The sequence below is a fragment of the Solanum lycopersicum genome, chromosome 2, assembly GCF_036512215.1.
Source record: "Solanum lycopersicum chromosome 2, SLM_r2.1".
Lineage (NCBI taxonomy): Eukaryota > Viridiplantae > Streptophyta > Magnoliopsida > Solanales > Solanaceae > Solanum > Solanum lycopersicum.
The window spans coordinates 71,387,782-71,459,709 of NC_090801.1; the positions used below are offsets into that span (position 1 = coordinate 71,387,782).

The 71,928-nt window shown below is 35.3% G+C and overlaps 4 protein-coding genes and 2 long non-coding RNA genes across 11 annotated transcripts in view; 4 read left to right on the plus strand and 2 right to left on the minus strand.

The window, feature by feature from the left end:
* Positions 1–468: 468 nt before the first annotated feature.
* Positions 469–19,207, minus strand: LOC101260505 (histone-lysine N-methyltransferase, H3 lysine-9 specific SUVH4). Of its 3 annotated transcripts, none has more exons than XR_011215014.1 (15): positions 18,471–19,170; positions 18,260–18,325; positions 17,988–18,047; positions 16,551–16,602; positions 14,747–14,859; positions 13,738–13,914; positions 10,771–10,869; positions 10,053–10,151; positions 7,242–7,291; positions 7,079–7,167; positions 3,381–3,540; positions 2,219–2,324; positions 1,881–2,121; positions 1,447–1,677; positions 469–748 (listed from the first exon to the last, which is right to left on the minus strand). XR_011215014.1 is itself a non-coding variant. In XM_010317597.4 (15 exons), the coding sequence occupies exons 1-15, from the start codon at positions 18,903–18,905 to the stop codon at positions 635–637; spliced, it is 2,034 nt and encodes a 677-aa protein (XP_010315899.1). In that variant the 5' UTR covers positions 18,906–19,207; the 3' UTR covers positions 469–634. The 3 variants fall into 3 exon arrangements, 2 of the variants coding, with proteins under 2 accessions (XP_010315899.1, XP_025885517.1); XM_010317597.4 differs by having other exon boundaries at positions 1,939–2,121; positions 18,471–19,207; XM_026029732.2 differs by lacking the exon at positions 469–748 and adding an exon at positions 1,086–1,377 and having other exon boundaries at positions 1,939–2,121.
* Positions 19,208–26,077: 6,870 nt separating this feature from the next.
* LOC101257819 (uncharacterized) lies at positions 26,078–45,790 on the plus strand. Of its 2 annotated transcripts, none has more exons than XM_004231695.5 (15): positions 26,078–26,413; positions 27,081–27,498; positions 27,587–27,723; positions 31,212–31,325; positions 31,406–31,489; positions 41,670–41,805; positions 42,148–42,311; positions 42,382–42,508; positions 42,599–42,742; positions 42,935–43,030; positions 43,172–43,267; positions 43,377–43,472; positions 43,594–43,686; positions 43,803–43,898; positions 44,140–45,790. In XM_004231695.5, exons 2-15 carry the CDS (start codon positions 27,178–27,180, stop codon positions 45,406–45,408), a joined length of 2,973 nt encoding a protein of 990 aa, XP_004231743.1. In that variant the 5' UTR covers positions 26,078–26,413; positions 27,081–27,177; the 3' UTR covers positions 45,409–45,790. The 2 variants fall into 2 exon arrangements, with proteins under 2 accessions (XP_004231743.1, XP_069150194.1); XM_069294093.1 differs by having other exon boundaries at positions 26,386–26,566.
* Positions 45,791–47,865: 2,075 nt separating this feature from the next.
* LOC101257520 (uncharacterized) lies at positions 47,866–65,827 on the plus strand. 2 transcript variants are annotated; one of them, XM_004231694.5, is made up of 15 exons: positions 47,866–48,121; positions 49,130–49,224; positions 49,340–49,453; positions 54,477–54,581; positions 54,694–54,765; positions 55,776–55,888; positions 55,993–56,118; positions 61,926–61,994; positions 62,161–62,248; positions 62,400–62,471; positions 62,563–62,663; positions 62,907–63,024; positions 63,517–63,576; positions 63,717–63,827; positions 65,502–65,827. In XM_004231694.5, exons 1-15 carry the CDS (start codon positions 48,028–48,030, stop codon positions 65,610–65,612), a joined length of 1,449 nt encoding a protein of 482 aa, XP_004231742.1. In that variant the 5' UTR covers positions 47,866–48,027; the 3' UTR covers positions 65,613–65,827. The 2 variants fall into 2 exon arrangements, with proteins under 2 accessions (XP_004231742.1, XP_010315894.1); XM_010317592.4 differs by lacking the exon at positions 62,400–62,471 and having other exon boundaries at positions 47,939–48,121.
* Positions 51,061–53,445, plus strand: LOC138341909 (uncharacterized). The gene is made up of 2 exons (XR_011215015.1): positions 51,061–51,329; positions 51,424–53,445. It is a non-coding gene; the product is annotated as an uncharacterized lncRNA (long non-coding RNA).
* On the plus strand, positions 63,906–64,835 carry LOC138341910 (uncharacterized). The gene is made up of 2 exons (XR_011215016.1): positions 63,906–64,186; positions 64,294–64,835. It is a non-coding gene; the product is annotated as an uncharacterized lncRNA (long non-coding RNA).
* A 301-nt stretch (positions 65,828–66,128) lies between the features above and the next one.
* LOC101257122 (nodulation receptor kinase) overlaps positions 66,129–71,928 on the minus strand; it is a 19,844-nt gene continuing 14,044 nt past the window's right edge. For both annotated transcript variants that reach the window (XM_004231693.5, XM_069294094.1), the window contains exons 4-8: positions 67,793–67,919; positions 67,387–67,458; positions 66,993–67,179; positions 66,735–66,867; positions 66,129–66,587 (exon numbers count right to left, since the gene is read on the minus strand). In XM_004231693.5, the coding sequence (XP_004231741.1) occupies positions 66,324–66,587; positions 66,735–66,867; positions 66,993–67,179; positions 67,387–67,458; positions 67,793–67,919 (783 nt within the window). In that variant the 3' untranslated portion in view covers positions 66,129–66,323. The remainder of the gene's footprint in view (positions 66,588–66,734; positions 66,868–66,992; positions 67,180–67,386; positions 67,459–67,792; positions 67,920–71,928) is intronic.

Below are 71,928 nucleotides of genomic sequence, written 5' to 3' on the forward strand. Positions count from 1 at the left end.
AGTTAAAAATCACAGTTGTCAACCACATACATTATTACTAATTTTAGTTTCACCCCCAATTATTTTACTACTTATTAGAATAATAATAATTACTATTAACGTTGACAAGGAGAGAACCACGATGACAGCTTTACAGTAAGCGTGGGAGATTTCTACGTGGACTTTCAGTCTCATGAAGAACCTATCCATCATCACAGACCAATTTTCAGACCTACACCACGCAGGGCGTTAACCAACAACTCCTAAATAGGTTAATTACAACTAATTCAAAACGGAACACTAATAAACAGTTGACTATCGTTGTGACAACTAGTCTTAACACAGTAGCTTAAGGAACATCCAAATTAAACTCATTTTACTAGCCTCACTTTTAATTATGAATAACTATCAACGCAATGGTCATGTGCAACAAAGCACAAGATTAGGAATAACTATTTCATCGCTTCTCTTCAGATTAGGTGATGAATGTGAAATCAAATTAACAAGTTCGTTTCTCATTGGAAAATACAATATATAACACTTGACCAAATTTCCCAACGTTAGTATCCACTACACACAAGTGCAGAAGATGAGAAATCAGCATATGGAAACCCAAAAAATATGTAATTGTGAGCTAAAGACAACACATATCCCATTAAAACAAGCGTTTACGACAGTCAGCAGCACCACAGTAGCAAGCCATTTGTTTAACTTTCCCCTCACGATCCATAACACTATCCAGAACATAGCCATAATCATATGTGAGTTCCTACAGGTAAACCATAAACAAATCAATGAACAATTTAATAGTATAAAGGCTGCTTCATACTGCTTTTCATTCTATAGTACTGTGCTCAACAAGGAGATAAAAGTCCAGCCTACAGGTATTCAGGGTCAGGCAAAATCTGAATCATACAATCAAACGTGACTACAGCCCAAATACTTAGCAACAAGTACACAACACCTCAAAAGAAAAAAGAAAAAAAAAGAAAAAAACAGTACACCGTAATAAGCAATTTTACTAGCTCGCTGATTGGTCAAAAGTCAAAACAGCTTGCTATAAAGCTACAGCTCTTAGAGAGGAGTTAACTAGTTTTGAAGACAGATTCCAGTCAAAGAGAACAGTGAGACAATTTTATAATCTTGATGCACAAACTGGTTGGAAATTGATTGTTCACATTATTCAACTTCAAGATATAGGGCAAACTGATGACATAAATTTTGAAGGGCTTTTGGCAGCATCAGTATAACCTTTAGAAAAGCTACAGAACATGTTCTCACTGTTCTCTACAAAGAATCTCTCATATAACCCTTTAGTATCTTTTACATTTCCCGTGATTCTTGAACACAATCTTCTTATCGTAGCCCCACTTTCCATAACGGACCCTAAGTTAATCACTGTTATCCAATTAGAAACAAATTTTATCAAGTTCATTGAACACACAAGGAGTAAGATTTAGCAGAAACCTGCAGAGGAGGTATGTTGTCAGCTGCCATTAGCACCACTCTTGCCAAACCAATGTCATGATGGGTGCTTAACACACATTGAACAAATAAATTAGGTTGACAACTATGATTAATAAACCTTGCAACATTGCCAACAGAGACTGCATCAATGCAATATTCTGGCCCTCCGTCTGACATCTTCTCAGAATCATTGTGCCAATATCCCGGCAAAGAAACCTCACGCAACCGTCTCTGCAGAAGAACATAAGAAAATGAAGTGAATAAGAAAACAAACCAAACAAAAGGACGAAAGCCAAATGGGAGACTAGTGCTATTTTCGTGATGCCTGATCTCAGGGAAAACTGCAACAGCCAAAAATATCAGATAGAGTGAAAACTAGATGATTTCTACACGTCTAAACAAGTCCAGGGAATATAGTAGTTTTGGAAACACACCCTTCGGCTAGTCCTAGAAGAAATGTAAATGACATAACAGAAATATCTGAACTCTTGCCTCCCTCCCATCGAGCCCTTTCATTGTTTGCAAGCAATCAATGTCAAAAACATAGTTGTTATCTGCTGCAGGATCAATCTGATCTGTCTTCTTCAAAAGACCAGTGTATTCACAAATGGTTGCACCAGAAGGAATATAATCCCATGATCTCACACCCCATCCCTTGTTTGGAGTACGAAAAACCTGCTCCAATGGATAAAGAAACAGTCATGGAAATGAATACACAGCACTCTTCTGTATAGAAAAATCTGAAATCTGGTTAATAGACAAGTAAAATAACCTCAAGCCGATATCTTAATCCTTTCTGAGAAGTACGGTTGACACAGGCAGGTCCGCATCCACAATTCGGACCACATTCAAAGACTACAGCCTTTGGCTCAATAAGTCTACAAAGAAAAATATACTGAAAATAAAAGGCATGTTGAAAGAATTCCACTGCAAGGCAACTGCAAACGGAATATTGATAAGCTCTCAGCTTTGCTGTAAAGTACCAGACAAAGCTCAAAGCACTTGTCACATGTTGAAAGAATTCCACTGCACTGCATTATGATATCTCAGATAACTACACTGAACTAACGAGCAAGAAAGTGGCTTGTAGTTATAACTTATAAGACAAATCAAACAGGTATCCGATAAGGGAAAGACATATAGAAGGCAACTTGAAATAGTCTTTGTTCTATTAATCAGAAATATTTAGTAGCAGGGAGCCAGGGACAATAAAGTATATTTATAATAAGCCAGGACCTTAGAAAGTTCTTGGTTCTAGAGACCAGAAATAATAGACCAGAAATAATCTATTAACTCAAAAGTAAAAGGAAATACTTGTTGTTTAGTGACACGGCTCTCAAGTATAACACCCATTGGCAATGATACACGTGCCTTAGAATCTTGGTAACTGCACTACCTGCTATGAGAAACTTCCGCAAAGCGGTAAACATGTTTTGCACCTAGCTTCAGGGTTTATAGAAACATAATAATGATCCGTATAACCTAAAACCCACAAAAAAAAGCACCATGAGAGAACAGTGAGGTTATAAAAAAATTCTTGGTACTCTACTGCCTACAATGAATACCCTGATAAAACCACCTTCCTCATTTTTCTCAGTTAGTCAAGTGAGGACTTCCAACACAAATGGGAAATCTAGCTAAATCCCCTAGAAATCCCAAGAGAGCTGAAAATATTTATTCTTATTAAAATTAAGGACAGACAAAAAGCAGAAAAGGAGCACTATATATGTGAAAAGGGTGATCAAAATGCAAATATCATAAAGAATTAAACACGTAGCATCAAGGCCTAGACAATCATGCCTTACAGTAGGTAATTTGTGCAAGTAAACATGTCAGATTAGAAACACAAGTGGATGTTAGACACCGAGGTAAATGAAATTCATCTATAATTTAAGCTAACATACTCTGACAAAGGATTGAAATACTACACTCACCTTCCACCATCTTTATGAACATAGGGAAATTCAGAACCATTGAGTTTAGCGCAAGAACAAACTCTTGGATCTAGACATGAACCATGACAGTTGCATCCTGTGGGAGCTGAAGGGAACTTTATACCTTTGGCACATACGATATCCCTGCTATAAGTAAAACCTGAATGTTGTGCAAAGTTTTAGCATCAAAAAGATAGGCACAAATGAATATGAGCTATACTTCACATTGGCAAGATGTTAACAGGCACAAACTTATTGGTATATCCACTAACCCTCCAACTTCCATTAGAAATCGTGTGTTAAACATTCATATGACACTTAGAATCAGAGAAAGCTAAATATCAGAACACAAAACATGTCAAACGAGTTACTGCAGATATTGTAAAGCTCAAGGATTCCAGCAGTAGGTAAGATGAAGATAGAACAATGCATTATTATACCACACAGTCGTGTATGAAAAAAGTGCAACAGGGATCCTTCATCAAGTATCAAAAACCAATCTGCTATTATCACAATTCAACACTAAAAAATATTTAGAACCTTAATTATAAAATAATAACAATACATCTATCCCAAGCTAATTGCTGTCAGCTATATAAATCCTCAACATATCTATTCCGTGAAATATAATTCATGATACCTAATATCTATGATTACATACAAATCCCTAACTATAATACAGATAAACCTGCCCTATTTATAATTTTTTAAGTTCTTTACATTCCCATTCAAGTGGGAGTGCACAAAATGCATGCTATAATTTGCCACAGATATAGTCAATTTAAAGCCACAATATGATTTGTAACAATGCCCCTATTAATTGTCCGTTTGAGTTCAAGAAACACATCACAAGGCACCCAGATTCAATCTTTTGTCGAATAAAATGACAGTCAACTTCTTATCCTTTTGTTCTTTCTGGCACCACTCGATTTGAAGTAATGTGTATTACCCCTTCATTGTCAAATTTAAATTTCATCACTAATAGAATGAGGAGTTTGATCTTTTGAATCTGGTGAAGGCTGAACTCTAGTTCCATAAATTTGAACCACCATTTTCTTTTAGAAAAAAAGAAATTGTTGTTACTTTTTGAGTGAGGATGAGAAGAAAGATCATGGGAATAGTCTAAAGAGTCCACCCATCTCATTACTCATTATTGAAGGACTTTTGTCATTCTTCAACTCCCCACATCACGTCCAGTGCTTAGCATTTGGTGTGTGAGCAGTTTAATTTAAGGGGCTCAAAGGGAGGACAATTGTCCAAGTCATAAGGAATCTACCTATCTCATTAACCATCAATGACAAACTTTTGTCATTCTTCAACAAGAATCAAACACATTTTCGGAGCACGACGAGAAACTTCTCGGTAGTAATCCAAACACTTGGCTCTAATGAAAATTCAAAAACAAATGTCACATAGAAAGTATCAAAGCTGGTCTCCAAAGAGATAGTGGCATCTTTAAAATACCAGAGAGATGAGCAAACCAACTTCCAGAGAGGAGATGTGTTAGAAACTAAAAAGAAAAATAACTCGTAAAAGTTTTTTCCTGCGTCAGTCACACATAATTATAGGGATTCTGAATCATTTCCTCTATATTACCCTTATAAATGCAGTGTTGGATGCTCTACCCACCTACATGATGTCCATCTTCCCAGTTCCAGATGGTATCATACAGAGGTTGGACAAGGTTAGGAGAGATTTTCTCTGGAAAGGGAATAAAGAAAACTAATTCAACAATCCTTCATCTGGTCAAATGGAACAAAGTGCTTTGGGTTTTGGAGTAAGGCTCTCAAATTGAAATGGTTTTGGAATTTGGAGATATTCACAAGAACCTCAAGCATATTGGAGTAAGGTTATTAAAAATCAAATATGGTGAAGAGGATAGGTGGATGATAAAGGAAGTCAATAACCCATATGGGGTTACTCTGGCCTTTCATGAAGAAGCATGCCAATGTTAAAGTTGGAAATGAGCTCAAGATTTCTTTTTGGAAGGACAATTGGTTGAGATCATATAGCTTAAAGCGTTTGTTCCCTAACTTAGCTCTAATGGCAGTACAACCGGAGGTGAGTGTAACTTACACATGGACACAACAAGGTTGGAACATTCATTTCAGGAGGAACTTCAATGACTGGGAAATTGATTCAGTCATGGAGTTCTTCTGAATGTTGGAGGAATTTAAAGGTACTAGTGAAGAAAAAGACAGACTTTGGTGGAAATCGGATAGCAAAGGTAGTTTCAAGGTGAACTCTGCATACAAGTTTTTGAACCAAGGGAATCTACAAAGACAACATTGGCCATGGAAGCATATATGGAAGATCAAAATCCCCTTCAAAGTTGTCTGTTTTACTTGGTTATTGGCAAGAGAGGCTGTTTTGACACAAGAGAACCTCAAGAAGAGGAAATTCTCCTAGTGTTCCAGATATTACCTTTGTGGTGAACAGGTTGAGACAGTTAGCCATCTGTTTATACAGTGCTTGACATCTACTCAGTTGTGAGAGAATCTTTGTTAGCCTTAGGGTATTAGTTGAGTCATGCCTAACAAAGTAACTCATTTGCTATATAGTTGGGAGGAAGCAAGAGTAGGAGTTGTTGACAAAGACAGATGGAGGATTGTCCTAGCTTGTATCTGGTGGACAATATGGAAGGAAATGATTCAAGATGTTTTGAGAGCAAAAATTGTTATCTACAGATGATCAAACTAAACTGCATTACAGACTTTTTGTTTTTGGTGTAAAAAAATATACTTAAGAGGACATTGACTCAATTATAGACATCCTAGGATCTTGTTAGAATTAGATTCAGTTAGATGTCTTTTTAATTTTGCTGTAAATATGATTTCAGTGCAACCCACGTACTGACTTGTCAATAAACAAAACTCTTACCTTCTCAAAAAAAAATATACAAGGAACGGTTTCTTTCCATATTAATAATTCCTCTCTTAACAATATTTTTAGCAAAATTTGCATGAAAACTGAGGGATATGAAGATCTTTCGAGATAAGTTCCTTCAATGGATTAAGAACTCTAATCATTTGGACATATAACAAAATAATAAGAAGATAGGATGATGGGGATGATGTTTTTATGACAGACCTTTCCAGCCACCTTAAAACAGGCACATAGAATGACAATTCTGACCCCATAAAGGCAGTGAGCTTTAGGAATGAAGATTCTATTGTGTAGGAGAAAGACCACGACAGTTTGTGGGAAGGGGGGATATACAACACAATGATTGCTTACCATCAACTCACAAATTCAAGTATTTAGTACAGTATCACAGTTTTTAATGAGAAAACGTGGCATTTCACAAAGTTCAGCCAGTCATCTATAAAAGTTAGATTATCATGAATGCCCAGAAAATACACAAATAAGTAAATCAACCACCAATATAAAGCTTTAGGAAGATAAATTTGAAGTTGCATTTATTATGAAGATATATATCAAGGAACACATTGTCAAGCTGTTGCATCATTTTCCTCAGTGAAATAAAGTCGCAATAATGGGTTTGAGCCATCTCAACTGCCCTTTATATCTTCTCGGCTATATTATCTCGGATCAAGCTAAAAGTTAATAGTAAAGACTAGTCCAAATTTTCAAGAGTCACAAAATCATTTCACATTAACATGAAAGCCCTAGCAAATGTGGAAGGAAGAATTAAAAAAGCCATCCCAAGAGCATAATATCAAGACATAGCTACTTGCCTGACGGTGCTGCCGGTGGATCATCAACTAAATTAGTTGCGGGAATGGGAATATCCTCCAGTCCACCAGAAATGTCCTCACATACCAACCTATATACAGAAAAAGTAAGAGTTTGCCCTATTTAAATTCAATTCAGATAATTAATCAGCTTTATTCTATTTACCCTCGTATTTCAGAAATGGAGTTGGGAGTACAGCCTCGAGTAAAATGTACCTGCATATGACAGAAGCAAATCAATATAAAAAGTTATAATTTGATCAGTTGAAGGCAAGTAAGTGGCTGAAGGTACAACAAAAACAACATAATTAATGAAATCCCACAAGTGAGTCTACAAAAGGTAGAGTGTACACCTTACCCCTACCTCGTACAGGTAGAGAGGCTAATTATGGAACACCCTCAGATCACCCTCAATGATTATTCAGTCAACCTCTATCTCTCCTTAAGTCAACCACTGTCAGTCTCTCACACCTCTTTGTCCATCGACCTCGCTTGCTACATCAAGTTCACTACATAGGTCACTCCACTTTATCTACAATATCTTTATTCTTAATCTTATCTTTCATAGAATGGCCCACAAATCCTCGTCAACATCCTCATTTCCACTCTCTTCTTTACTTGAAAGTTCTTAATTGGTCAACACTTCGTCCCATACAATGTAGTCAGCTTAGCCACCACAATGTAGAAGTTAACTTTAAGATTGTAGTATATTCTTGTCGCACGGAATTCCAAAAGCAACGAACCTCCATTTCATCCACCACATTCCTCTATGTTATGTGACATCAACATTTTTTCATTTCCTTAAATCTACCAGGATACATGAAACCTCCTCTCTTAGGATGGTTTCTGTATTTCACACCAACCTCATTTATTGCATCATTAAATTTGCACTCCAAGTAGTGAGCTTTGGTCCTACTCAAACTGAGCCTTTAAAGACTCCAAGGTTTGTCTTCAAACATACAGCCCTTTAACTTTGTTGCGAGTCTCATCAATTAATTCTATGTCAAGTGACTATGAGTGCACAGAAAAATAAAATAAAGCATCATTTAGTTGCAAGAATTTAGAGCGCTAAGGCAATTGCACAAAGGGAGAAGTATACTAAAAATGAACTGAGTAGAGCTTAACAAAGTGAGGAGATGAGTACATTACCACAATATGTAGTGCTACATTAGCACTTAGCTCAAATAGAAGGCAAATGCTAGTAAAGTATCATGGAGAAAATTTATATACAGTGGCGAGCGTATTTGTTGATACTAGGATAATAAATGCTATAAGAGATATAGGGTGTTGTTGACATGTGTGTTATGTATTCCTTCATGTGGCGTGACTAATTTGAGTATTTTTCCAAGCTAGTACAATGTTATATGCATCAATTGTTCAGTTGTGTTCATTTGGAACATGTATTAAACTTGGATAGTTAAGATTACTATATTTGTGCATATCTTTATAGGTTGTAATCATTCATACTTATTTGTGTTTTTTCTACACTTCATTATTGTTGCTTTCAAAGATATAATTACACAAGTTAACAATAAGTAATTTTCAATAATGCTTTATCGTTACATCGTGACAAACGATCTAAGTACGCATTGATTTTATACATATGCTACAGTGACTACACCGATGTGTGCAATATGACTTTGAGTTGTTGCATAGTTCATCAAAGAGTTTTAAAGACCAGTATTGTTGTCATTTAGTTCATCTTAGTTCATTTGGTTTGTTTCTCCAAAATTGCCAAAATAAGTGTGCCCAAGACTTTGAAAAAATCAACTAGGACAAAATATATTCTTTTTCCTCCTAATTTTAAAGAAATAATTGGTTTGCTGCCTACAATGAATTCAAAAACTATGTGAAAGCTTCAAATTTGGAAGGCATTGTACCTTTAGAAGTGACAGATAGGTAACGTAAAACAAGTGGACAACCTAGAGAAGAAAGACCGACAAGAACAAAAAGTTTAACTTTCCATATAACAAACTCAAGAAACCATCATCCCAAAAATGACGAGACTGACTAGCTACACCCCTTTTGGGCAATGAAAAAAACCTTACACACTAAACCATGGTTCTTTACAATTAACCTATTTAATCCACCAAAAGTTCTAAATCCCCCGCCATATCCTTTTTACACAAAAAATAGAATAAGCTAAGGCCATTCATCTTGATTTTCAAGATGTTGTCACTATTGTCTTCAAACCATGACAAATTCCTTTCCTTCCATAAAGTCCATCAAATGCATGCAATATTAGTTCCCACCAGTCCTACTCTTTTCCTCATTTCCCAATCTCCTTCCAGCAAAGAAGAAACCCTTAAGTGGTCTTTGGCATAACCCAAAATGCATAAGAACATGTTCCACGGATTCACAGATGTTTTGCACTGTAGAAACATATGTCCATTGACCTCAACCTCTTGATCACATATAAAGCACCTTGAGCAAATTTGTGGAAGAACTTAGATAATACAATCCATCAATTTCTTGTCAACAAATTGATCTTCCATCTTCTGACTACTTTTCTTATTCCTTTTGACGCACGTGGAAGAACTTAGATAATACAATCCATCAATTTCTTCTTAAAAGATGTTCTTCTGATTGCTTTCCTACTCCTTTTTGTCCATTCTTACCAATCCCTTGTCGTTCCTACGATTCTCTAGATGTTGAAGGACTTAAAACCTAACGCGGAGTAAATAAAGTCTTCCGTAATGACGAAAAGAAGGTTTTGAGGGAGAAACAAAGTAGATGTTTCTGGTGATAAAAAAGACCACCGGAGTGAAAAAGAAGTTATTTTGGAAAGGTTTAAGTCATGCCTCGACAATCATGCCTAAGGGCATTTTCACAAGTAGGGTATTTATGTTATTCATTGTTTTGTAGTCTCCCAATCTGAGTGCAAAGAAGACACTTAGTATTCGGGCAAAGGAACAAAAATTTAAATTAAAACATAAAATACCACTGAAAAAGAAGTCAAGTTAAAAAGGAAAGAGACCTGGTTGGTGGTCAACACAGGTTGTCCTTCAATACGCTTTAATCGAAACTTATAGACAGTGAATCCAGAAATACCCTTCTCCGCCCAGTAATTTACAACCTGCAAAAGAAAACAAAACTACTGTAATGCAAGACTGCATCAATGCTTTAACATTTGCACAGCACCCAAAATCAACACCACCACAATTTAAAGAAAGTAAGAAAATTAACTTGCACAAACAACGGAAGGTTGAAAAGTGACATCACTAATAATTCTTTTACATCTTTTCATCACTTCTCCTTTTCAAATTGATGGCCATATAGCCCATTTAGAGAAATATCTGAGATATTGGTCAGGACTACACAATCAAACATGTTATAGTCAGAATCCACAACTGACCTGACTAAGTGACTCAATATCGTGAGATTAAGCGTATTAACCACAGAAATTCCTAAATCAACCTACATAGCCAACACCAACACATCCTTATGTTGACTGAATGTTGCTTCCATTTTCTTTTCTATCTTTGGTTCCTGCTAGCAACAGCAGTTGAAGTACATATTATTATTATCTCTTAAATGACCCATTTAAGCCAGCCGAATAAGATGGGAAGCTGAATGACTAACTGCATATCAACAGATACAAATATGACTCAACTTCAACAAACACAGTTGACATTTACATATTTCATAAGGAATTTATTTTGGGATTGAAAGATGAAGAAAAACATATTGATTACCTTATACAAGCCATCATAAGTATAAACCTTTCCAACGTAACTATTCACACACCGATGTCCACGTGTAACCCTTACAGGTACAGATTGCTCCATACAGTTCTGCAAACAGAGAGCAGGTAATGTAATTCAACTATTAGTTGTGAAGGTTTTTCAGCAGAAAGAAATATAGAGAAGTGCAAAGAAAATACCAATCAAGTCCTAAAAAGTAGGGGGTGGCATAAAAAAAGACAAACGGAGCTAAATAAGTGGGTGTTTGGCCATGAAAACCAAAAAAATCACATTATTTGGAATTTTTGAAGTTGAAGATATGTTTGGCCATACTCTTTGCAAAGAATATTTAGAATTTGAAATTACTTTCTCTAAATATGATTTATACCCCCAATCATATCATATATCATATCACGTATATATAATATAAGAGAACCCTAGGCCCACATATGTGGTGCTACCACAAACCAAGATTCTCATTTAATTTATTTAAGTTTGCAACTTTTATAAAAAGTTATGAATTTTTTGAAAGGTTGTGACTTTTACAAAGGATTGCAACTTTTCCAAATAGTTGTAACATTTCCGATAAGGCACAATAAACATTTGGTCAAACTACCTTTGTTGTCTATGCATATAAGATTTCCTCACATTTTAAAAAACAAAATTCTAAATCTTTTCTTCTTTATCTACACAATTAAATATTTGTGTACTTTCCTCCAGTTGAGGACCACTAACACCATTGCTTATGTTACAGATCTTGCATTTTTAAACACATTAATTTATGCTTATGTAAGCTATAATAATTTTCATTTTCCTTTACATTATTAATGTTCGTTACTACAAATGTAAGATAATATAGTGTTTTAGCTTTAATGACGGATAGATTTTAAGTATTATTTTATAATATTTGTCATATTAAATTCCTGCGCAAAACGCAAGTATTTTTACTAGTTTTATATAAAGTAGAAAAATCACTCAACTTGACTAATTCACCAAAAACATAAAATTAAATTTGCTCTAAGATTAAATTCTCATATACAAGCTATTACATAATATTGTAAATATGTTCACTTTATTTGAAATTTTTGAAGTTGGAGTAGTATTTGGTTATAATTTTTGCAAATAATATTTGTAAGTTTGAGTGTACTTTTCCTATGAAAATATGATATATGATTTAAATATGAATTATAATTTAAATGGGGTTATTATTATAAAAGTAAACAATTTAGGCTACAATTTGACAGAAAAATACAGTAAAATTGAGAAAAGTGTAATCAAGGTTTTGTGTGTTCTCCAAATATTTTTCATGAACATATGCTGTTTTTTTAATAAAGTGAAATAATTTTCCGGAATAAGTGAAAAATTATCATAGCCAACACAATATCAGTTTTGATTTTGAAAAGTTCGGTCTTTGGTACAGTTTTTGGTTATGAAGACTTGATACATTGGAATATCAGTTCAATTGAAATACCGAACTATTATAACTACTGTTGCTGTATATTAAGTTTTATAGTCCAAAAGGGCTTTAGTTGTTGTATATTAGTTAAGATGCTAATTTCTGTAGCTCTCTTATTCAAAAAGTTGTTGCATATTAAAAGTTAAGCCATCTTTTAGATAGAAAATACACCAGTTTTTTAAGCAGAAAAATAGTCCAATATACCAAGATCGTACTGAAGAACTGATTCCATACCGAACAATATAAACCAAACCTAACTAACTTTGGATTCGTATTTGATATATACCATTGAAAAAACGAAAACTGAAGTACTGAATGCCCAACCCTACTAAAGATCTGTAACTTTATCCGCAAAACACCACAGCAGGAACACTATGGACAGATAGAAAAATAAGTGATACTATATAAATCACTTCAACAAAGCGCCAATTTGACCAATTGATCATTATCATATTTTAATCACACCTGGAAGTCAATATTTTTGACAACTCAAGGTGGAAAGGAAAAACCAACTTGAGTTGCTTATCAAAAAATATCAGAGCAAGATCACCAAAATATAGGTGGAAAGTTGCTGCTGAGAAAACATGTCCAAGCTTTGTATTTTATCTTTGGCTTATTTGTTATCCTTGACATTAATTCAAAAACAATATAATTCCCTAATTCAAATTTATGTTTTCTTTCACAGTGAATAACCCAACGAAAAATCTCATCAAATACATAATTTAGAATTGATCATCTTTCTCATGGCTAATTTAGGTAAATATCACTTTTCCACTCATCCCCACTATTCTTCGTTGTTAGACAAACAAATTGAAAGCAAAGGAAATGCATTAATCTTGTTCGACAAACAAAAAGGTAGAAGCACATCAAGCGGCTGAAAATTGACCTATTAAAAGAAAGTTAGACTAATAGATTTTATAACAAAACTGTATGTCTATCCTATTTCCCCAACTAAACACATGCAAGGACTCACACAGTATAGAAGACTCAGTGCACCTGAGAACGACATGCCCCTTTCTCTACAAGTCTCCCTTTGTCCCATGGGCTCACAAGATTTTTGTGCTTGAGAAAGCACAAAGAAGAGAAGATAAAATAAGTCTTTCTTTTAATGCTCATCAACAAGAGTTACTGCCTTTTCCGCGGTTTTAAAGAACAGGTATTTGTCATATAGCACGGATTAAGATGTTAAATCTGACTTGGATAAACATAGTAGCGGAAGAAAACATTGAAGTAATGATTGTTAGCAAAATCAGTTAGATATAGAAACAACACATCTAGGTTTATAATTTGGGTAGTATTATGTATTTGCATTCTTGGGAGTTGTGAAATTTCTATAAAAATGGTACTGTATCAAACATTTGGAGAATCCCACATGAAAATAGAGTCTCATAAACTGGGACAAAGGGAGTGTTAGCTAACCTATCACACATTAAAAACAGAAAATAATATATTCAATTCAGAATAGAGGTTTTAACAAAAATAGAAATAAAAAGTAGTTGCAAAGAAAGAAGAGAAAAGCAAACCTTAAGTCCTAAATTACCCCGTTCCATGACTTGATCCTTTATTTGGCGCTTGTTACCAAGCAGATCATTTCCACCTTGACCAGTATAGACCACTTCTTCATAGTTGTCCTGGTCGTCTTCATACTGTCCCGATACGACAATTGAAACCGCAAGGGGCAAACTGTAGCCTTTGTACTCCTAATGATGTGAGGGGATCATATATATTAAGTTAACAAAACTAAAAGGCAAGAAAGAAAAATGTAGAAGACATTCGGGAAAATATAGTGTAATAGGGTAGAGAAGACATGTATAAGCCTCCAGACAAAAGAACTGCCTTCAGCAGCAAATGACTGTACATTAAAAACAAAAGCAATACCCATAGATACTTCACACGTGAGGGTCAATAAGAGTTCAGGATCATTTTATTATCATCAAATATGGACAATGAACTGAATTTCATGTAATAACTTATGTCGCAAGCAATCAAAAATAACTCAATGCACCAAAAGAAAACCTTTCACATCAAAGGGCTATACGAGTAAAAAGTTAATGACTTCAATTTATCATTTTTCCACAGTTGATTCTCGGTGAAACGTAAGAACCATATCTGTAGGGAATAGTTCAATACACTTCACTATGACTGTTCAAAGTAAAGACTAGGAAAATGAACAGCAAAATGACTAATGAAAAGATTAAGATTTCTAGATGTCTTTACTGTAACAATAAACTAGGCCGTGATGGAATGCGCCCATGAAGGATCAATGTATAATATGCATCCTTCATGATACAACGTATTTTTTTCTTTGAGGCACAAGTAACATCCTTTGAAAAATGTTTGTTTCTAGATAATGCCCATACATGTCAAAAGTAAAAATGGTATGCTCTTGATATTTGAAGGAAATGAGTTTAGAAAAATAACAAGCAAAACATCATTCACTATTCTAGGTTGAGCAAGGAAGAATTAGTAATTCAAGATTGAAATTCTTTTAGCTAGTCAACTGTTACTCAAATTCAAATGCCAACGATATACCCCTTTTTTCCCTGCAGATTGGCCAACACAATCTATGCCGTTTAGCCAATGGTTATGGAATCCCGCAACGACCATCTCAGCACGCGAAAAGAACTGATGACCAACATCAATGCCTGCCACAAGAAACTCAAAACTAAAACTCTCAAACAGATACAGCCACCCAAAACATATTTTAACTGCAGAACATACCATTAAACCATATAGATTGACTGGATTTTCAAATGTAAAGGACAAGAACAAATGATAATGTCGTACAGGCTTACTAGAAGTTAATTGACGCATAAGTTAAAGATCTAATCTCATGTGTTCTATTAGAAACTAGTTGGTCCACCATCATCAATGTTTTCATCGTCTAGAGCCAAAATATGCCGTATACATTTGGTCAGAATGCAAACAGTTATTTTGTTTAAAAATCAATTAGTTAATCAGTTTCCATTGCATTTCATGTGAAAGAAGAAGGCTACATGCTGCATAAAAGTAACTTAAAATCACATTACCAAACTAAGAAATTCCCTCTTCGTATTCACTGGACAGGTTTGACTCAAACGCAAGAAATTATAATTGTTTAATACTTCTAGAGATAACATGTAGGAACCATGAAATCTGAGAGAGAGATGGAGAGAACTTTTTTTTAATTTTCCTTTTGATAAGGTAAATTTCATGACTTCAAACACTTAAACCAAGAGCGCAATATAGTAGTAAATAAAGATACATGTGTAATCAAAATACATAGAAGTGACAGTGACATATTTACTAAGTCAACATCTATCTTGACTTTCAACAATCTCCCTTAAAACTCAAGTTGTTCAATTCGAGGTAACAAAGTAGTTTGAGTTATCAAATAAAAAATAAAATCAGTTTATTGCAAAAAGGTTAACAGATTGACACATGATGGCTTTAGATAAAAAAATATATAGTGTGGTTGCTGTCGGAACAGTGACATGTCAGTGGAAATTTGTGCAGCACTGGCAAATTACTAATTTGAACAGTGGGTGTGTAGCTGAACAGTAACATGATGCTAAATCGAAAGTAGAGTGATGTTGTATACAACTAATACCAACTAGTTAATGGATAATGTGTCATTAAACAGTCAAACGCACTGACATGACACTAACTGACCATAGCATGTGTTTGCCGAACAACGGCTGTTTACTGACCAGAAAGACTAAAAAAGTGTTCAAACAAGATGAAAAACAGGGTTGCATCCCTGAAAGTTGAAAAGGGGAAAGAGGCATTATCACCATGATAATCACTGAAAATAAACAAAGTTACATCGGCTTACAGGCTTAGGTACCGAGAGAAAAACAAAGTTGCCATTAGAATAATTGCAAAATAATATTATTGATGATCCAATTCAAAAACACAATAAAGATGCAGCAGAAATAATCACCAAAAAACAAAGACTTGGGAAAACTATGAGAAGAAGAACAAATATTAAGCAAAAGGGCAATCATTGTTAGACAAAGCTACGTAAGTCTCAACTGATATCATAGAAGCCTTATACTACATGTGAAAATGCAAGTGAGAGAATGAGAAACAGAGAGAACTAATTATCTTCTTTAGGTTGCATTGATAAGAGTACAAAAGGTGCACATATCTTTTCCATACGGGGTAAATGTATCTAAACCTTTTCCAAGAATAAGGTCAGCAAATTGAAAGTCCAATCCACTTAGCTTATAGAAGCAAGAAGTAGTTTTCCTAAGAAAGCAAATGGACGTCGATATAATTCACAGTCATACACAAATACCCATCTTTTGATAAATCAATCATATCACGAGACACATAGCAAGAGTAGACAATCAACCTGGAAGGGAGCCAATTCTCTCACGATTCAAAACCTCCTTTTCTGATATCATCTGCAAGTTTTTCTCATTAAGAATCAATAGTACGAAAGTAGACTTACTCCAAAAGACTCAAATTTTGACAAACATGTAAAGCAAATAGAATACAAGTTCTTGCACAGTAATTAAATCACTTCGGTACTACTAACAAACAAAAGATTGGTAACACTATAGAAGCTGTACCAATGCTTCCATAGACTCAATCGTGGTTTACAATTATAGCATTTATACATGCTTTGCCCTTTTTATTTCATTTTTTGAATAAAGTAGTTTCAAGTCATTGATCTTGATAAAAAAGAAACATCCTTTATCCAACTGTTTGTTCCAATTCAAAGTGACAGACAATGTTCAGTTTTACCATTATTCTCATTACTTTTCTACTCTTCCTAGACAAATTTACCCTAAGACCACTACAAACGCATACATGGGTGGTAAATATCTTCATTTCTTTAACAACAATCACAGTCAAACAAATTTAAAGATAGGCTAATAATACCGATCAATTAAAAAGATAGGCTAATATTGTATCTCTTGCATTAGAATATTTTTAAAATTGAACATGAGAGAAATGAGTACTGACTGACGACTGCCGAGATCTATAATACTTATTACTAGTCATGTAGAAAGGCATTAGGTTTCAATATTAAAGAAAAGTTGAATCTAATCCATGCAATTTTGGAGAATCGTGTAGCAGTTGCCAAACTCTCAAGTTTTTCATCATATTAACTTGGCACACAATCAGACTGACATAAAATAAAGAAAAGGAGAACTACGAATAATTAGATTACAAATGGCTGGGAAGACCAAATACTAGAGCATACAAAAGGCTCCATTATGTCACTTAGATTACTGCAGAAGTTCAAGACTCTTGAACAGACTCAATATAAATTTCGAGGCACTTGTTCAAACTTTAGCCACATGAACAGTACACTTTCACACTTCAAAAGTTACATTCAATCGATTTAGTAACCATCAAACTGAACTTTGAAGTTTGAGTGATATATCTACTTGGATTCTTTTCCTAAATAGAAGTCACCCTTTGTATTTGATCTATCATGCTAATAAATCAGGAGGATTGGCAGTCAATCTCATCATCCTATTGTATTTGATCTATCATGCTAATAAATCAGGAGGAGTGGCACTCAATGTCAGGGGATTGATTTGATAACATAATTAAAAGAGACATAGTTTGGCCCTTTCACCATCTACCAGTAGACGCCAATGGTAGTGTAGATTACCAAATTTCCACAGAAAATGTCAAGAGTTATTGATGAATCTCTACAGTATTTTGGTCTAGCTCTAGCACAAAGAACGTGGAGCTGGTAAAAAGCATTCAAGTTGGTATCACATGTTATAGGATGATTAACGCAGCCAATGTGGACTTCTGAAGAAATACATGCCTTGGAAATCGCCTTTAGATCAGGCCGCTTGGAACTGCGTTTACCATCATCTTCGGCTTCCTGCACAAATGTGTTACCAACTTAAATACGTTAAGCAAGTTTTGCATAGCTTACGTGAATCAAATGAGCAATAAAAGGACAAACCACTATGACAGACTTGGGCGTAAGGAGAGAATAAAATGATACTGAAATTGGAAGTTGATATGTTTCATGGTTCTAACAACCAAATGTACTTTTCTAGTTTAACTCATCAAAGGCGAGAGAGGGCTGACCTTAGATTTTGAATGTTTCTTTGTTTTTTGATCTGCTTGGGCTCTTCCACATCTTATCTCCTCTTCCTAACCACGGTCAACAAGAGAGAAAATCATTACTATCATATACACACGTGACAAAGATATGCTTTAAAACTGAACCCTCTCTTGTCTTATGAAATGTCTGCTTGCGGAAATTATCAGGAAAAATGAAATGGGAAATTGAGGAAACCTGAACGAAATGGAGATAATGCTTGTTAAATATCCGCAGAGTCTCTGTCACCCTGGCATGCGAACTTTTTTCAGTCCCGTTCCCGCTAAGCTGGGGATTCAGAGAGTTTTCGGGGACAGGATGATCGGTACAGTCAATTGGCGCACCAACATTGGTTATAGTGACGTCATCGTTATCAACAGTGGCAACTGTGACGTCATTATTAGGAGCTTGAGTTTGAGCTTGTGAGGGAGTAACAAGCTTGCTCTTCTTATAAACCTTGGTTTTCTTCCCAAGAACTGAGTCGTCATTGGAGCGGCACCGTACTCTCTGACTCTCACGCTCACGCTGAGCTTCCTGCTCACTCTTCAATTTTTTTATTCTCGCACTGCAACGCCTCGGGACCATCGCATCATTGACAGGATCGGAAAGCTCGGCAACGCACGGAACCACCATCTTTGAATGTAATAAGAAGCTTAACTTTCTTCTGAATTGTAGGGTTCAAGAACGAGCTGGGGGAGATGAGACGCCAAAATAGGAAAGAGAGAAATGAGAGAGTGAAAGGCGAAATTAGCGAGGCGGGCTTCAAAAATCACCTTCTTCTTTTTTCTCGATATTCGTGAGAAGCTTCATTTTCCCGCCCAACACGACTTTTGTCTCTCTTTTTTTCTTGTGCAAATGCAAATTTGGAAACTCTCTACATTCTAGCTCAAATCATTTTTGAACTTTAAAATATTTTTTCAAAACAAAGTTATAATATTTTTTTTGAGAGGGGAGGGGGGCTTGTAGGAGTGAGTGGGTGGATGGGTGAGGAGGATCGAGGATAAGGGTGAAAAAAAGAATTTTGAAAGTTAAAAATATTATTTTAAAACAAATTTAAATTATTTTTTTGGGATAGGATGGTATGTGGTGTAGGGGTAGAGGGTAGAACTAAAAGAAAGGAAATTTTAAAGTTGAATTTTTTTAAAAAAAGATAAACTTAAATTTTTTTTAGAGGTATGGGGCTGATAAGGGTGGTTTGGGAGGTGAGGGGATCGTCCTTGGGCAAGGGGTGGGTAGAAAAAATTAAAAAATGTTTGTCCTCTATGCCAAACACACCATAAAGCATACATCTTTTCATGTTGAATAGTGAGTGGGTAGGTGGGTGGGGGAGGATCGAGTATAAGGGTGAAAAAAAGAATTTTTTCAAAGTTGAAAATATTATTTAAAAACAAACTTAAATTATTTTTTTTGGGGATAGGGTGGTATGTGGTGTGTAGGGGGGGTCGAGGGTAGGAGTAAAAAAAATAAAATTTTGAAGTTGAATTTTTTTTAAGAAAATAAACTTAATTTTTTTTAGGGGTAAGGGGCTGATAGGGGTGGTTTCGGAGGTGAGGGGATCGTCCTTGGGCAAGGGGTGGGTAGGAAAAATTGAAAAATGTTTGTCCTCCATGCCAAACACACCATAGAGCATACATCTTTTCATGTCAAAAACATTGGCTTTTTTTAATAGGTTGTAGTTTTCTAACAATGCACGATAAATATTTGTATGTACTACCTTTTATAATGTTATATGTTATAAATAAAGAGTTTTTCTCATTTTTAAACATAGGTAATTTTAATGTTTAATCCATATGATACATCCAACCAGTGGCGTACGCAAGATTTTTCATAAGCGATGTCAAATTTATAAAAGAATAATAATAATAAATATAATGTTATATTAAAAAACTACGATATTATATTTAAAAATTCTTAAGTTTTTAGCATTTATATATGTCTAATAAATAAATTTACCTATTACCTTTGTACTTATTTTTTGTAATTTGTGCACCTTTTTAGCTTACGTCACATCCAAATATTTCCACGCTCCTCAATTGCGTAGAGTCATGGAGTATGCCACATAAGACAGAAGGTGTATAAAATTAAAAAAAATTAATGGGGTAATAAGACATTAGTTTAGTTAAGGCGTGTCTTCTAGATTTCAATCATAGTTTAGGGTTACTTGTGCATTTTTCATAAACTGACTTAAAGTAGGTTTGACCAACTTTTTAGTCAATCCAAACCCCCACTTAGTGTTGAGATATCCCATATTTTCTTATCCAACCTAAAATTATTTTATCCACCTCTCATGTGATAATACTATAGCCTAAATTTAAGGTATATTTTTGTGTTATTCTAGTGGATAAAAATGTCTTTGTGTTAATTTAAAGATTGACAAGATGTGAGGACGTTAACACAAAAATGTGTCAAATGTGTGTCATTTTTCTCTGAACTTCTCAATTAGTTTTTTCGTGATTTTCTTCCACCTTTCGAAAAAGCAAAGATTTTGCATTCATTTTCTCTTCAACTAAAATCAACCTAAGCTTCTGGAAAGTATAATTCGTCGCTCAAACTTTTTTATATTATTACCAACTTAAAGAATATGATTGTTGAAGAAAACGTGGTATGTGTTGTTGCTTCTCCCAAAATAAGATAGAAGCTCGTTAGATTTTCTTTTCTTTCGATTCAAGTAGTCATTTAATTGGTTAATAACTTAATGTATTTCATTATATACTTTGCATCTTCGTCACAAAATTATGCCTTCTAAAAATTATTGGAAATAGTTGAAATTTGCAAAGTCAATATTAAAATGTCATTTACATATTTGGTAAAAGGTCTAAAAGATTTGCCAATTTTGTTTATTTTCTCATTATAATATAAGATAATTTCAATAATGTACTAATTTTTCAATACATAAAAGAACATTAGGATGATACATAAGTTACAATAAAACGAAAGTAGGATTAAATTAAATTTCATTCATTATTAGATATCTTAGCATTGAGTAATTATAGTGGCATCAAGAGTTAATACCTCAGATGGTCACTCAATTATGCACTTTTCTCTCAGAAAGTCACACAACTTTCAATTTTCACTCAAAAGTCACTCAACTATTGCTTTCTTTCACAGAAAGTCACTCAACTTTGAATTTTAACTCAAAAGTCACTCAACTATTCACTCTTTTCTCAAAAAGTCACTCAACTATCCATTATTTCCTCAAAAAGTCACTCAATCTATTAAAATATTTTTTAATTAAAAATTGTTGATATTAATTATTTATATAACAAACCAAAAAATTTAGTGATCCACCCACCTAACCCGACCCATTAAAAAATATGATATGACCCATTTTATTTTGTCTTTAATCCTAAATTAATCCCTCTCTTTAAACCTTGAATTAGCATTAACGACAAAATAAAATAGATCATATCATATTTTTTAATGGGTCGAGTTAGGTGGGTGGATCACTAAATGGTTTAAATGATATTTTTATTTTTAAAAAATTTTGGTTTGTTATATAAATAATTAATATCAACAAATTTTAATTAAAAAACAATTTAATAGATTGAGTGACTTTTTGAGGAAAGAGTGGATAATTGAGTGACTTTTGAATTAAAATTCAAAGTTGAGTGACTTTCTGAGAAAGAAGTGCATAGTTGAGTGACTTTTGAATTAAAATTCAAAGTTGAGTGACTTTCTGAGAAAGAAGTGCATAGTTGAGTGACTTTTGAGTGAAAATTAAAAGTTGAGTGACTTTCTTAGAGAAAAGTGCATAGTTGAGTGACCATCTGAGGTATTAACTCAAAAATGATAGATTCAGCCATTTGGTGAATTTAAAGGTTTTGCTTTATGAAAGTGAAAGACAGTCAGTAAAAAAGGTTTTCAAATCTTTTAAAGGAAAAATTATGTACTTGGCATGTTCTTATGTTGGTCCATGATTTTGAGACCATGATATTATATAAAGGTGATTTTTTTTAATTTAAACAATTGTTTTGGGTGGTGGGTATTTAAAATTTTTGGAATACATTGTTTAGATTATTTACAAATTCTTTCACTTTTCATTGCCTTTTTAGACCATTACTCTCGCCGGAGCATTTTTTGACGAGCTACCACCCCCAAACCCAGTGTTGTTCATTACTAAAACCCCCAAATTTGACATCTTGTTTTCCTCCATAGTTGCACCTACCCACAACTTTGGTGAGCTACAACAAAATTTGAACTTGCAATCAACCATCACTAAAAGACCTCTCCTCTATTTTCAAAATCCTAATTCACACCAAAAACAAAGTCATAACCATTGTTGCCTCCTTCCTCATTGCTCGAGTTTCTCTATTAATGGTGAACTCTAAACTCACTTGCAAGCTCCAGGTTTTTACTCGTCGCGAATTACAATCAGATCCAGAAAAATCCCAAACCAGATTTCCATAGAAAAAACAACTAGAATTGGGTAATTGACGATTTTTAAGAAGTTTTTGGTTAGATTGATTTAAGTAGGCGTTTGATCATGTGATACCGTATCACAATATGAAATCGTGAGATGAGATCAACGTTTCGACATACGATTTTGCGCTGATTTCATTTCATGATTTCATATCATGAGATGTGATTTCATATTCTCCAAAAATCATGATATGAGAATTTCATATCGTGATTTGAGATATTTTTAATGCAAAAATTGATCCATAAGAATATATTTTATTAAAACAACCCCACATTTATATCTACATAACCATTTATATACATAAAATTTATAATTACGTCATTAATTTTTAAAAATTTATTATTTTGACTGACAAAAAATTTATTATCCTCATCAACAATATAGTCATTTTAACTCACATCAACCAATTGTTGAGTAATAAATTTGTTCTCTTCATTTACTCTAAAACCTAGTTTATTACTTCTACCGTTTTGTATCTATCACAACTTAAAGTAACAATTTAGTTCGTCTTCTCGGTCACATGATTGAGAAATGCAAGCTCAACGTGAGGGAATTGTCCATACTATATGGAAGGATTTTATTAAAGACCAGTACAGTATAATTAATGTTTAATTTATTTTTATTAAATTAAAGTTAGATGAAACAATTACTTAAGTGGAAAACAAATAACTTTGTTTATTATGCGATTTTATAATTTTTTGTTTATTTGGTAAGATTGAATAATCAATTGGGGCTATTTTAGTAGTTTACAACTTTGAGATTCTTATGTTTATGAAAAAATACACAACACAAAAAATTCATATCACATGTCCAAATAAAACTTCAATTTCATCTCATAATTTCATATTATGATATCATGATATGATATCATATTGCATGACCAAACGGGCCCTAAGTGTTAGTGAGTTATGTAGGTGGATTAATGGAATATGGGTGGATTTTAAAGTTTTTTACTTAATTAATTGGTCAAACTTGTTCCTTTGTAAGATTGTGTCTCATATCCTTGTTTGTTCTTCCGTTAGAACGAAGGACATTATATTTTAATTTTTAAACGATAGGGACATTAATATTTTAAAAATATGACAGAGGATATCTCTATGTCATTTTCAATAGTTCGAGGTATATTTATCCCATTTCCTTAATAAAGGCACATGAAAGTGTGTGGCCCAATGAGAGTTATTTATTGAAACATTACACGAGTTATAATTAATTAACAACAATAACTTAATTGTTATTAGATGTATTTTTACAAGTAACTAACATACTGTAAATGTTTCAAAAGTCTATTACAATTAACTAATTTCATAAAGACTTTAGTACTTTATATTAATATACATATATATCATCGTTAAAAGTTGTTCTTTTAAATAAAAAGGAATTGTGCTAAAATAGAGTGCTAGCCTGTGCTTGCACAAGCTAATTCGCATCTATTATAAACATGTACCTTAGGTTCATATTATAGTTTTAAAATATGTACAATCAAAAACTCTCTAATCTAAAGATACCCTTATTCATATAATATATAGTCAATACACCTATTAATTATTTTACCTTTTATTTTATACAAATTAGTTATAGTATCAATATCAATTATATAATATTTAATTTACTATTTAATTAGACTTGTGTTTCATAAATTTATTGAATAATCCATTTACTCGATACATGAACTAGTTACATTTTTATATATATATATATATATTCTCAAGGTTCTATGAACTATTTTGGATAAAAATGTGTCTATTAATTCATACATTTAATATAGTGACTTTTAATTTTTCAATATATAAATAAGATTTGTTATTTATAATTATAAAATAGCTTGAAGACATTGCATTCTATTCTCCACATATATTTAGTTTATATTTCTTGTACTATATTGCTTGTATTTTATAATATATTTTTGTTTTTTAACAGTTTGGGGAATGGAAGCTGAACTTCCCTTTGGTTCTCCCCGAAAGCGACCTTCATTTTTTGTCTATTCTCCACATATATTTAGTTTATATTTCTTGTACTATATTGCTTGTATTTTATAATATTATGTAAATTTTAGTAAAATAAAATCGAAGATGATATACAATAATAGTAATAACTTGTCTTATATTTCGTTTAGATTGACTTAAAAAAAGTAGCTCAAAAAATAAAATTCCAATTTAAATGACTTTTAAATCAAAAAATAAAAAAAAGAAGATGCATACTTTTGATTTCTAACATTTCAAAAGTTATTTTTAACTTTGTCAAACAATCATTAACTTATTTTAATTCATTATTATATTAATTAAAAACACTATCAGAAAGTCATAAAATGACTTAGAGTCTGTTTGAACAGTTACCTCATAATTTGAATTGATGTAATTATTAAGGTAATAATTATTAGTCTAGTAGTTCCATTGACCTGTTTGAATGTGATAGTGTAATTACATATGTTCTGTTTGAATGTCACAGTGTAACTACATATGTTCTGTTTGATGCACAATTGCAATCATAAATTATATTAAATTTTTAAAAATAAAAATTAATTATTTAAAATTTATATAGATAAATAAGAAACTTTATAAATGACATTTAATTAAATATTTAAGATATATATTCTTTTATGAAAATATATTAATTAATAAACATATTTTCTTTAACTATTATTATGAAAAAACAATTGATTTATATTTCTCAAATTAATATATTCAATTGAATTGTTTCTAAAAACTAAAAAGTATGAAGTTTCTACAATATCGTGAAATGAATATTTGATAAAAAGATCAATATATAAATAAAATATCATAAATTATTAGATGTTTGACCAAAATATAATCAATCAAGTCTAATTAAAAAATGATGTGCAATGTGAACTTAATATTACTAAAACAAATGAAATTGAAAATATAACATAAGTTAAAAATTCAAAAATAAAAATTTAATATAACATTCTCACATAAAATTTCAACATAGCATACATAAACATGATTTTTTTTCTTAAAAAAATATAAGTCTATAACGTTACTTAACACTAAATTCTATTTTAATTAAAAAATTAGAATATTAATAAAATTATGAAAATAAGAAAATAAGCATGACATTAAGAAATAGATAATACAAAAAAAATTGCATAGAATCACGTAAAATAAGAAAAAAATAAAATATAATAATATAAAATAAACTATAAACTTGTTCAAAATTTTAGAATAATGAAAATAAAAAATAGAGTAAAAAAAATAAAAATAGTAATAGAAAAAAGAAATTAAAATATAATTTGTTGGTGATCACACCGTATAATTTCCAACTGCTCATAGTCTTTTACTTCTGAATTGTAAAGTGTAATTATCCTTACAATTACACTAATTACATGCTGACCAATTAAATAGGATAGATAATGTTTACACTTAAATCTCTATATGGGACAAACAATGCATTCATTACACCCAAATCTCAATTACATTAAATCTAATTATCAAAATGTTCTTCCAAACAAATCTTTAATAAAATTGATTTGATTAACTTTTAAATCAGTTCAAAAATAAAATTTTAAACCAAACGAATCATAACGGGTCATGTTGCGTCCAAACATAGGAGATCCGATCTGCTGCGGGATAAAAAGGTCCAGAGAAAATAAAAAGTAAAAATGAAAAAATGCAAAAAGTAGGCCGTGAGCAAGAAGTATCGGATAACGCTTCAACCCTCGGACGCCTGCCCTTCGTTGCTGCCGTCTGTATCGACTTTGTTTCAGGTTCTTGTATTTTAGGGCTTTGTTTCTACATCTTTCTTTCTCATGTTGTGATTTACATAATTAGAGCCTTCACAACCCTGTACTGTTTTTCTCGCATCTGAAACCCTAGCGAGAATTATATAATCACTCTTTGATATCTATTTTGGGCATTGGGTATTCCACGACTTCGTCTATTTGCTTTCTTAAATATTGTTGTAAATTTTATCTCTCGTATGCAACAAGTTATCTATTTACTGCATCTGCTTATTAGTCTTACATTTTTTTTGGGTCTTGATTATCCCTTTGCAGTAATGTCATTGTAATCTTTATCTTTTTGATCTTTGAAAATTGACTTGATCTACTTCCGTTGGCTAGTGGCTACAAAGATATATTGACCGGGTCACTGAAAATTATCCTACTTGTTTCCTTAATTGAACAGGCATGCCAATGAGCTAGTGTACTTTATGAAGCTTGTTTATTTATTATATTTTGCCTGTTCTGTCTACTTGCTTTTAACAAACAATTTTACCTCATCTGCGTGTCAGGATACTTGATTGTATGCCAATTTCCACCTCTTCTCTTTTACAAATAAGTATAGGTTGTGGGTAGTTGGACCCTTGATGCTCTTGAACACATCTCTTTAAAGCTATTGTAAAGTTAGCTTACTTTTTTTTTATCTTATTTTTAGAAATTCTCGACTTACAATTCATAAAGAGGGTCTCATTGATCAAAATTGAGAGAGCATGATTATGTTGTAGTGGTAATTATTTTGGCATGCTTTGATAATGGTGGCTGATCAGTGGAAGAAACGTCTACGTGCTATCAACAATACTGACTGTCATCTGGAACCCCATGGACTGAAGAAGAAGAAAAAGAAGCAGGGATTAGCAGGATACAATTTGAAGTTAAGATCCAATGTTTCTCTGGTTTGGGATGACAAAAAAAGGTGTGTTCTTGCCAAGAAGGAGCAAATTGGCATTTCACAGAGAGAATTGTCTCCCTTTTTGGATTCTATCTCACATCACCATAGCATATTAGCTGATGTTTTTACTCTACCTCATGAAACTTTTGAACTCAATAATTTAAGTGATGTCCTCTCCCACAAGGTAACATTCTATGTAGTTATGTATGCTAAATAGTTGTTATTGGAAGGTATAGTTACCCTTATATCTTACTCTCTGGTAATTGATTTAGGTTTGGCAGGCAAACTTGTCAGAAGATGAGAGAGGATTTCTTATGCAATTTTTGCCAGAAGGGTCAGGACTAGATGATATTGTGTATAAATTACTGGGGGAGGAAAATTTTCACTTCGGAAATCAATTTCTTAAGTGGCAAGTCTTCCATTGCTTAATATCTCAATATGTTTGACATTCGACAATTTTTCTGTTTTTTCAAATTCAGAATTTTGTAGTTGAGGTTCCTGTGACTTCTATTCTTACTTCGTACTGTAGATTTTTATGGTGGGCTCTTGATATTTTGTTTTCCATCTGACATTACTTGGATTGGTTTTCTCATTTTAGGGGATCATCATATTTTGATGGGATTATAATTCCCTTTATATAATAATAAAATAAAAGAAAGCTAGGATATGCTTTGAAATTAAATTGAGATTAGAGTTACTGTTTTTAGCATCATGTTCTTCTGATGAGATTGGAAATTATAGACTGTGGAGCAATTGTTTTAACAATGCAAAGATAGGTTGAGAGATTCGTGGAGAAAAAAAGATGAACAAAGGCTTCCTAGTGTTTGTGGATGTAGTTTGGTGCGATTTTTGATTGTTGTATAATGGGTTGAATAAATGGATTATGAGGATCATAATATGTATCAGCTGTATCTGTGCCATATCCCTATATTTCTATTAAGTAGTGTAGTATACTTGATATTGTTAGTATGCCAGGTAGCATTTACATATGAGCAATTAGAGGAACAACACATCTTATTTTTTTATAGAACCTAATCTGACATGCAATCAACATCCCACACACTGGTTGTAAATATTTTCCCTAATCTAGTATCCGAGATTACCAAATTTTGTTTCACGTTAGGGGTGTGGAGAAGCATATGCTTTCCTGATTATGGAACTAGCACTGTGTGATTGTTTTGGCCTTGAATTGCAGTTTTCTAACCATATGAGACCTCTTTTCTACTTTCTTAGTAGGGCTTGCTCTATCTTATCACCTGTGTATTGCTTCTATGGACTTGTATTAAGTAGGTATATAATTTTTTTTAACACTAGTAACATTTTTATTTCCGTCAGTACTTAGGTAGTACTGAAAAACCATATTTACACAAGAAGAAAAGGGTTGTAGTCTTTCCAATGCTAAACCAAGATCTAGATAGACCCTAAAACATCTATGATTGTCTCAGTCTCACTGGAATAGACATTTGTACACCAAAAACAAAACAAAAATACATTTAAGCTTGACTTCCTGCAGGTTGTTGTTCGTGTTTTCAAAACATCTATCATTTCTCTCTCTCCATATTATCCACCATATACTAGCAGGGATCATCCTCTATCTTTCTCTGTTTGTAGCCCCAACTCCAGCCTCCTCCCAACCGAAAAGAGTCTCATCAATCTTACTAGGTTTACTCCAAGAAATGCCTCTGAGATTGCCACAGTTGATCAGTAAAATAGTAGTTTAGAAAAAGGTGTCCTTCTGGCTCTATATCCTTACCACACAAGTAGCATTTGTTGCATAGAAATATACCTCTTTTGGTCACACTGTCCAAAGTCAAAATTGCTTTATTGGCTAGCAGCCAGGTGAAGCATGCCACTTTTGTGGCACTTTTTGACTCTTAAGATTTGCTTCCAAGGCTATTAAAATTCTTGGTTATCCCTAAGACTTGCGTGTTTATATCCTTTTGTCACCCTGTATCTTCTTTTGTTCTGCTCATGCCACCATAAATAATCCTCACCTGTTTGGATTTCTTGGCAACTCTCTACTGGGAATTTCTTAGTCATTCAAGTTTCTTCCAAGGATCAAATCTAAGTAGGTATGTAATTTTGCACTTATTGACCTTATAACTTAGAGCCCATTTGGATTGACTTAATAAAGTAGCTTTTAAGTCGAAAAATAAAAAGTCAAAATTGAATTACTTTAAGTTAAAAAATGAATAGTTGGGAGTGTGCTACTTTGGTTTTTAGCTTTTTCAAAGCCATTTTAATCTTATTTTTAAGTTACATTTTACTTTACCAAGCACTCCCAAAATTAAAAATAACCTGAGAATAGGTTTGACTAACTTTTAAGTCAATCCAAATAGGCTCTTACACTATTTTGTCAACTATCTGTAAAATATCCCTAAATCAACACCTCAAGATGTAAAAGAGGTTAGCATATATTACCTTAGAGAAAATACATAATTACCCCATTAAATTAAGACGTGTTGTTTCAAGTAAACACTTAAACTTTGCAGGGTACCTTTTACCCATTTATTCGTATCTGTTATAAATTTATTATCCCATTATAAGCCTAGGTGGTAGGTAGAGTGTAGTTTACTCGCCAACAACGAGTGATCTAAGCCAAAAAAATAAATATATATTTATTTTAACATTTATAATTAGATTTATATTTTATTTTTTTTACTTTTATTTATTTAATTGAGCCTTTTCAATTCATTCTTTTCCATTATCTTCTTCACCCAAATTCAAAAACCCAATTACCTTTTCTTTATCTTCTTTTATCACTTCTTTTCTTGTCTTTGCTTCTCGTTGTTCCTTTATCTTATTTTATCCCCATTTTTTTTTAAAATAGTATATGAACTCCATTATTTGATTAATTAGGGAGTATTAAGAAACTCCATTTTTGTTTTTATTTTTGGTTAGAATATAGAATTCCATTACCTTGATCTAGTGACTTGAGAGCTGAATTGATTTTGTTGAATTTATTTACTTGAACTCTATTACCTTGTTTTAGTAACTTAAGAGCTGAATTGATTTGGTTGTATTTATTTACTTAATAATTTTTCACTGATGTTTAATTTTTTAAAAAATCTATTGTAATGGTGTTCCGTTGCATCATTATTGTATATTGTAATATTGCTAGAAAGAAGATGGTGGATTAGGGTGATTATTAATTTTTAATTTAATAGTGATTTTATCAATTTTAATCTAGATTTAGCAATAATTTGGTGATATTTAGTGGCGGAAATAGTGTTATAACATGAAGCGTCATGGAGGCTATGTCGAAGGCGGCAATGGCTGTTTCGTTGGAGGATTTACAACAAAGAACAAAGGGTTTGAGTAATGAAGGTTGAAGAAGAAAGACGAAAAAATGAAAATAAAGTGAAATAAATTAGAAAAATGAAAATGAAACTAAAAATTAAGAATTAAACAAATTTAATATGTGGCAGACAAAAATTGGCGCGTGAATGCACTTTTTTTCTTGCAGTTGGGGTTTGGCGGGAAGTGGGATATTTTTAAACCCCACAAAGTTCAGGTGTCTCTTGAAGAGCAGGTCTTAATTTAATGGGGTGATTATATATTTTCGCATTACCTTATAATTGGTGAGTATGTTTTCATGATCATTTGTACCAAAGCCATAATTGTCACACATCTATATTTTTAGCATATAGTTTCAGCATAGCATGTATAGATACTTTAACTCTTTTCATTTTCAAGTGCTTAATACTTATGATTGGAGAGATTTTGGGCTATGGTTGAAGCATTGGGATAATAATCTACCTTTGAAAGTACTTCTCTGTTTCCATTTGTAGTTTACTATGCAGGCCTACCTTTGCATTTATTTGGAACAAGTGAGATTTAACCCTTCAAATGGATGGTTTGAGAATCTCATATCATCAATCTCTGGCATCTTTGCAGGGGTCAGATGATTTGTTCTGGTAGCTTTCACCCTGATAATGTTATGCGCCAGGAACAACATTTCAAGGCTAACAAGAAGGCATATTACATGGAATTACAAAATTACCATGACAAGTATGGAGTTTTCTCAATTGTACCTTTTTTAACCTTTAGAACATTTTATTGTTTGCATTACATTCTATTTCTCTTGGCAGTATGATTGGAAAGTTGCAGTTATGGAAGGAAAGTTTGGAGAGCTGTAAAGACTCGGAGGAGGAAATGGTGGAGAGAATATTGAGGTGGTTTTCTTTCATTATCTTATGGTCTAGGTTTATTTCGTTTGGTTACCCTACCTTTTCAAAAAATGTTCTAGGTTTATTTAAGAAAATAAATGAGGCAAAATACGTCGAAACCCTCATAAACTTGACACATTTTATCAAGTGCGCACTCGAACTTCGTCTAGTCACTAATGACCTCCTTGGACTTGGCATTTCGATAGCCGCGAGTCTCCTAACCAATCTCACCTGATGGGCATGGGCTGCCACACATTTTTTTGTGAACGTGTCATTTTTGTTTGAAATAACAAATTCTATTATATTTTAAAAATTTGTAACTTATGAATGTTTGAATCGTTTCTTTTTCAGGCTAAATTTGTTAAACAACTTGATTGAAACTCGGTTAGTTAGGTTGATTTTTTTGTTTACCTAAAAGTATTAAGAGTGTCGGCCAATTTTTTTTCCCTTACCTGGATTTGACCCCAAAAAGAAGACAAGAAAAAAAAAACAAATACATAGTCAGAATTCAAATATTTTGTATTGAAATTTTTTATTAGAGTAAAAACTATGGAGCCCTAGCAGCTTCCTTTTACTACATTTGGCCCGAAAAAAATAAAGCTAGAACAAGTAGCCGTTGCATAACTACAACAACATCATACCCTACATAGTCCTATAAAGTTGGAGTTGGGAAAGGGTAGAATGAACACATACCTTATCCCTACTTTTGGTGGTTGAGAGGCTGTTTCCTTTAGACCCTTGGATCATCGAAAAACAATTCAAAGTAGTGTGGAATAGAAATAACGTAAGTGAAGAAGCCATGCAATTTACTACAGAAAGCATGACAAAACATTCTTAATTGTAGTTGCTACAAAATAATACGACAATGTAAGTACTTACAAGAAACCACAAATAGTAACAAAAATCTAAGGATTAGTAACTAGAAGAGATACTACAATCACTAGTATGGAAGGATAAGTGAGACAAAACTCTACTATCTACTCATATTCTACCCTCTCTCCACAACTTCTTATAATGTCCTCTGTAAGTTTAAACTGGACAATATCTTGTCTGAACACCTATCCGGCTCTCCCAGTACTTCCCCCCCCCCCTTACCCCTTCATCAACCATCCATAGCCACCTTAACACCTCTAGGGCATCTGTACATGTCCTTTTCACATGCCCAAACCATCTCAACCTTGCTTTCCACATTTTGTCCTCCACCTAATGGATCCTCATTTTGCAACTTCCATCTTCTGAACGTGTGAGTCTTAACTTACCAGCTCTTTAGCTCATAACTGTAGTTTGTCTAACCACCACTCTGTAGAACTTGTCCTTAGATTTTGGTGGACCTTCTTATCACACAATACTCCGGATGTGATCCTCTTTTTCATCCACCTTGCACCAATCTGGTGAGTGACATCGTCGTCAATATCTCTATCTTGTTGGATAATAAACTTTTAAGGTACATTAAAGTTCCTCTTAGAAGAAATAAAAAGAAATACACATCTAAGACTCCATTTAATAATTTTTAAAAAATAGATTTGGTTGGAAATAGAGGAAATATACAGTTAGAAATAAGTTCTTTTTTTTCTATGATAGAAGTTACTATATTCATATACTTGTAAAAATATTAAAACAAAACTAGACTCATAAATCACAAAAAATCCATCACCAAAAGGTGATGGGAAGGGGGTTCACAAACTGGGGTCCAAAAGGACCGGGAAAGAGCCAAAAACTGAGAAGTTGAACTTTTCACTTATCCTATGTAATCTACCAAGTCTTCTATACCCTCGTTAGTCTTGTTTACACCAAAAATAAAAGAGCAGATCATCTTAATTTTCTGTTTGTGATTGCTTCTATCTTCAAGTTGACTTGAGTTTCTTTCCTTCCACTTTATCCACCATACGCATGCTGGGATTCATAGCCACCGATCTTCATTTGCCTCTCTTCTACCCACTCCCTTCCAACTGCTAAGCAGCCCAAATGTAGTTTGGGGGTAGTGTGTAGAAGACATTATCAGAAGCTATTGCCTAACTATAGCATTAACATATCCATTAGAGTTGGGGTTGGAATGAAGACAAATTTTTGGAATAACCTTTGGATATGACAAACTAATCTAAAAGATGAATGCCGTGATCTTTACATCTTAAGCCTTTAAAAAAATTTCAGTCTCACAGATATGGAGTGCCAGAGGTTGGAATTTGATCCTCAGGAGGGCCTTAAATGATTCGGAAATTGGAGTCTCATGCATGTTACAAGTTTTGAACTCCTTCTCAGGCACCTCAAGGCTCAACTGACATAGATAGACAAGTGTGCAAGCTGTGCATAAAGGGAATTTTTTAGTTAAGTAAGCCTTTTGGAATCTAAACAATGTAACCTCCTTGACAACTTTGTGGCCTTGGAAACTCATACGGAGGGTCAAAGTTCTCCTCGAAGTTTCATGCTTTTTATGGTTGGTTGGTAGAAGAGCTTGCTCAACTCATGACATCCTACAAAGAAGAGGTTTCAGATTTGCTCAAGAGGCTTGCTATGTGACAGGATGCAGAAAACAAGGAGTATGTGTTCTTACATTGCAAGACATGTACTTTTGTATCTTAAGAATGAGTTGGGTAATACAACCATAAGTGCTAAGTACATCTCCAGTGATCCGCTGATTCATTAAGCCATACTTTTAGGTTATGAATCTTCTTCGCCATAGAGCCAAGTCTTCCCTACTGAATCTTCATACCCATTTTTGAAGCAGACTTCTGTTATGTAAACTGAGATCTCTTATGCCCCCTTCCTTACTGTGAGTCAGTGATTCCCACTTTACCATGTTAAAGCCTTTTTTCTCCTTGTTTCTTTTTTAGTTGGGAAAAGTTGTCATTGCATTTGTAGAAGAATGATAAGAAATACACAGCTAGAACTTCATTATTTCGGTTAAAACTTTCTCTTATATGGAGTTGACTAGGTGAACTTTTTTCTCTTTATCTGGAGCCTTGGGGTGGCTTACAGGAAGGGCTTGACAAACTCTGGTGGGAACTTTAAAGTTTAAGGTAAACATAGCATACAAAGATTTGAACCATACCTGTCATCAGATTGAAGGCTGGACCTAGAAGCATATTTGGAAGACAGAGATTCCTTTCAAAGTCTCTTGATTCTGTATTGCTTCTGTCTAGAGAAGCTGTCCTCACTCAGACAACTTGATGAGAAAAGGGATAATTATATGTCCCAGATTGCTGCTTATGCAGGGAAACTTTCGAGACCGTAAAACATCTCTTTTCTCCACTGCAAGGTAATAGGACAAGTATGGATGATTTTTTTGGCTTTCGAAGGAATCACTTGGATAATGCCAGCTTATGTTGCAGCGACCTTGTTAAGCTGGTAACAACCGGAAGGGAGATTTTGAGACGGAGTAAGATGGAGGATTATACTAGCATGCATATGGTGGACAGTTTGGAAAGAAAGGAATTCAAGGTGCTTTGAGAATGCAATTTGCATTTTTTTGGTGTAGACTATCCTACTCTTTACAAGCTGTAGAAGTTCTGGATATGCTAGACATTTTAGGTTTTAGAATAGCTGCAGGTTCTTAGAGTTCTTTTGTTGTAAATTGGGACCATACTGAGGGAGAACTGTGTAATTGTGAATCATTACAAAGTTAGCCATTTTAAAAAAAACAAGAGTTTCAGCCATATCTTTACAGATTTGGCCCAAAATAAAGAAGAAAAACATAATTATGCTAACTGTCGTTGCATCTAAAGAGAAAATAAAAAGAAATACGAAGTGTGATAATTGTGCATTGTATCTATTAAGAAGAATACATAATTGGAACAAATAAAACATTTTATATGATTATCCAACAATTACGGGTGAAAATACCCCTTTTAGAAGTTAATTTTTTGATTTTTCAATCCAAAGAGCCTAAAGAACGTGGACACATGCTCTTTGACATATTCGTGTAGGATTACACTTAGTGCGAAGGTGATGGAATGGATATGCTTCATTCTCAAGGAAGCTTTATTTGACCAGAAAAATTTAGTGAGAAGATGGCGATACACGGACCAGGCAACAGAGTTTCTTGGTACCAGGAAATATAATACTCATGGGAGGTACATGAGCATTCTATCACTTAAGGGAGAAGACAGATCAGTTATCATAGTAACTGAATTAGACGTTAATGCTGGGTGGAGGAGTGTGGCATTTAAGATACAAAGCTTTATTAAATGCATACCATAGAAGGAGTTGAAGATCAAGTCCAAAATATGTGACATAAATGTCTCTTTTGCAAAGGTGGTTGAGGGCAGTAAATGGCAGAGTAGCAAATATGAGGCACCCACATCTAAGGACAAAAAACTGAATCCGAGGTAATTGTCAAAAGCAGAGAACAAGGTGCTGGGAAGGTGCAATGTCAGATTCTTTAACAAAAACAATGCAGAATCTAATGTTAGACAATGGTCTACAACAGTGTGGAAGAAGGCTTTTGGAGTCAATATATTTGAGATGATAGATGGACACTTTCTCTTCGAGTTCCCCAACAGATATATGGCGGAACAAATCCTTCAGGGAGAATGGATGTGGAAGAGAAACAAAATAAAATTAAAGTGGTGGAACCCATATATAGGTTGTGAACCAACTACATATGAACCCAAATCCACTTGGATTAGGATTATGGGTTTGCCTATGCATTTATGGACGGACGAGACCTTCTAGGAGATCGGAGGACGGAGGAGACAAAATTGAGAAACCATCTCAAATGGGCAAGGATCGAAATACGAGATGATGGTCGGAGCATTCCAAGTGAAGTCTCTATTTCCAGAGACGGAGCCAAATTCATAATCTCGATCTGGGCAGAGAGGAAAACCCTATTTGTAGGGGTGGGCATTCGGTAATTCAGTTTGGTTTTGGTTTTTTTTTCCGGTTTTCGGTTCTTGTACAATGTGTACCGAACACTGAACCGAAATAATTTGGTTCAGTTCTATTTTTATTATTTCGGATCGGACTTTTAAAAATTTACAATTTTTTTGTTTGGTTTTTCAGCTTAATGGGCTAAAAATAGTAACATCAAAAAGTGTTTTTTACTTTTTACTTTTTTATTTTAAATTATAATATTCATTATTTAACATTAATAATTAATCTAATATAAATATATATTATAATATAATATATTTCGATAAACCGAAATACCGAATAACACAAAATTACATACCGAAAATCTAATCGAAATATCGAAAAACACAAAAACATATATCGAATACCGAAAAATAAAAATTGAAATACCAAATAAATTTGGTTCGATACGGTGTTTCAATTTTCTGGTGTTTATGCCCAGCCCTACCTATTTTAGTTACCGCTGGAAAGCAATAAAACAACCACCGGAGAATACCAACTGAAGGTACATCGAATATCTCCAACCATCTATATCCGAGAAAGCAGAAATCCAGGTTGTTGATGTTGATGTAGAAGTGGGAAATCACATGGAGGTAGTTGTCCAAAATTTAAAAAAACCTATAGTAGCTCGTGCTAGGCATGTGTAGATCTTTAAAATAAAGATTTGGACAATAGGTCAACTGGGCCGGATCATGCGACAATTATTTTTAATAACTTAAGCCCACAGCCCAATTCTGACCTTCAAGAGGCGGTGATAGATGAATCTTTGGAAAATTACTCCAGTCGCGATGGAACTGGAAGGGAAATTCCAAATCTACAGAATTTCGAGGGGACCCAGTTACGAGAAGAAGGATTCGAAGAAGGAAAAGAAGCAGGAATCTCTTGTTTACTATTTAAAGAAGTAAACACATGCATCATATTGGGGGAAACCATTGCAAACGAAAACGAGTCACTACAAAATTATCTAGAGATGTTTAGTTTTGGAGAAATTTGGGATGTACAGGAGATTGAACCACTACGTCCCCAAGTACTAATTGATTCAGAACAGAGGGCAGCAACATGGGTACAACAAAATCTTCTTAAACTTCACAAGATTTTTGGAGTAGATTTTCAGGGGCTTGAAGAGGAAGTACTTGAGTTGCTTAAGCAGGTTGATGCAAGCAGACATGCTAGAAGATGGAGCAAACAGTAGAAGTTAAAAGAGCAAAGCATAAGGGAGCACAAGAGTTGAAAAATTTGATAACTTTTGATGTCAAATTCAAAAGTAACGGTGATAGAGGGAAGGGAAGGGAAAATCACATACTACTATAAAACTAATCTCTTGGAATGTCAGGGGGCTGAATGAACATGGAAAAAGAAGGGTGGTACAAAACATGTTGCAGGACTGCTTCCAGGAAACTAAATTAGAGGGCGATGTGCAGGACTTAGTTAAACAAATATCAGCAGGGAGATGGATTAAATATGCTTGTTTAGAGGCCAATGGAACTAGAGGAGGAATTATTGTTATGGGTTTCCAGAATATGAGAAGAGGAAATTATTCAAGTTGGAGCCTATACTCTCTCTTGTAAATTGAAAGCTCAGACAAACAATTTTGAATGTCATATTACCGGAGTGTATGCTCCGAATAGTAAAGTGGAGAGGAGGGTTGTATGGGAAGAACTGGCTGATGTAAGAGGCTTGATGGATGGTCCATGGGCTGTTTGTGGTGACTTTAATGTCTATAGATTTCCTTCTGAAAAAAAGGAATGCAACACGTTGAACTCAGCAATGACATCAGAATGCATTGAAGACATGGACCTCATTGCTCCGCAATTAAGTGGTGGAACGTATACTTTGTACAAGGGTGATAACCATATCACAACATCCAGGATAGACAGGATTATGGTTTCAACAGAATGGAATAATCTTTTCACCAACATAAAGCAAACTACCATGCAAAGAGTGACTTCTGATCATATTCCTATAGCCTTGCAATTTGGACATTGGGATCAATCTAAATCCTATTTTAAGTTCGAAAATTGGTGGCTGACCCAAGAAGAATTTGTTGATAGAATCAAGGTTTGGTGGAATGATTTTGAATTTTATGGGAAGCCAGATTACATCTTAGCATGCAAACTCAAAGCCCTCAAAGAGAAACTGAAAGAATGGAGCAGAAATGAACAAGGTAATTTGAAATTGCAAAAGAACAACCTTCTCAATCAGATGGCTGAGTTAGAATCACATCAGAGCAACAGTGTTAAATGAGCAGGAGAAAGATAAAAAAGCCACACTTTTCATGGAGTATGAGGGGTATTTGAAGAATGAGGAAGTGGCCCGGAGACAGAGATCACGGGCTTTGTGGCTCAAGGAAGGGGATAGGAATATAAAGTTTTTCCACCAAACAACTAATATCCACAAGAGATGCAACAATATTTATCAACTGGAAGTTAAGGGAGAGTTGATAACAGAGCCAAACATAATTAAAGAAGAAACTATTTCTTTCTACAAAAAAATGTATGTAGAATCTGAAGATTGCAGACCTTAGCAACCATCCTGCCATTATTGAGGGTGAAAATAAAGCATTGCTGGCAGATTTTGAGGAACAAGAAGTACTTGAGTGTTTAAAAAAGTGTGCTATAGACAAAGCCCTTGGTCTTGATGGATTCATAATGGGGTTCTTTCTAAAATGTTGGGAGATCATTAAGCATGACATTATGGGGCCTTTCCACAATTTTCACTCAACTGGGATGTTTGAAAAGAGCTGTAATGCAACCTACATAGCATTGATTCCTAAGAAGATAGGAGCGAAGGAACTCATGGATTTAGACCCATCAACTTAATTGGAAGCTTCTATAAGCTAATATCCAAGGTTTTGATAGAAAGGTTGAAGAGAGTTGTGGATAAGTTGGTAGACAAATAACATATGGCTTTTATCGGAGGCAGACAGATCATGGATGCAGTGCTCATTGCTAATGAAACAATTGGATCAAGTTTTGTATTTCAACTGTTTAAGTTTTCAGTACTCATCAATGGGTCTCCTGAGGGCTTTTTCAACGCACACAGAGGAGTCAGGCAAGGGGATCCCTTATCACCCTCCTTGTTCATCATAGCTATGGAGGGGCTTAACAATATGTTGAAGAATACAAGGATTTGAAGTCAGTAAGGTTACTGGGAATAGCATGGAGATCACACACCTACAATATGGTGATGATACACTGATACTCTGTGGGGTTGAGGAGGAGCGATTATTGATTTTGAGACTTATACTAGTCTACTTTAAAGCCGTATCTGGACTATATATAAACTGGAACAAAGCCATTTGTATCCAATTAATGTGGTTCTGGATATGGAACACCTCTCACAAATCTTGGGAGGAGTGATAGGTACTCTGCCATCAGTATACTTGGACATGCCTTTGGGGGCGAAGTCTGGAGCCATAGACATTTGGAACCTAATAGTTGAGAAATGTGAAAAGAAACTAGCCAGATGGAGATTATAATACCTCTCCTTGGGAGGTAGATTAACACTGATAAACTCTGTTCTGGATGCTCTACCTACATATATGCTATCTATCTTCCATATTCCCTAGTGAGTAGTTTAGAGGTTGGACAAAATTAAAAGAAATTTCTCGTGGCAAGGAAATAAGGAAAGAAAAGGCTTTCACTTAGTCAAGTGGAAGAACATCATCACAAGTAAGGTGCAAGGTGGATTAGGTATCAAGAATCTCAAAAACCACAGCAAAGCTCTTAAGGTGAAATGGTTATGGAGGTATCATCAGGAGGACCAAGCACTATGATATAGGGTGATCAACCACAAGTATGAGGAGCTAAATAAATGGGTAATTAAAGAGGTAAATACCCCCTATGGAATTAGCCTTTGGAAATCCATCCGAATATTTTGGCCCTTTCTCAATAATCAGTCAACTGTAAAGGTACAAAATGGCAGAAAAACCAGTTTCTGGTTTGATAAATGGTTAGGTGGTATGAGCCTCAAAGATCGTTTCCCTGACATCTTTACACTGGCTCAACACCAACAGATGACTGTCGCTGAAATGTGGACATAACAAGGCTAGGATCTGATTTTTAGAAGACATCTGAATGACTGGGAAATTCCGAGAATACTTGATTTGTTTAAGGTTCTGGAGAGTTTTCAAGGTATACAAACAGGCGAGGATTATTTATGGTGGCAGGGGCACAACAAAGGTAGTTACAAGGTGAAAGAAGGATACAAACAGACAAGTACTGGTGGCATTCAAGACTTCAAATGGCCTTGGAAGCAAATCTGGAGGATCAAAGTACCACACAAAGTGACATGCTTTACATTGCTACTAGCCAAGGAGGCAGTATTGACATTGGATAATGTGGCCAAGAGAGGAATCTCTCTATGCAATAGATGTTCCTTGTGGGGAATGCTAATGAGACAGTGAGACATCTCTTATTACATTGCAACTTGACTGGGCAACTGTGGCAGATTTTCCTTAATCTCAGAGGCATATCTTGATGTATGCCTAGCAAGATTGATGAGACTCTATTCGGTTGGGAGATGGCTGGAGTTGGGGCTACAAACAGAGAAAGATGGCGGATGATCCCTGCTAGTATTTGGTGGCTATATGGAGGGAGAGAAACGAGAGATGTTAAGAAAATAGGAACAAAAACCTGCAGGAAATTAAGCTTAAGTGTGTTTTATTGTTCTGCTTTTGGTGTACAAATGTCTACTCCAATGAAACTGAGTCAATCATAGATGTTTTAGGATCCATTTAGATTTGGTTCAGTTTTTTGGATTGATTATACTTACTTTCTGCTTTTGTAAATATGGTTTTTCAGTACTACCTAAGTACTATGTGAAATACAATGTTACAGTTTAAAAAAAAAATAGTTCAGAGGTGCAACGAATAAAATATACCAAGTTTAGGGTAACCTGATATATTCTGCCAATAAAGGATTACTCTACAATAACAACATACCCAGTGTAATTCCACGAGTGGGGTCTGTGAAGGTAGAGTGTACACGGTACTCATCCCTACCTCGGGATAACTCAGAAGAAATATTGAAATCTGTTCACAACTGCACTAAGTTATGCCATAGTAGGAGATTGTTGCAACTTGCAACGACCGTTTTTGTTATTTCTCCTTGATATTGTTGTTCTGGTAGTGAGCTTGACTTTCTTGGCTGTCAATAAAATCTGCTTGATAAAAGTAGCTGGAAGAGAATTGATTAAAGGAAGAAGCAAAGGTGAAAAGATAAAATGAGCTTACATTATAACTTAAATTCTGTTTGTATGTATATTTGTGTAATTCTTAAATGATAATTGCCTTTTCTTAAGGGGCATAACAGTCACATGCCTTTCTTTGGGTATTCAGAAAGGGCTTGACGGAAGGCACATATGGCAGTTCGCCCGATGGAGCTAAGATGGCTGCAAGATCCAGGAAAGGAGAAAAACTAAACAAGCGGAATATTCAACACAGCGATGGTGCCAAATACATGTCTTATATTAAGGTATACGTTTGCCTGATTAAAAGAACATGTCTTATATTAAGGTGGCTATGCTTTGGTTGGAACATCTTACGAGTCTATTGAAAATATTCCAATGATCTTGAATTTGTTTGTTTTCTCACCATATACTTGGTGATCACACATGTTGCAGCCATTATTCGGCAAGATGTTGGCCCAGCCATTTTTTCACTTGAGTTCTTACATGGGATGCTTTTCATTTGAGTCTTTCATGTGTGCGAGTTCTGTACAAACTATTGGCATTCATTGAATTTATGTTATTTTCCGTCTCCAGTGGCTGATAGTTTCCCCATTCCTCTTATCCTTCCTTTCTCCATCATATTTCAGGTCAGTCGAGAACACTATCAACGTGTTAAGAACAGCATGAAGCATAATAGTAATAGCATACAACCGAGGTCTCTGAGCAATGTCTTAGGTGATGTGGAAAATCTCCATGTACAGCCATTTGAATTTTATGAGGAAGAAGAACGTCAAAAATTACATGACCACTGGTTAGTTTGTGGAGCAAAACATTTCTTCTAGTATTATCGATCACCACATTTCTTAGTGAGGTTTATACAGGCTGCAGCTGGCAAATAGGGATGTCCCTGCTGGTTTTGCAAAATGGATAAAGAGACGTTCACAAGAATTTCATGTGAGAATATCATTAGGTCAAGAAATGGAACAAAAACTTAATGTCCAAATTAAGGTCTGTCTTCGGAGTGCATCTTTCTTATACATCCAAGTTCAGAGAATCTGTTTGAATTACCTGATGATTTGTTTTTACTTGGTTTATCAGGGTACAGACAAAATTAGTTCTGATGGGATCTTTGCAGAACTAACTGATTGTAAAGAAGCAGAAGAGAGAACTAACTCTGATGGGATCTTTGCAGAACAAACTGATAACAAAGAAGCAGAAATTATACTCTCAATGGAAGTAGAGGTTTATACTTTTAGCTTTTCTCTCCTTTGTCTTTGAGGGTTCAATAAGGGTTATCTCATCACTTTTTTGAGGAATTGGTTTTGAAGATGGTTCAATGTTTTGGACATTTTTTTTTCTTTTTGCTTTTTCTAATGGAAGTTCCAGATACTTTATCTTAGTTGTCTAATTGTTAATTGTCTAAGTTTGTTCTAGGCTGACCAGCAGGAGGACAATGAAAAATCTGATCGGTTGATAGAGAAGCAAATGGAAAGAGAAATAGTAAATAATGAGGTTTTTCTACAGTCAGAGGTCAGTTATACCAATAATCAATATAAAAAAATTGTACAGACGTGTAAAGGCTTCCCCTATGATTCTTACTAACTCTTGTATGTTGAAGGGAAGATGGGATCTTAAGTTGTCTAATTATTAAAATATCCAAGTTTGCTCTAGGTTGATAAGCATGAGAGTATGGATGAATCTGATGGGTTGATAGAGAAGCAAATGGAAAGAGAAATGCTAAATAATGAGCTTCCTCTACAGTCAGAGGTCAGTCATACTAATAGAAAAATAGGCGAATTCTTACCAACTCGTGTATGTTGTAGGGAAGATGGTTTCCTTAGTTATCTAATTGTTAAAATGTCCAAGTTTGCTCTAGGTTGATCAGCACGAGGGCGAGGAAAATTCTGATGGGTTGATCGAGAAGCAACTTGAAAGAGAAGTACTAAATAATGAGCTTCCTCTACAGTCAGAGGTCAGTTATAACAATAATAGAAAAGCAATTGTATGGAGGGAAATTATTACCAATTCGTGTATGTTGAAGGGAAGATGGTTTTTTTCGTTGTTTAATTATTAAGTGTCCAAGTTTACTTTAGGTTGATCAGCATGAGGTCAAGGAAAAATCTGATGGGTTGATCGAGAAGCAAATGGAAAGAGAAATTCTGAATAATGATCCTATAAAGTCAGAGGTTAGTTATACTAATTGAAAACAAATGTATAGAGGCGAGTTCTTACCAACTCGTGTATGTTGAAGTGAAGATGGTTTCTTTAGTTGTGTAATGTTAAATGTCCTAGTTTGCTCTAGGTTGATCAGCATGAGGGCAAGAAAGAATCTGATGGGTTGATCGAGAAGCAAATGGAAAGAGAAATACTAAATAATGAGCTTCCTATACAGCCAGAGGTGAGTTATACTAATAGAAAAAGAATTGTACCGAGTCGAAAAGGTTTAACCAAAATTTTTAGCAACTCGTTTATGTTGGAAGGTGGGGTCCTCCTGTCTCGTTAAATACAAATAAATGAGTAGCAGAAACTTCAGTTGAGAGTTTTTTGTTCTATTATAATTTGCCTGAGAAGATTTTTTTTAAAGTTCTCCTATGTTCTTTGATAAGATTCAAATAAACTCTTTGGTTATATATTGTCAGGATCAGGAGGGAGGAGATTCTGCAAGCTTATTTGATGAACAAACTCCTGATAGCACAGCTAACACTGATTACGATGACGAGTCTCTCCCCGTCTCACTCAGTCAGGATCTTGGTCATGTTTCACTTGATGATAGCAATCAGTTAGGTCACTTTAAGCTGGATTCTAATGAGAACAATATAATCCAGCAGGCAGATGAAGTTTCCCCAACTGTATCAGAGTATCCAGAAGGGTTGAATAGTGTAGATGTTCCTGTTGATCAAGGGGTTTCTCTTGCTTCTACCAGTGATGGTTGGCCAGCAATTAGCATAGCTGCCTCTTATGGGTGTGCCACTCCCATAAGTCATGAATATTCTTCTGCCGAGGAGTTGTCACTAGGGCATCCTCGAGTGACTGAGGAGAGAGTCGCTAGTCTTATTAATCTGGAAGCTGTCCCAACAGGAAAGGATGCTGGGAGGGATATGTTGTCCAGAGAACCCAGTGCCATTTCTCTTTTTGGTTCATACCCTCAGAACAGGAACGAAATATTCCACCCATTTTTCAAGGATCCAGATAGTTCATCTTACAACCGTGAGCAGAGACAGTCTCCTCTGGACTTCCAACCAGCAACCAATCTGATGGTGCAGCAAAGTCAATATTCTGGTCATTTTAGGGAGCAGCTTCATGTGCAGTTACCAATTGAGCTACGACACAAGGGGCTGAATGATCTCCTCATGCATCAGAACTTTCAGGGGAATCTGTACACAGATGGAAGTCGATATTCTTTCCCTAGGCATGAACAGTTGAATGTTGGCATTCAAGATTGGGCCGTCAATTCTGTTCATGTGTCGACACCGCCTCAAACTCATCTAAGCAGTGGAGACTTGTTAAATCAGAATTGGTTCTCTGGAGAGAATCATGCCCGTGGGAGCTGGTGTACTTTAGGAGGTGTTGGTGGTCCATCTCAGAGCATTGGAAGCGTAAACAACTCAGATCAGAGCTTGTACAGTGTTTTATCTGAGTGCAACGCACTGCATCAAAGTGGCTCTTATAATGTATCAGGTTCAAGAGAACGGTTGATCCCTTCAAGGAACTATGGTGAGATGGGCGTGGGAGTTCCCACAACGAGCAATGCCTCACAGCAGCAAGCTGTTTCCCTTAGTTACACGAGTAGCCAGGAAAGTCCTAGCGGCCTTAAACCCAATGGTCTTGGATGGACGAGCATGTCTACTCAGAATCCAGGGTACCATGATTCGATGGGCAAACCATTCTTGAGGCCCTGGAATCCATAGGGATGTTGTCTTGCACAAGGCTACAAGAATCGTCGGGACAATAATTGATGTAAATTTTTACATTTTACACCACAAGATGTAGGCGGCTATGGTAATGCAGCCGGACTTTGTTGCAATTGTTTTTGAGTTGAGACTGCTGCAAGTCTTTTGTTTTCTTGATGATGACCAAGCCTGGGGGTGCATTTTGTACATACATACATTAGACAAATCTAATGTCGGTGTATATACTAGATATTTATTTATGGATATAGGGGAAGATTGGTTTAGTTATGGAGGTTGACTGGTTCTTTAAGTAGACTAGATATATTTAGTAGCTAATGTTTTGGCGGTTTAATAAAATGTCCGTTATGTACTTATTGGTATATACGGGATTTCTGTTTTATTTTTAGGTTAGATCATTGTAGAAACACTACCAGCGATGTAGATTGAAATTAACGAGAAGAGCGGGGGGAATTATGTTTGTAAAATATTTTACTTCACTTTAACTGATCATTTTGAGGGAATAATCAATTATATTATATTTTACTTACAAATAGTAGTAGCTAAGAAGATGAGGCCAAAGGCAGGACCTACCGTAAAATAAAAATAATGAAAGAGGAAGAGGCGAAAGAAAGGACCCACTTGTGTGTGATTAAGGGTGTGTTTGGTATTGCATGAAAATATGTTTTAAATTTTTCATGGCTGGAAGCATTTCAAAAATATTTTTTAAATCAATTCATTTTTTTCAAATGTAAACTTCCCTTCCAATTTTTTTTTAAATTTTTTTTTAAAACTCCACTTCATTCTATAATTTTTTTCTTACCCTCCCCTCCCCTCAAAAAAATAATTAAAAGTTTAAATTTAAAAATTATTTTTGAAAAATATTTCAAATTTCAAGTTACCTTCTTAAAAAACATGTTTCCAATTTTAATATTCTTTTTACCTTAACCAACCCCAGCCACCCTTATTCCTTACACCCAACACCACCCCCACCCCCACCCCCACCCCCCTAAAAAGAGCAACTTTCACATATAGCAAACAAAAAATTCATATTTATATGATATATCAAAGTTTATATAATTGCGCTTCATAGCAAAAATATAACTGTATAATTCGCTATATATATACAACTGCATAATTCGTTGTCCTCGCTATACATATACAATTGTATGATTCGCTGGCCTAAATTGTATAATTTGCTGGTCTATTTCGCTGCAATTGTATAATTCGCTGGCCTATTTCATTGCAATTTTATAATACACAATTTGATAATTCGCTGGCCTATTTTGCTGCAATATGTGTATAAAATTTGCTTTACATACAATTGAATCGAAGTAAAATATTTGTATATTGTATAATTATAAGTGTATAGGAAGAATATATATGTTTTTCTCTCGTTTTATACAAAAACAAAAACACAATTTATACACTTCTGTTGTTTAAAGCGAGAGAAAATTGTATTTTACTGCAATTGTAAAATTTGTTGGCCTTTTTCGCTGGAATATTTGTATAACATTTGCATTTGTATACAGTTGAATCGAAGTAAAATGTTTGTAAATTGTATAATTAAGTATATAGCACGAAGATATATGTTTTTGCATGTGTATATACAATTTTCTTTTGCTTTATATTAAACAAAAACACAATTTATATACTTTTGTTGTATAAAGCGAGAAGAAGAGTGTCAAGCGAGAATGAGAGAGTGGCGAGCTACAGTTTTGGGAGAGAAGCGACTGACAAACTTTGGCAAACGTTTGCTATAGGGCACAATTAAATTAAACAGTAGCTACTCCATTTATTTTAGGTTATTAGTTTGCTAATATATACAATTATCCCCCAAAAAATGCTTTTGAGATATATTTCAATTTTTACGGCATTTTCCCGTCACCTCCATCAATTTTCTTTTTTTAAAAAATATTTTTCGAAAGTATTTGTAGTTTTAAAAAAATTCATTTTTTACAGCAACCATACCCTTACCGTAAACATCCTCGTCAATTTTTTAAAAAAACTATTTATGGATAATATTTCAATTTTTTTATTTTACGCCACTCCACCCCTGCCCTACCCCCTGCCATTTCCGTAAAAAAAAAAAGTTAAAAAGAAAAAACTATTTTTGACAAATATATCAATTTATTTTTAATTTTTTACTCCAACCCCGACCCCACATCAACTTTTTATTTTTAAAATTGTTTTTGAAAAATATTTCAAATTTAAAAAAATTTCATTTTTGATGCCACCACCCCACTCCCTCGTGCGACCCCATTAATTTTTTTTTTTTTTAAAAAATGTATTTGAAATTTTTTTTTCAGAATCAGGTCATGGATCAAATCTCAAGGTCGATTTTGAAACGGTCATCAAAATTTTATCCTAGTTTGGATGTCGACTCGGGTCGCGTCCTAAATCAATTATGGTGGTCATCAGAAATTATTTTCTAAAAAACATTTGATATACTCAAGCCAAAAAAAATATTTTTTATTCACTAACCAAAAATTAAATGCGATTGAGAAAACATTTTACTTGGTACCAAACACACCCTAATACTTGATAATTTCGTCGGTTGAAATCATCCTACCGTTACACTTGCACCTCACTTCTTCGTTAGCGAGCGATTGTTTGTGTCTTTGGAATCTTTTTGCGGAAATGGAGAGGAAGAAAGAGGTGATCCGATTGGAGCGGGAGTCTGTTATTCCGGTCCTCAAACCCAGGCTCATCATGGCCCTCGCTGACCTTATAGGTAATCCAATTCTAACTTTCTCTAAATCATCACTCGATCTCTTTCTTTCTCCTTCCTATTTTCCGGTCCCCTTTTCCCATTTCTCTATTACTAATCTGATAATTTTAAGTTTCTCTTCACCGGGCCTACTTTTCTCTGTGTACCAATTATTGCAGTTACTCCTAACCTTGCTGTCTGTTAAGGTTTTTACTCTTAATTTGATTAATTTTTGGCTGAAACTTCCAAGGTTAGCCAGGTGACTTGTCTCAATTAACTACTGTTTCAGTAGAAGAAAAGTTTAACACTTCTCTCTTGATCTGTAACTAGTTGGTGCCGGTTATATGAATCCTCATCAACTATTCTGCTCCATTTGGTCTTGTTTTATTCAACTAAATAAATTGTCTTTTAGGGCAAATATGGGGTTCTCTATAACCAGGAACACTCTAAATCTTACACTTCCCTTACATGGGCACACAACCTTAATATACTCTAATTGCACCTATAAAGGCTTCCCATCTTTCATCAAGTCCTCCTGGATTCTAAGAAATTATACCTCTTTTGAAACAACTTCCTTCTATGCGATTTGTTGTATAGGTAAATAGAAATTATATTCAAAGTTAAAAGCAATGCTACTAAGTTAGTGCTGGACAATTCAAATGGCGGGGAGTCCCTTTATCAAAAGGAGGGATCCTGTGCATCCTCCTCGTGAATTTTACACAGACACTTGATGGATTTAAATCCCAAAAAGGTTTAAAACTCTTTCTGCACTGTACAAGTTTTGATGTCTTAAATGTTTCAACTTTTTACACAAATGTAAGTTTTACCTTCTGTATAGACATAAATCATGTCTCTTGTCTTTCTTTAAAATTGTTTTCATTGCTACGTCTATGAAAATTGTATAATTTTGCATGAATCTGTGTGATTCTAGTTCTCCTAAATGTTTTTATTTTATTTTTATTTTTTATAATTGATTATTCAAGTCACAGTTTTGATTCGAGTTCTAATGATCCTGACTTCCTCCTTGCCCAGAACATAGTTCTGACCGGGCTGAATTTCTGAAGCTTTGCAAGAGAGTTGAGTACACAATTCATGCTTGGTATCTTCTACAATTTGAGGATCTCATGGTAATACAATTTTATGTTGCTTTTCATTTGATCAAATATGCTTTCTCCATCATTGAAATGAATTTAATTTGCTGATGATGATATTGTGTTGATCAATAGTGGTGTGTGATTGCAGCAATTGTATTCCTTGTTTGATCCTGTGAACGGGGCTCAAAAATTGGAGCAGCAGAAGTTATCTCCAGATGAGATTGATGTTCTTGAACAGAATTTTTTGACATATTTGTTTCAGGTAAAAAAGATGTAGATTCTTCTTAATTTTTCTCTCTGGTATCTGAGACAGCTATATGAGCTATTTAGATTCATAATATAACATGCAAGCCCAAACTGCCTAGCCAGTGTACTTGAGAGATAGAGACTCAAAGTTTTCATTTGTTGGCCCTCAAAGATCCGCAGGTTTTACTCATAACACATGGCAGTCGGATTTCTTTTGATCAACTTCAAATGAAAGCATTTCTTTAAGGTAAAAAAGGACTTCTCGAGACTAAAGATGAAAAATAAATATAATGATAGAAGAGATAATTCAAAAGCCACTTCAGTTTAATTTCAGAGAAAGGTTTAGTTTTAGCATTTATATTCTTTTCCTAGAAATTTGATCTCCGCTAGGACACTTTGAACAAAGGTGACATTCTTCTATACAGGATTTGGAAGTTGATTGAACCTTTCCCTCATTTTGTCTGGCCATTGACTGATCTAGAAAGTTTAAGTTAGAGAAAGTCGGAAACATGGCTGGTAGTGGACGCTAAGTCTTTATCTCAAGAAAATGCCACTAACTCTGATGGTAGGGAAAGTCCATCACTATCTCATTCTTTCCGACTCCCCAACAGTATTTACCCAAATGGGATTTTGAGCACCCATGTTGGACCTATCAGTGACCACCATCAACTGCTATAATCAATTGTATCCGCATATCATTAGTCATGACATTTGTGTTCCAGTTACCTGTGGACAATGTGTCTCCCCTTTCCTGGCCCTCGAAAAATATCTATAACAACAACAACAAAAAAGAATCATACATCAGTCAAGTGTAAGATCCTCTGAAATTAAAGAGGCTGTATCACATTGCATAATTGATCTAGCTTCCTCATGGATACACATCAACTTGTTAAACATTGGAACTGTAGGAAGATGAGAGGTATCACAGAGTGTTGTTTTTAGCCTTTTAGTCTACCAACATTTTTATGCATGGAAATTAAATTAGTAGCTATTAATTATGTTTTTCTGTTTTCTCTGTAATAGGTCCTCTGTAACAGTGCTTTCCCTGTAGTAGTTGCTTTCTGTGTAGTAGTTGTTAGCAGTAAGGAGGTTATCCCTCCACTTACTCATTTCATTAGTTAATCATCAATGTGGTATTTAAGTTGTTTGAATTCAATGGAAGATGAGCAGAAAATTGGTCAAGTTTTGGAGTACTTCAAACTCAAGAGATTGCAGGTTCTCATTTAACGAACCAACACCATAAGTAGAAAAAAGAAAACTTCATATTTTATCTTTGTAGCGTCCCGTAAGTGACCATAACAACTTGGTATCAGAAACAGGGGTTATGGGAGACCAAATTCAACATCAACTAGCACAATTAGTGAATCCGTCCAAGAAGAACATGCAGCCAATTTAGCTAGACATAAAGCAACAAGGATGCACTCACACAGGATTTAGTAAATTCTAAGGTCGATTGTGTTTCAACAGAACATATCAGTCAGAATCGTGGCAAGAGTGTGAGGATTAGAAAGAGTGGCAAGAGGGTGAGGATTAGAAACGGGTGGAGTTTCATCATTCCTTAACATACAAAATTGGATTTCTCACGATTTAATGGCTAAGAGAACCCTTTGGATGGTTGAACAGGTGTGAACACTTCTTTCGACACCAACAAACTCTGGAAGAAGAAAAGATTGGACTTTCTTCTTTTCATTTGGAGGGCAATGTACAACTTTGGTTTTTTCAATTAGAGACATATCTGCCTCAACTGTCTTGGGGATGACTTCAGACGTCACTGCAACCTTCGTTTTGGGCCACCAATCAGAAGTCAGAAATTGGGAGAATTGGCTAAGCTACGCCAGATCGTGTCTGTGACAGATTACCAAGAACATTTGAGCAATTAAATTCCCGGGCTGGTACACTTCCGCAGTCACAAAACAATTGAACTTTATATCAACAATCTTATTGATTATATAGCAATTGAGGTTGATGAGTTGCATTATCCTCCAGATTTGGCTACATCGATGAGTTTATCTCGACTTTATAACACAAGCAACAACCCATTTGTTAGATGCTAGCAAATCAAAGACAACAAATTTCTCACCTCAACAACATGTCAGATTTGTGAAGAAACTGATCAGATCTGAAATGGAGAAAAGACGACTTAGGGGACTTTGTTTCAACTGTGATGAACCATTCACTCGAAGTCATCAGGGCAAGAAGTTATTCTGGATTGTGATTTCATTAACGATGAAGAAGAATTAATTTCCACACAACGCGATTTGAAGAAGGAGAGTAATGTTTTAGTCTACCAACAATTCTATGCATGAAAATTAAATCAGTAGCTATTAATTAGGTCATCAGTGCAAGAAGTTATTCTGGATTGATTTCATTAACGATGAAGGAGAATTACTTTTCACACTTAGCGCCTGAGGACAAGCGCAATTTGAAGGAGGGGAGTAATGTTAGTAGCCTTTTAGTTAACCAACAGTTCTATGCATGGAAATTAAATCAGTAGCTATTAATTATGTTTTTATGTTCTCTGTAGTAGGTCCTAGGTCCTCTGTAACAGTGTGTTTCCCCCAGTTGTTTTCTGTATAGTAGTTATTAGCAATAAAGAGGTTATTCTTCCACTTCCTCATTTTTATCTTCATGACCAACCCTCATGTGAGATTCTTCCTCTTGTTCTTGGCTCCCCTTTTTTGAATTTCATATCGAAAACTAAATTCCTAATTTCTTTTGGAATTACAACTTTTGAATTGAGCTGATTCTCATTCCCTTTTTGTTTTGTTCCATTCCTCTCCTTTGATCAATCCTTAACATCAGTTCATATGCTATGTCTTCACACCCCTGGAAAGCTGCCCCAAATTTTTTCCCTAATTTAATGACATTTGAATGCATCCACAATGTAGCTTTCTCCTTCGGTTCTTCCTCACTGATCGACTCGTCCACTTGTAATGGCTCTATTCCATTGTAATGCATCATCTGCTTAGGGTTACTTTCCTGTGTTTCTTCTCCTTCCCAGGGTTCAATTTCCATGGACCTACTTCCAACTATGTTCATTTCCCCTTGAACAATCTGTCTTTCCACGCACTGAATTATTCTTACTTCTTTCTGCTTTTCCGTTACACATCCCTGCTTCTATCCCGTGTGTCTTCCACCTCCACCTCCTCAATATCCATCAGATATTTTCCAGTCCTTTTTCCTCTTTCGTGCTCTGTTTCTTTTTCTTTTAAGGAGGTAAACAGATTGTCTACCTTATTTCGGCTCTTGTCACTCTCATCTTGATGGTCGCGCCTGCACTTGTTGACCATTCTGTATCTCGCCGGAGCTTCTACCCAGATCAGTAACGAGAACACTATGTTACCATTGGCGATCTCTACGAAGCGTGGTATTTGCTCGAGAGGTCCCTTCACTTTGATACGAGCCCATCTCATATGATTCTTGAGAAGCGTTTCTTCTTCTGTCTCTAACCAGCTACCACACTGGTCCCCTATTTCTTCATTACTTTTGCCGACCGAAGTTGAAGGGGGAGCCCAAGAGCTCTTATCCAAAACCAGTGGAACTTTGCCTGAGACGGATAAGCCCCTGTTGTTGGAGACCACCTTTCGAGTTTCAAGCTTATGTCCTGTCTCTTCCATTCTCCACCAAGGATTTGTTCAGCAGTCTTTCAAGATTGGAATTCAAACAAGAATCGGACTCCATTCAAATCGAAGACTTGGAGGTTATGAACCCCTTCCCACGTCTGTTGTGCCCATCTCCTAACATCATTACGAGTGGGGATCTCTCCGCACTCTGGAAAGCATCTCATTAGGCATCTGCTTAGGAGTTCATTACAGCCTTTGAATGTGCAGGCCTGAGAAGAGTTTACCTCCTGTTGTATTTCTTGTTCCTTTGTAGCCCATCTGTTCCTGTGTAATGCTTCTTTATAATTCCTCTCCCCTTCTGTGTATCTGGATGTAATAGTCTCTTTGGTATTTGATGCAAGCTGTGTATTTGAATCAGTTATGAAGCCTTCAATTTTCGTTACAATCCCCAACCACCCCTCATTAAAGTTGCTCTCGGGTAGAATTATTACTGATCTTGATGCACCATTTACTGCAACCATTTACTTCTCCATGATTTAAAAGTTTTCCCCCTTATGTCTGATGCCTCTCGCAACCTCTTGACTAACCATTCCAATGCTGCTTTGCTAAGTGTCATCCTTCTCATGAGGCGCTCTGAGTTCTCCACCCAGTCAAACCAAGTTTTGTTAGAAGATTTTGTCTCGGTTAAGTCGTATGATTTACCCCCCAGCCTGAAATAAATACGATTCTCAATTGGAGGAGATTCTGTTTTAAGAAAGTTGAGAATAGGTCCTTCTATTTTAGAGATAGCCATTAATATTGACAGAAAAACTTCTTGGTTTTACTTAGTGAAGGAAGACGACTAGTGAGGTGAATGGTAATAGGTGTCTTTCTTCAAGAAGCATCTTTTCCTCTTCTTCTTTGTTATTATTAACAAATATTTCCCATGTGCAAAATTGAATATAAGGGGAGTATTTCCATGTTTCGATCATGGTTGCTATATATTACTTCCTCCGTTTCAAAAAGAATGATCCTATTTCCTTTTTGGTCTGTTTCAAAAAGAATGACCCCTTTCTTTTTTTTTTGGGAACACATTAACTTTAACTTTCCACTTGACATGTTTAAGACCACAAGATTAAAGGGCATTTTGGTACATTTGATATAACTTTAATATAAAACCACAAGATTAAAAGGTCTTCTTTCTTTTCTTAAACTCCGTTCCAACTCAAACTAGGCCATCCTTTTTGAAGCGGAGGGAGTAATTCATTTATCTCTAAAGTTGTTTCCCATTATTTTGCATTGCATTCTCTAGCTATTGAGACTAAGCTTGTAATGGATTTTTAAACTAGCATCAAGCTCTAAGAGCAGTTAATTCTGAATGTTTCTCCATATCTAGCTGGAGGATTAAGGGAAATGCGGATGGCATTTGTTTTTTTTTTGCGTGCCGTTATTTGATTATCCATTTTTTTTGTCCTCATTTCTCTTATGCTGATGCAGATTATGGACAAAAGTAACTTTAAAATAGCAAGTGATGAAGAGATTGATGTTGCACATTCCGGGCAGTATCTACTAAATCTTCCAATCAGTGTTGATGAATCTAAGGTTTTTAGTTGCTTCTGCATATAATTTGGTTCAAACAATTAATGGTTCTCTTGATATAGTTTCTTTTTGACATGTTGACTTTGCGATTCATTCTACCTTATCCTGGATGCAGCTTGACAAAAAACTTTTAAAGAAGTATTTTGCAGAGCATCCTCACGAGAGCCTTCCAGAGTTTGCTGACAAGGTATGACGCTTGGTATGGAGTTAACAGCTTCCCAGATGCTAGGTCTACAAGTGTAGTTTCTGGTTATAATTATGAAATTTTCCCCGAATTGAATATTTGCCAATTTGTTTCTTGTTGGTGTGGAATTCAAGAATGCAACTTGACTCCTTGATATCCACTTATGGTTTCCGTACATCTGCCTTGATTTGCAACAATTAGGGTCGACTTTTAAAGTGTGTGTATCACCTCTACCTCTACATGTGATGGTGTGAAGCTATTATTTCCATCGTGAGATTAGGTGTCGGGGATGTTCACTGCTGCCGCTTGCTTTTTTTGGCAGAAGGAATTCACACTCCAATCAAAACACGAACAAAAGTTTGCGACCATTTAATTCAAGGAACTTCATTGAGCTTACTGGCCTTCGCTACTTTTACTTTGAAAACAACCTCTCTATCCCAGAAAGAGAGGTAAGGGGTCTGCGTACGCCCCACTTGTGGGATTACACTGGATTGTTGTTGTCATTGATGAACAATAATTTTTATTAAAAGAGAGGACAATTTTTGCAATCAAGGGTTTAAAATAGTGTGTTACAAGTTACGACTGAGGACAAACTGAGATCTAATGCCCTCTCATCTTCTTGCTTGTTTTGATAAGATTAATCATCATTTTAAGGGCTGCTCCTTAAATCTTTAATTGTGCACAATCAATCAACAACGGGTAATAGTTACTTGACTATTTCTTTGAATCTGCAAACCATATCATGGATGGACATGGGTATATTTGGCTGTCAACGTATATGGTATGTCAATGTTTACATTGTCCTGAAACTTAGGTTTATCAATGTGTAGTATGAACATATACTTTTCTCAAGACAATTTCATTGCCGTTTCCTGATCTGATTTGAATTGTATTTAGTGCCACCATGTTATTGTCCATTTTATATGCAGTATTATTGTATTATTCCTACTCAAGGGTAAAGGATGAAAGTGAATAGTTTGATCATGCCACTGAGTTATTTTTTTCTTTTCCAGTACATAATCTTCCGTCGCGGCATTGGATTTGATAAGACTACGGATTACTTTTTCTTGGAAAAAGTGGATATGATTATTTCACGCATTTGGGGATGGATTTTGAGAAAAACAAGGTGTGTGGCTTTTAGATACAAAAAAAGCAGTAGCATGGTTAACCTGTTTACTGTTTGTATTGTACTCAAAATGAAGTTCCTACCTTTCTGAATCCTTCTGATAGACTATTTTCGAGGAGATCAAGTTCACGGCACCAGAAGAATCTAAAAAAGGATGATGGGATCAATAGTGAAGCAGAAGATCAGGACTTATATGTTGAACGTATCCGCATTGAAAATATGGAACTCAGGTCTAATAAGTGGTTTTTGTGGTTCTGTATTTCTATTTTTTGCTTAAACTGATATACTGCTTTAGAAAGTTCATATGGCACTTCTGTATCTGTGAATCTTTTTATCAAAATATGGTTCTCAACAGAAGAGATTCAATCATCTATGCAGAAGGGACCTTGTAAGTACAGCAAAGAGAAACTAGAGACAAAACAGTACTTTGCAATTTTACATCATCTTGATCCACCCTTTTTAGTACCTTCCTATTTCTGTATCTGTGAATCTTTTTATCAAAATATGGTTCTCAACAGAAGAGATTCAATCATCTATGCAGAAGGGACCTTGTAAGTACAGCAAAGAGAAACTAGAGACAAAACAGTACTTTGCAATTTTACATCATCTTGATCCACCCTTTTTAGTACCTTCCTATTTCTCTATTCCAAATGACCACATGATTGCTAAAGGAGCAACGTTTTATGCCTTCTCTTCCCCCCCTCTTATTAGTCCAACTTCATAAAGTCTCCTTCGCCGTGCCGGGAATCACCCATTGCATCCTAAACAAGTTGAGGGCCACACTACATAACCAATTAGCCACGTTGCAATGCTATAGGAGATGATCTACATTTTTCGCTTGCTCTCTTACACTTAAACACCAACTAACATAGGTGATCCTCCTCTTCAAATTTTACGTTGTTAAGATCACACCCCTTGCCGCCAACCATACAAAGAAACACACCTTTTTCGGAGCTCTAGGGATCCAAATATAGTAATGGGGGAAAGTACATTCCCCTCGCTCTAGTAATCTTTTATAAATAGAGCTAACAGTGAATTATCCATCTCCACTCTCTCGCCAGCTCCATACATATGACAAATTATTAGGAGTGGCTAGCCGATTCAAAAATTCAATCAAATTGTGAAATTCTTCCGTCTCCCAATCCTGAAGTTGAATTGAACAGATTGAGGTATTTTACATAGAGTCCTCCCTATTCCTTTGGAGAAGTGACAACTTCCTCGTTTACGAGATGATGCTTTATTGTGCCTTCCTACGTATCCCATAAAAAGTTACATTGAAGACGTTCCAACCTTTCGGTTACTTTGTCTAGGCCTGATATGAAATACATAAGAATGTTGGACAAAGTGCTTTTGATCAACACTTCCTTTCCGCCCTTTTGACAAGTGCCTGTTTTGCCATACCACTAGCTACTTCTGCACTCTCGATCATCAGATTCCACACTGTAAGGTCTTTGCTAGAAGCACCCAAAGCTAGACCCAAAAATGAAATAAGTAGAGTACCCACCTTGTTGATAAGAACCGGGGTACTAAATAAACAAGAAGATAATGCCGAAGCAAAAATAAACAGATTTAAGACAAGAATTGAAAGATATGCGAAATTTGAGGATAGAACCTCCAAATTCAAAAGATATCCTAACCCTAATTAATCTTAGCATTAAAAATTAGCGGGTTAAAGCTAATTTATGATACTAATAGAGCCAATTCAAGAACTTAGATCAAAAAGTGATCTAGACCCCTATTTCGAAGAAACTTGAGACAATAATTAGTTTAAGACTAATTACCATCTTTATTATAAAACTAATAACCAAAAATGTCAAGTTTAAGGATTAATTTCTCCCCTTAAGCATCATTCTTATAAGGTTGGAAGAGAAATCTCAAGTAGCTACACACAAGGGTGTAAAGCTACTCTTAATTAATAATAATGTTGTCTGTCTTAAAATAATAAGATCAACCCCTATATATATGGAAAACCTATCCCGAATAGAGTAGGATTCAAATCCTTCTTTATGGAAACTAGCGAACTTTTAAACTAGGGAACTTTGACTTTAAATGCTCAAGGGCTCTTTTATTGGGCATTCAATTTGGACTTGGACTTGAACCATAGATGTGTTTAGCACCTACTCCATTCTTCCGCACCATTCTTGGACTCGTTCTTGGGCTTCCATGAAAAGCATCTTCTTTATTTCCCATTGAAGTCCAACAATCTTGGCTTGCAACTCCTTATCTTGTGACCTTGATGATTGTCTTCTTAGGGTTTCTTATAGCATCATCCTTGTCCATGGAGCTATCATATGCTATCTCAATATTAATTTACTACCCCGCCAGAGTAATCTCACGTTTTCTAATGCTGACACAACCTGGAACCAAATAAGAATCTGTCTCAATTCTCAAATGATTTAGCTGGGATGCATTAGACCAACGTATCATCTGCGATTTAAAGATGTTTAACTGTCACATTGTTGTTCTCTCTAAAAGAAGCATCAAAACCCTTCAAAAGATCTCCCCAAATCCATTATCAAGTTGAAACATAGGATATAGAGGATCCCTGTTTCAAGCCCCTCGAACTCCGAAATAAGCCACATGGACTCCAATTCACCAATACAGAGAATCTTGCTGTAGAAATGCAAAACATGATCCATCTCCTCAATTTGTTTCCAAAACCCATCTTCGACATAATGAAATCCTAGAATTCCCAATTCACTGCTCATAAACTTTCTCAAGGTCCAAATTACATAAAATACCCAACTCACCCTTCTTTCTGGGCCAACTACTTCATATGCCACCTGAGCAGCGTCCAGTATGAGACGTATCACATCATGCATCATGGAGAATAGAGATGCGATCCAATTGTCTTGCCGGAGTTGGTATGAGATTTCAATAGCCAAGGATGGGTCTCTCGGATCTGTTGCGAATGGATTATTTTTTTGGTGAAGATTCTATTTGACTGACTCCCACTCCTCTATTAACAACTGGAATCTTCATGAGATGGACAGTGCACAGCTATGAAGAAGTTCTCATTTTTCTTCAAATGTTTTGGGTCTTCGGTGATAAAGCATTTAAGCAGTGTGGTATATTACTTTTATCTGCCACAGATTGTGCATGTGTCTATTTGGACCTGGTTTAACAATGAACTGCACTCGTCTTTGCACTGACTTTTGTCCCTTTAGACAACGATATCTTCGTAATGCCAGGAGTGATAAATTTTCCTTGCATCAAGTAAAAGAAAGTAGAGGCCAGGTTCAGATTATGATAGCAAGCTAGGAATACCTATGAGAAATAGTAAGGACCACTTCTAACTGACGAATAATGCCTCCATCCTTCTTGACCTCTACTAACTGTGAACGACTTGGTTAACCCATTCTATCCGATGTTCAAGACTGAAACATGTCATCCAAGACCTTATTTATTCAGGGAAAATCAAGGACTACCAAGGGCAAAGCATTTATGCATTCAAACAAAAGGACTTTTTAAGGATATGGATTGAATAAGCTAGAACGTAAGCCTTTCTGAAACCACGCATAATGATTGCATGGAATGTTGATGCTCTGTTCTTGGATTCACACGTGAACTTGAAGTATTTTGTTGTCTTTCTTTTGGGCTGTCTGTTACCCTTTCAAAAGACTCAAATGATTCGATATGCTAGATAGTGGGCATTTTTTTTTATACTAATTGCAGATTCAGATTTGCTCTTAAAAACTCTCGCAGTCCGTTCTTATTTCAGATAGTCCACCATATCACTGCAGGGAGGTATTCCAAATTATCCTCTTAATCTTACCAAGATCACTCAAGTGCCAGAATTGTAGTAGGTCCTTTGATGTTCTTGGCATTACCAATTTAATTCCCAATAAGTTGAAAAGAGAACTCCTTATTTGAGATGTGAATGTACTATGAAGAAATAAAGGGTTGATATCTTCAGCTTCATTGTTACAAAGCAAACATCTGCCACATAACTTAACTTCCCTTTTCTGATGATTATCATGTTTGAGACAAGCTCCTTTCGCCAGCAATCACACAAATCACTTTCTTAGGAGCTTTGTTTTCCAAATGCACTTCCAAGGCAATTTTCAGCGGAGGAAGGAATTATTTGTGTGTAGCATGATTAACAGAGAAAACACCACTTAGCATCACATTTCCATGTAAAGAATCATCCCTGGACAGAAGGGGAGTAACTATGTAGATGAGCAACAAAGAACAGAGATTCTTCTCCACTTCTGAATCATAAATATTAAGTCTGAATGTAATATCCCAGGGAGAGTTGGACCAGTTTTCTGATATTGGTGGTTCAGGATTCTGTGCCACTGTAAATAGGAGACGATATTGATCTTTTAAAAAGGACAGAGCCAACCAAGTTTCTGTCCAGAATCTTTTTTTTGAACATTGGTAAAGTTGTATTCTTCAGCATTAAGGACATGCTGGCCACCTTCAAAAAATTTACAGCTCTAACCAATACTACTAGTTCCCTGTTAATCCTATAATTTGATCTACATCTTCTATATAGAGCTGTTTACACCAAAAAAGAAAAGATACCAAACAATTCCATTTTACTTTGTGAATGGAATTAGATCTATCTTCAAAACATCTCTCATTCCTTTCCTTCCACACTGACCACCATATGCATGATGGTATTAGCCTCCACCACTTCTTTTGAGTCTTGCTACCCCCCTTCTGATCAACATTTAAATAGATCAGAGGTGTGTTCTGGCATGGTCTAGCTACAGCATGTGATGTTGAGGAACATCACCCAGATCTGTGTAGTGAATTTGCAATGTAAAGATAGGTGTTTGTTTGTTTCCCCAGTCAAATTGCATAGAAAACAGCTAGGGACTAGTTGCTTTCCTTTCTTCTGCAGCACTTCTTGAGTTAAGCAGGCCCTTTTGATGACTAACCAAGTGAAGCATTTCACTTTGATGGGGATCAGTCCTCTCCAAATACTCTTCCAGTAATGATAGTAGCCTCTAACCCCAACTTGTATACCTTTCTTGTAAGCACTGTTTACTGTGAATCTGCCATCCTTGTTGTGCTTCCAAATAACTCTATCTGGTGCATTTGTTACTAGATTGGTTCCCCCAATTTTTCCAGGAAAGAATCTGTCCAGAATCTTACTTGCTTACTGTTACCAATTTCTATTGAACTGCATGTCTGAAAAGTGTCTGAGTGAATTCTGAGATGCTTCCACATGTGTTGGAGAGGTGTGGCTGTTTGGTAATCCATGGATTGAGAAATTCATATATTGTCACCAATACAACAGCATATCTCCACAATGCTCCCACATCCTTGTTGAATCTACAAAGCCACTTAAGCTGCAACTTGTACTTTGAACCTCTGTTTCTATGCCCAAACCTCATGCCTTCTTGTCTTTAGACACTGCACTCCCATTTAACCAAGTTATGGTCTTATTCTCTCTATCACCCTGCCACAAGAAGTGTCTGGGTATAGTCTTTCTTAAGCACCCCCGATACTGACGAAGTGTTACCCTCGTTCTTTATTGCTTACAAAATATAGAGATCTATTATCTTAATTATAGATGCCAGGAATCTTAATCAACTTTATAATCTCATTACCAGCAAAATAATTGAAGAAGACACGGGCAAATAGTTTCTCTAATCAAAACTCTCCCTCCGAATTGTGATGCATGCCTAGTTGACTAGTTGTAGCAACGGATTTTGAGCAAATCCCTGACAAAGTAAATATTGGATGCTTTTGTGTTTCCCTTCTGTCTTTTCTTTTCATGTATCTTCACTTTTCAGCATTGATAAGCCTGAATGTAATTGGAAAACTCGGATTAGTCAATTCTGTGCACGGCTGGTAATGTGTTTACTTCTTAGAGCAAGAAAGTCTGTTGTCTAATATATCCGAATGCCTTGACTGAACTCCTTGAAGCGGATGACCAGTTGTTGAATTCACCACCTTTAGCTGATTGAGTGACGTTAATAAGTGTGAATTAGTGAAACTAGCACTAACAATGTTTGCTTTCTCCTTTGTGTTCCTGTTGTTTATTACCAAGTTTTACTTTTTTTTTGTGTGTGTATAAATCCAGTTTACGTAGTCTGATGAGCAAGATAACAATTCAAGAACCTACTTTTGACAGGATAATTGTTGTCTACAGGTACAAGTTCCCTTACTTTGCGGATTTTTTATTTTAATTTAAAGTTCATTAATTTGCTTGAAGCACATTTTCTGCACAAATAATGCTGGTATTTTGTTCCTTCAATTTTCACTTGTTGTACACTGCAGTGTTGTTTGCATAATAGATTCAAGTTGTATTTATGCAGAAGAGCTGGTACCTCAGCAAAATCAGACCGAGGAATTTATGTGAAGCATTTCAGACACATTCCAATGGCTGACCTGGAAATTGTCCTGGTATGATTTTATTTTTCTAATTGTTCTCTTTCAGCCTCCCAACTATGTAGTATGTGTACTTTTTTTTTTTGGGGGGGTGGGGTGGGGGTGGGGGGCGCTGAGCTTCTTATAAACTGTTACATCTTGATAATATCTTTCTCTTTCTCTTTAGCCAGAGAAAAAGAACCCCAGTTTAACTCCAATGGATTGGGTCAAATTTCTTGTGTCTGCTATAGTTGGTCTGGTTAGTTATTTATCCATATGATTTGACTGCTCTACTTTCATGATTCCTTTAGAACTTTGTTTTAAACTCTGGTATTCCTTAATTCTTTCAGGTTGCTGTTGTGAGTTCGCTTGAATTGCCTAAAGCTGATATATGGGTCATGTTTGCTATCCTCTCCACAGTGATAGGCTATTGTGCAAAGACATACTTCACGTTAAGTGTTCTGTTGATTTCAGTACTATACGTATCAATATTTATAGATAACAAAGTGTTCTCTATACCTTTATCGTTTAATTCTTACCTGCTGACTGTATTCTGAACTTCTAAAATTTGTCATGCTGAGACACTGGTTTTATATTTTGAATGCATCAGATGATTGCGAAGAATGTAACTCATTACTTAGAACATCTTCAAGCTGGTATTTTAGTGGAACTGATTTCTTTAACTTGCCTGCAGGTTTCAACAAAATATGGCTACATATCAAAATTTGATTACACAGTCAATGTATGATAAACAGCTAGATAGTGGAAGGGGTACTCTTCTACATTTGTGTGATGATGTGATTCAGCAAGAGGTATGTTAGCTTCTGTCTTCTTTTCCCCCTTCAAATGCTTCTCCATTCAATCATATGAATGTCCAGTGATGTTATTACCTACCTCCTTCCCTGGTCATCAAAGGATAATAGAACTGAAAATAAGCTTTTCTTTTCATTTCTTCGTGATATCTGTGGGTGCAGTCGAACGTAATTAACAATATTTATATCCTTCAATTCTAATTGCTGGCGCGGAACCACGGTGATTAAAAAAAAAAGCATATGATGGTCTTCTTGATTATATATGATAGACTAAAGAAACAATCATGAACACAGAGAAATGAAAGGAAGATATTTGTTATACTGATGTGCTGTTATAGGAAACTCAGAAATGTTTAAACATGTTCTCCACGTTCCCACTTTTAATGAATATTATTGGATGGTAACTTGAGACTGCATTTAGTACTGAATGTAGCTACTGGTTCTGATGCAAAGTTTCAGCTTGTCCTTACAACGTCCATGCTAAATTTGCAGGTAAAGGAAGTTATTATATCATTTTTCATTTTGATGGAACAGGGTAAAGCTACTTTGGAGGTATATAATCCTTATTCTCTCTGGATGTTTGGCATGCATATGAATATCATCCTGTACTTTTCCTTGATGCATGCTTCCATGGGCTCCATCCATTATTGTGCTACTAACATAATCTTCCATTATTCTGAGTGATGGTATAGGATCTTGATCTGCGCTGCGAGGAGTTACTAAAAGAAGAGTTTGGTGTACGCTGTAATTTTGATGTAGATGATGCTGTTCAGAAACTAGATAAATTAGGCATTGTTACTCGGGTAAGATTGGTCTTCTGTATTAGCCTTTTGCTTTCTTTTCTTTCCCTTGACCTAGTAAATTTCTTTTCTTGCTGCCAGATATTTAGATACAGACACTTCTGTGGGAATCACATATACAAATCTCCGACCACTGTATAGTTTATGGATCTCTGTATCTGGACTATTCCAAACTCGGCTAGCCATTTATTTCCTATTGCATTGCTCATTTCCTTGCTGACTAGATGATCCTTACCACACACCATGTAGAGAAAGTTATGCGCTTTTAAGTATTAACTGGTCAATGTTTTAAACATCTCTGGAGTGGACATGATTGAGCTAGTGTCTTTTAAGGAAAAGACAAAGGATATCAGCAGGAATTTGTGAGTCGCTCTCTAATAAAAAAGACCCACTAATTTACTAGAAGTCTGAAAAGGAGAAACTCCTCTTGGTCATTAGAAGCATTAAACTAAGATGCCATTTTCCACAGGTAGATAGAAGAAGAGACTCTAGTAGGCAGTAGACTTCCTTTATCAGCGACCAGGTTGAAATGATTCAGTTAGTTTAATAGCATACGAGCATTCTCTATTGCTATATCTGGAGAACCCCTGAAAAGTCTTTTCCAATATGAAAGTGGATATTGTACAAATTCTACACCGATGAAACTGGAGTATGCCTGCCTGATGCATCCAGCAATATGTGAAAGATTACTTTCTTTGAACAGATGTAAAATATCTTTACACATTAAAGATTTTTTGGTCGAGGAGGGTTTATGTAGAAAAACATCAAGGTTTAATTTGGGGATTTGAGTGTAGAGTGCAAATAAACGTTGCTTTAGCGAAGTAAGGTGCTACCATCAGGAAAAAGGTATGAAGTTAGAATCATACTAATGTTTAAAAACCATCATTATTTCTTATAGATATGCAGGTGTTGTTTCTGTTTTTTGTGACTAATTTTTTGTAATAAATTTCTAATTTTGTATAGATGGTCATACTGTTTTGTTAACAATTAATATATCACTTTGCAATGGAACGGGGGGATCCCCCCAGCATCTGTTTGGTTGTGCTGACCTAGTGTCTAATGTTTTTGACTTGAAGACAGAACCCATGGGGGCTAAGAGGCACATGTATTGGTGCTTATAGTAAATACACTCTATTTAGCATTATTTTTATACACTCTACCAAACGACCCCTAAGTGAAGCAAAGCAAGCGCCCTACTTCGGCTTCACCCATCTTATAATCTTGAATGGATTTATTGGAAGCAGGAACATTAAATATATTTTAGGAAAATAAGTCCTTCCCTGATAAATGCTTTTCGCCAGAAAATAATTATTAGTTACCAACCAAACACTAGAAAATAATTGCCAAAAGATTACTTGTCTTTAGGAAGATGTCTTCTTACGATGCTACTACTCATTTGCTTAAGAAGTCCATTTAATAGCATATAAAAGCGAGGTGACTTAAGTGTAACAAATATTTGATAAAATTAGAGAAGTCAAATCTAATCTTTTTAATGGAGATATAAGGAAATAAGCATTTTCTCAACTTGGAGAATGAACATGTTATTGTGCTATCAATTGGGATCCAGGAAAGTATCCCTTTTCTTGTTGGCTATTGAAGTCTATTGCTACCTTAAGTTATCCTGAAGTGAATATTTATATGTTTTTCTTGCCTCTAATATATTCAGTTCCCATTCAGGATACAATTGGACGGTATTATTGTGTTGGTCTCAAGCGTGCAAATGAGATAATTGGGACTACAACGGAAGAGCTTGTTCTCAAAGCAAAACAGGGTGCAGTTTCTTCATGATGTTATTTATATGCCAGATGATTAGCTTCTTCCTATCCTTTTTTCCCCTCTTTTTGGCTTGTAAGAAAAAAATTGAATACCACACGTGGGGGTGTTGTATTTTATTCATTACCTATCTTGGATGCTGCTAGTTTTCTGGGCTTTCGATGTCATATTCACTGTTGAAAATGTTGGTACGGAAATGAGCATTCTAGAAAGCTGATGTTTGGTTTCAACTTTACAAATTGTCACCATGATTCTTCTAGAAGCAGGACAATAAAGAATGTCTCCTACAACAGTGTAAACATTTAATACTATGAAAAGAAAAGTGGAAGTGAACAAGACTTGCCTTCTGGAAACTGAACATGCGAGAAAAGCTCTTCCTCGACGATTAGACTATGTAAGCTATTCATCCTTCCTCTTAACTTGCATTCAAATTTCAAGTTGTCGCCTTAATCCTTTTGAAATAGTAATCTAGCTTACATGGCAGGCAAGCCTGAGATGGAATATGAAGTATTTAACAAAAAGATTCAAAAATTTACGCCAGAAAATCTTCATCTATTATCAACAAATAATTGTTTATGAGAAGGTTCTAAGTTCATTTTTTTTTTTACAATTAACAAACAGCTGGATGCACCTCTCTTTCCAATCCGGTGTTTCTGTAAATATAATCTGAAAAATCACACAAACAAAAGAATTAATACAACCAAGAAACTTAATTCCCACTGCATCTTATTTTGAAGCCCTAAAAAGTTGACTTCCAAGTGTCACAACAGGAGTTCCTTCTCCCATGATTGTTGTCAAGCTCATTTCTTTCTCCAGTATCCGGTCCAGTTCCATCACCACGTAACTCATGGTAGGCCGCTTTTCACTCGAAGAGTCAACGCACCGGACAGTCAATTGCATGAACTCTTCCATGCCTTCTCTGGTGAAGCTATTGCCCAATCTTGGATCAATGATGGCAGATATGTTTCCAGATTCTTGATAATTCTCTACCTGAAACGAGAAAAATACTCTATTAGCAACTGCATAACTAGCTGAATTACTCAATTGTCTGTCGGGGCACCAATATCCTTGGTCAATAATACATTTGAGAAAAAGAAGTCTTCAAATGCATCAGATTGGTCTGGAAAGCATATATACCCATTCAACTATGTTTACATTCAACTCTGAAGATAGCAAATCCATTGCTTCATGGCCGCTAACTAGCTCCAGCAGAAAAATACCAAAACTGTAGGCATCACTTTTCTCAGAAAATCGTCGGAACTCTCTGACCCTACAGAATAATGAGAAAAAGTCATTGGATCTTCACATCAATCATATCCCTGCTGAGCCACAGAGGAGAAAAGAATGAAGGGAAGATATTCCAAAAAATAAACACTAAAGAAGCAAGAAAACTACTCTGGGGCAAGAAATATTTCATCAGCAGCCACTCGAGAAGATGGGCCTGCAACCTCGAATCTTCCAAGAAAATTGCGTAATCCTGCATCTGCAACTTTAGCTATGAAATTTTCATCCACAAGAACATTTGCTGTCTTAAAGTCTTTATGAATCAAGCGAGGACTTAGCGAGTGAAGATGAGCAAGACCTGCATATATAACATTGAGCGAGAATGAAGCATAAGAACCAATACTGAAAGTATTTCAACTCAAAGAAGTGGATGCAGGGCCCTTAAGTATTGTGAAAGCTTATCTTTGCCAGACCACTACTAGGACAGGCATAATTATTTTCCCAAACAAAAGATAAACCAATACCAGGGGAACCCAAATGCTTCACTGATTTTGCAGAGGATCACCTTTAGCTGCCCCTAGAGCTATAGAAAGCCTATGCTTGAATTCTAGCTTCTCTTGTGTAACATGATCGCCACCTAGAAGAAAAACCCATGAAATGAAGATCAAATAGAAAAAGATATTGCACCTAGCAAAAAGTTCACAATATTCTCTAATTGACTTGTAATTGAAACCGAGTAACTACTTTTAATTTATTTATTTTTCTATGTTGGGGTTGGGGGGGGGGGGGGAGGGGGGGGAGAAGAAGCTGGGAACTTGGAAGATAGTCAATACAATGTACTGCAATCAAACTGTTAGAGAAGATGAGGCAATTCCCTAAACAGTCAAAATTTGCCTGAGACAAAATACTGGTAAAGAATAAGTATAAAATGGGAAGGGATGAAACAGAAGTTTTAGTAAAAAGAGGATTACCGTACAAGTGAATGGATACACTTCCATTAGGTATGTACTCATAGACAAGAATCTGCTGATCATTTTCCTGGCAATATCCTAAGAGGGTGACTAAGTTCCGATGCTGAATAGATGAGAGATAGCGAACCTGATAGGAGATAGAGTCTGAATACATCAAAACCATAAACAATGAACACATACTCATACGAACAATCACAAGTCATTTACCTACGACTGATGAGAGGTAAATGATACACCTACGACTGATGAGAGGTATTGATAGTTTACTGCTTACGTACATAGTCGTTGCTTTATAAGCACAGCAGCTTAATGTTTACCATCAGCAGATCTTCAAAGTATATTGGATATATGATATTGGTAGGGAAAAGAATTAGGGCCTTAGTAACAACCCAAAAGATGATGACAAACATGTTAAAGAAATGGACCTTGGAGCTAACTCAACCCCAATATCTAGTTCGAGAGGTGAGGATAGAAGTTCAAAATTTAGAAATAATATTAAATACCGTGACAACCCAGAAATGGAAGTGTGCCACTGACACTATTAATGGTTGCATATTCAATTGAGCACGTGATTGTGTTTGTAACTGAGCTCGAAAAAAGTTTTTCACAGTAATAAAGTCTCCCCCATTTCAGGGGGAATGACTGAAGAGAACTTTTTATTTCATAAAAAGATGCATTGTCATGAATCATGATAACTTAATTTGTCCAGCAAGATGATTAGGACTCCCCATGGTTAGCAAGAATGGAATCAAATAACATAGAGTACATGCTTTATTCCCCACAGTTATTTTCTCAGTATGTGACTACATAACCCACTTCTTTTTCTTTCCCAGTTGCCAGTGGTGCAATGCAATTGATACCACTTCTTTTTCTTTCCCAGTTGCCAGTGGTGCAATGCAATTGATACCACTTCTTTTTCTTTCCCAGTTGCCAGTGGTGCAATGCAATTTTATCAATTTGTGACCCAGATAACCCCTAGGTCCCTTCTCCCATTACAGACACAATCACAAAAAGGAGATGAGTGAAGACTTCACCAAAAATAGTCCTCTCAACATGTCTTTAAGTTTCGTTTCATCCTCCTAATATCCAGGTTCACTAAGATGGTCCAATTAAAGCCGGAGGAACTAAAATGTTGTGAAAGCCAAAGTCTGTGTAAAACACAAAGGAAGAAGGATTCAAACCCGTCAGTCCATGTCAGTTGCAGCTTGGATTTGACATGCCTTATTCACATCATGTTGATCACATAATAGAAGAGTGGTCCAAGGGAAAGCAGCTGAAAGATGCTTCAAATATAACAGAAAAAGTTGCTTGCTCATCTTGTGTTTGGATTTGAACTTTTAAGGAAACTGTTCAGGTAAAGGATTAGGGCTAACTGGCGCAGAACATAATTCTCAAATTGGACGGTCTCATCGACAACTTAAAAGGGTTTATCGGTAGTTGGTCACAGTTAAGGAAGGAGATAACACAATGAAATAATACCATGATTGGAATAAAAGTAACAAATATTTTCACTTGATGATACTCACACGAAGAGCCTCTCTACCTCTGAGGCAGGGGGTCTGCGTACACTCTCCCCTCCCCAGACCTCACCCCACTGAATGGGACTACACTAGTTATAATTAGACAGAGAAGTAGATGTGGATAGTTGGTCACTGCCTCATAGAATATCTAGAGAATGTGTAAAGATCCATATATGTTTATACTCATTGTAGTTAAGGAAATCATACAAAATATTCTGTAAGATATCTTAGGATATTCTGTATTTAATTATAAAATATTTAATGAACTGATTAGCATTGAAATAGAGTATCTGCAATATTGTGTGTAGCATATGACTCCAATAAGGAGCATCTTTTGTACTTAATTACTTAATCAAGTCAATAAGGAGTTTTTTTAATTTTATTTTCACATGATATCAGAACCTCTAAGATCTCGATAGAGACTCAAATTAGCTTTCATAACCGATGAACAATGCAAGCCAATGTGTGTCGATTTTCTCCTTTTCTTCCTCTTGGTCCAGCACCACTCCTCTCCCAGCAACTGGTGTCACAACTCATCTCTCTGTAACTATTCATGCATTCCTCCTCTAAGGCATTGTTCAGGCTTTGCTCCTTTCCCTAAGATTGTTAATGCACAATTCATCTTTCCGGCGACTGGCTTTGATATTTACCACGCGATTAATGCCCTCCTTTAGTGTTATACCTCATACGTCTAAACTACAAAATGACTGATTAGACATTCACAAAATTATCCGAGAACGGGTGAATAAGGTCGACAATGAATAAATATATCAAGTATCCAGTGTACGACTGCATTGAATTAGACTTATGTCCCGAAATGATTTTAGGTTTTAAAGTGCTACATCGACGGTTATACCACGTGTCTTTAAGTTACAGAATGATTAGCAAACATCGACAGATTAGTCCGAACTCGAAGGATAAGGCGAAGAATGAATACATATGTTAAGGGTAAGTACTATATGGTAATAGTATGTGGTTATAAGGTTACGGATTAAAAAAAGCTTTAACGTTTAAGTTATGTCGAAAGGGATAACATAAATGAATTTTTCTTTATGTGCCGCAAAAGGGTTACTTTGAACGAGTATATCTCTAGGTTCAAACGAGTTATGTGGTGTACGACTTATTAAATTAAAGGTCTTTGAGTCTACTTACTGTAAACTCCATGATAAGGGAGTAATTGCAAGAATCTTTGAGAGAGAATTTTTAGAGAAAGAGAAGAGAGAATTGTATTGAATGAATCAGTTTGTGTTACATTGAATGTAGACATATTGCTCTATTTATAGTAGACACACAACTGACTCTTTTGTAACCAACTATATGACAGCTCACTGATGCTAACAAACTCAGACTATCAGACAACTAATCAACTTATACGGTTAGCTAACTGATCAACCATACAGATTGCTTTAATCATTTCCATATATCGACACTCCTCCTCAAGCTTATGGTTGAAATATGTTCTTTATTCCAAGTTGACTTAACAACTGATTATGTTGTGCCTTTCCCAGACTCCTGGTGAGTAGATCAGCCAGCTAATATTTAGTGTTTATATGCTCTCAGTCTTCAATATGCCTTAACAAATTCTTTCCCTCTCCATGTGTTTATTTCTTTCATTGAAGATAGGGTTAGCAGCAATTTGTATGGCTGTCTTACTGTCACATACCATAGTCACAGGTAGATTCACACTCACATTGATCCCTAGTTCTTTGTACAGACCTATCAACCAAGTTATCTCAGCTGCACATGCAGCCATGCTTCTGAATTCAGCCTCAGCTGAACTTCTAGAGATTGTTTCTTGTTTCTTAGACTTCCAAGAAAGTAGTCCGCCTCCAAATTTTACTAGATTACTAGTGACTGACTTTCTAGTCTCCAAATATGATCCCCAATCAGAGTCACAATAGGGAGTGAGCTGAGTAGTTTGTTCTGCTGGCATCAATAGACCTAAACCAGGTGCTTTTTGATGTATCTCACAACCCTTAGTGATGCTTCCATATGTGACTGCTTTGGGCAATGCATAAATTGACTTAATACTTGTGCAGTAAAGGCAAGATCAGGCATGGTCATAGTAAGATATAAAGTAGCCTGCCTACTAGTCTCTGGTATTTTATAGGACTTGTAAGAATAGTATCATTTTCAGCTTGTGCAGGCTTGATAGGTTCATCATACTGAGCAGAGGTAAGTTTCTGATTCATCTCCAATGGTGTACAGGCAGATTTGCCTCCTCATAGTCCTGATTCAGACACCAACTCTAGTGCATATTTCCTTTGTGTCATAAGTATACCCTGACTTGATCTTGAAAATTCAATTCCCAGAAAAAACTTAAGCTCACCTAGATCTTTCATCTTAAACCTTTTTTGAATCTCGTCTAGTGTTGCACAGTTGTTGGTGATTGCTTCTAGTAATTAATAGATCATCCACATACACTGTTATCAAAGGCGAAAAACGCAAAAAAGCTCTAAGGTATGTGGGGGCTTTAAGCGCAAATAAAGCATGGGCTTTAACAAACAAAGGCGCAAAGGGAGAAAAGAATAAAATATTTATGTTTAGTCATTAAATTATAAATATGAATGACAAATATATGACCAAAGAAATTGAAAAAAATTATGATAAAGTGAC

Excerpts from the sequence above, each read along its gene's own strand:
- LOC101260505 (XM_010317597.4), bottom strand. The coding sequence starts at position 18,905 with ATGGTGGTTCCGTGCGTTGCCGAGCTTTCCGATCCTGTCAATGATGCG. Across the intron at positions 10,870-13,737 it reads GGGGTAATTTAGGACTTAAG|AACTGTATGGAGCAATCTGT; the intron begins GTTTGCTTTTCT and ends CTCTGTTTGCAG. Across the intron at positions 7,292-10,052 it reads CTGTGTTGACCACCAACCAG|GTACATTTTACTCGAGGCTG; the intron begins GTCTCTTTCCTT and ends TGTCATATGCAG.
- LOC101257819 (XM_004231695.5), top strand. The coding sequence starts at position 27,178 with ATGGTGGCTGATCAGTGGAAGAAACGTCTACGTGCTATCAACAATACT. Across the intron at positions 31,326-31,405 it reads TTACAAAATTACCATGACAA|TATGATTGGAAAGTTGCAGT; the intron begins GTATGGAGTTTT and ends TTCTCTTGGCAG. Across the intron at positions 42,312-42,381 it reads CAAAAATTACATGACCACTG|GCTGCAGCTGGCAAATAGGG; the intron begins GTTAGTTTGTGG and ends AGGTTTATACAG.
- LOC101257520 (XM_004231694.5), top strand. The coding sequence starts at position 48,028 with ATGGAGAGGAAGAAAGAGGTGATCCGATTGGAGCGGGAGTCTGTTATT. Across the intron at positions 55,889-55,992 it reads TGGATTTTGAGAAAAACAAG|ACTATTTTCGAGGAGATCAA; the intron begins GTGTGTGGCTTT and ends TCCTTCTGATAG. Across the intron at positions 63,828-65,501 it reads AATTAGGCATTGTTACTCGG|GATACAATTGGACGGTATTA; the intron begins GTAAGATTGGTC and ends GTTCCCATTCAG.